The sequence below is a fragment of the Asterias rubens genome, chromosome 1, assembly GCF_902459465.1.
Source record: "Asterias rubens chromosome 1, eAstRub1.3, whole genome shotgun sequence".
Classification (NCBI taxonomy): domain Eukaryota; kingdom Metazoa; phylum Echinodermata; class Asteroidea; order Forcipulatida; family Asteriidae; genus Asterias; species Asterias rubens.
The window spans coordinates 28,387,726-28,450,292 of NC_047062.1; the positions used below are offsets into that span (position 1 = coordinate 28,387,726).

The 62,567-nt window shown below is 37.2% G+C and overlaps 2 protein-coding genes across 2 annotated transcripts in view; both read left to right on the forward strand.

The window, feature by feature from the left end:
• LOC117292290 (sodium- and chloride-dependent GABA transporter 1-like) overlaps positions 1 to 9,042 on the forward strand; it is a 16,031-nt gene extending 6,989 nt beyond the window's left edge. Inside the window, exons 6-13 of the mRNA XM_033774335.1 lie at positions 946 to 1,049; positions 1,227 to 1,351; positions 1,918 to 2,030; positions 2,945 to 3,079; positions 4,835 to 4,937; positions 6,333 to 6,433; positions 8,059 to 8,226; positions 8,908 to 9,042. Of these exons, the coding sequence (XP_033630226.1) occupies positions 946 to 1,049; positions 1,227 to 1,351; positions 1,918 to 2,030; positions 2,945 to 3,079; positions 4,835 to 4,937; positions 6,333 to 6,433; positions 8,059 to 8,226; positions 8,908 to 9,042 (984 nt within the window). The remainder of the gene's footprint in view (positions 1 to 945; positions 1,050 to 1,226; positions 1,352 to 1,917; positions 2,031 to 2,944; positions 3,080 to 4,834; positions 4,938 to 6,332; positions 6,434 to 8,058; positions 8,227 to 8,907) is intronic.
• A 3,483-nt stretch (positions 9,043 to 12,525) lies between these two features.
• Positions 12,526 to 60,179, forward strand: LOC117307065 (sodium- and chloride-dependent GABA transporter 1-like). The gene is made up of 14 exons (XM_033791720.1): positions 12,526 to 12,893; positions 15,138 to 15,269; positions 16,319 to 16,652; positions 17,474 to 17,612; positions 27,635 to 27,769; positions 28,895 to 28,998; positions 30,206 to 30,330; positions 36,954 to 37,066; positions 49,135 to 49,269; positions 53,365 to 53,467; positions 54,653 to 54,753; positions 55,663 to 55,830; positions 57,666 to 57,845; positions 59,904 to 60,179. Exons 1-14 carry the CDS (start codon positions 12,602 to 12,604, stop codon positions 59,931 to 59,933), a joined length of 2,091 nt encoding a protein of 696 aa, XP_033647611.1. The 5' UTR covers positions 12,526 to 12,601; the 3' UTR covers positions 59,934 to 60,179.
• Positions 60,180 to 62,567: the final 2,388 nt, after the last annotated feature.

Sequence of the window (62,567 nt, forward strand, 5' to 3'; positions counted from 1 at the left end):
CAACATTAACGTTTTATTTCTGTGGGCGATTTAAGAAAGTTACCCTCCGATTTATGGTCAATGTTTGTGCCAAACATTTTTTGCCTTCGGAGAAAAATAGTAACAAATATATGACAGTTGAGGTCAGCCCCTCGGCAGTTGTTCACTTCAGCCAATTGATAGAGCAATCAAATTAATAAATTAGTTTAGTCAGGTGAGGTTAACGGTAGCACCATGTAGTATTACACACTTAATCTGTACTTTTTAATCTTTTCATCTAAAAATTACTGCCCCGTAAAGATAATACTGCTCCAAAAACCTTTTATTTCGACTTTGTTCACTCAAAGTAGGTACTTCATTATTTGTGTACAACCAGCTCCATTCAAGTCCATAATGATGTCTGTAAAGTGATAACCACTTTAACTCAGCGCTATACAAAATTTTCTAGTTACAAATTCAAAGAAATTTGTAATAGAGCATTCACTTTAAAATGATTTTAAATCAGAAAATATAATCCGACACAATGGATGAATAGGTGTCCTGAAAATATTGTGTCCTAAGAAAATGTATTACCGGGTAACTAAGTTTACCGTCTAAAAAACACATTGCTGTATGAACTGCATAATGTGCAGAATGAAATTGCCTAGTGCTGTAAGAACTGCATAGCGCTGTGTGAATTGCATAATGTTGTATTTCTGTGTGGCATTATAGTGCAATATAAAATTGCAAGGTGCTGTATGAATTGCATGGCGCTGTATTAATTTAATGGTTCTGGTTCTGGTTCTGGTTCTGGTGAATTACTGCCCAATCTCCACATTACCGGGATGTAGCGCATGAGACTGAGCAGCAATGATTTACATGAAGTGATGTTACACCCCCCCCCCCCCCCCCCCCGATGATGTTATGTATCAATTGATTGGTGCTTTATGAACCATAATACATCTTTTTCTTATTTCTGTTTAACAGACGTGGCTAGATGCAGCAACTCAGGTTATGTTTTCTTACTCTCTGGGGCTTGGCAACATGGCTGCCTTGGGAAGTTACAACACTTTCAACCACAACTTTTTCAGGTGCGATTTCCTATCTATAATTATTAACAAAACAATTTGATTAACTTTCAAATAAAACTACATTTAAAATAAGCAATGATTTAAATAATAAACAAGTTTGATTTCATACTGTGAATTTGTGAGTTTCAATCACGATAGTTAAGTATGTTTTTTTATGTTTTATTCATCATTTGTTAGGGATGGCATCTTCTTTGCATTGGCAAATAGTGGCACCAGTCTGTACTCGGGCTTCGTGATTTTCGCAGTGCTTGGATTCATGGCTGGTAAACACAACAGCACTGTGGCGGATGTAGTCAAATCAGGTATTCAACTGCAACATTATGTTCATCTTCGTCTTTAGGCTTTCAAATTCAATATCGTTTTCAGTCGTTGTAGTAGATTTAGGCAATCAATACGACTGCTTGAAACTTTTTACATCAGTTTCTAAAGTCTTGTTCAAATAGTACATTGAAATTAGGAGCAGTTAGAGTCTACATATTATGACTGAACATAATATATTCTGAAATCAGTATTTCGTCATATTATGATGGTCAACTTGTGTCAGATATCACAAACATTGAAAGAAAAAGCAACAAAGGAAAAAAGTGGTTTTGAACCTTGATCTAATTCGTTTATAGTGACGTCACGTACCATGTCGTTCTTGCTTTGCCCTGAGCCGAAGTTTCACTTAAAGTCACCTGGAAATATATATTTTTTTTTTTTCATTAGAGTATATGCTTATGAACAATAAAACAAGTTTTTTAGTATTGTGTTTCATGGCTTATATGTTAAACAAAAAAGATAAAGTTGTTTGGGGGGCTGACTCCGCCTACCCCTACTTGATAATGTTATATTCATATGTTTATACGATTCCTTTTTTATTTTTAAGGTCCTGGTCTCGTCTTTATGGCCTATCCAGAAGCTATTGCACAGATGCCATTTTCACCCTTGTGGGCCATCTTATTCTTCTTCATGATACTTCTGCTCGGAATAGACAGTCAGGTACGAGCACAGAACGAAATGAATAAACGTATAGTAATGTTTAATTTGTAAACAAGATGAAGTTATCCCGCCAATTTTAGCAACTTTCTTAATGCATTTTCAGATCGTTTGTAAATGCTATCAAATTGAAACATGCCTGTTTATGTCAAAAATCAATATCGTTTTGCACCTCATGATTTCTATCGTTTCAATAAAGGTCGTCTTGGGGGAAATCGAGACTAAATTTTCAGTTCACGTCCAATGTTTATTCTACCTATTAATTTGATAAACTGTAGATAACGTTAGATCAAATCAGTATTGTGTGTGAAAAATGAAAGAAACAAAGTCGAAACGTAAAATGGGCAACAGAAAGTGCCGTTTTCGGCATGAGTGCAAAAGTATGTGTAACGGTGTCCCCGAAATTGAATGAAACTCACAGCAGTACTTCAATAATGAAAGCAAACCTCAACCATGACGTCATGATGACGGCTCCACGATTACACGTATACATGTATGTTATAACTAAAACTTGTGAAAATGTTACTTTCACGGTCCAAACCAGAAAACATTGCCAGCCTCGTTTTGAGATTTCCGGCATCCCAGGGAATTTCATCCGCCGGAGATTTTGTCCCTCATTTTTATGGAAAACTAACATGGGCTGGAGGAGAAAGAGTCAAAAGAGGGCGCTATCAGAAGGGGTCATAATCTCCTGCCACACCGGCTCTAAAATTGTTTATACGGCGATGTGTTACTTAACCATTGAAAACAACACCATTAATTTTTTGTGGTTCAAAATCATACCTTAGTTTTGAAGGAAAGTATCTAACAATCACAAAACTTGTTTTGCATACTAAAAATGCAGCTCCTATGGGCGTCTATTCTATGAGAACGCATAATGATGACCAATGTCCCAGCATTTTCTTTTTCTATTTCAGTTTGTTGGTGTAGAGGGTATGGTCGCTGGTCTTCTTGACTTCTTGCCTCGTTTTCAAAAAGGAAATCGTCGGCCATTGTTTGTACTTGCTGTGTGTGCATCATTATGCATAGCCGGTCTTCCAATGACTTTCAATGTGAGTGGTTTAATGTAAAAACTATAGACAAAATAAATTCCATCACATAGATCTTTGGTTCAAAGTTCACTTTCTTTAACACTAACATAATTAATTTATGTTCACATCATATCTTCACAAACAAGTTATTCAACTTAAAGACACTGCATCCGATTTCACGAAATGCTAGGATTAATCCTAACTCGAGTAAGGACGAGTAACCCGTCCTAACTTAGGATGAGTTCAATGCGTCCTACGTATTGGATACGGAACTGAACCCGTCCTAATAATTAGTCATGAGATTAATCCTCAGTTATGAAAGGTTTGGTGAAATCGACGGCTGAACACCTTTGGCAAGTGTCAAAGACCAGTCTTCTTACTTGGTGTATATCAACATATGCACAAAATAACAAACCTGTAACAATTTTAAGTACGATTGGTCGTCGAAATTGCGATACAATAATGAAAGAAAAACACCATTGTCACACGAATATGTGTGCTTTCATATGCTTGATAATCAAGCATGTGTCTCGAAATCAAGCCTTGATTTCGAGACATCAAAATCGAATTCTGAGGTCTCCTCGAAATCAAATTCGTGTAAAGTTACTTCATCGTCGACAACTACGTTACTTCAGAGGGAGCTGTTTCTCGAGTAATTACCAATGGTGTCCACTGCCTTTAAATGTTTCTCAGTCCGAACACCATTGTTCGAAATGATAATAATCACTACGTTGTAGTCAGATTAGGATATAATACGTGCACATTAATTTGGAAGTTGATTAGGCAATGTTGACACTATGGGAAAAAAATTCTATCTAGATCCAGAGGAACATTTTAACGACAATATAAAACTACACTAAATCAAAGTTCATTAATACTGTAATAATTGGCAGCAGACTTACCAGGTAAATTCCATTGTTCTCGGTATAGTGCGCATGCTCAGAGCTATGTAAACAATGGAAATTTTCCTGGTATGTCTGCTGCCACCTAGCGTTTAAAAATCTCCCATTGAAGAACTCTCTAGAAAGTTTGAGTTCACAGTTAAAGTAAAATTGTTCTGATAAACAAGAAAACCTATCAATACGGCTGCGACTTGAGGTTATCGAGGCTTCTGTACATCAAGACAGGTGGGGTTTCTTGCAAATAGCCTGTTCAGTTTTGAGGAAATTCGGATTGACAGAGTGAAGTACGAGTTGCATTTCGGAACAACAAAAACACATTTTTATGAACTAGATCTTCAGTTCTGTATTTGGGGGGGGGGGGGTTATTCCTCCCCGTTATTGCCATAATATTTATTTCGTTTAAATTGCCGTATTTAACGAGGCGATTGAACACAATCAAATACGGCGGTACAAAACAAAAATAATGATATTAGTCATTGTTTTCACGAAGAGGCAATTCTGCTCCTTTTGCTGGACTTTCATCTTTGGGGGAAAACCGCGTTTAAAGCACGTCGAGTACCAAACCGAATTGTGTCTGTCCGTGAAAACTTAAATTATTTATTTAGGTGATGCTATTTACTTTCATTTTAAAAATGGCAAATCGAAATGTGGCTGTTCGTGAAAATGGAAAAACTATTAACTTTGTTAATAGGTCATTATGCTAATTACTTCAACTTTGAATCAATTGAAACACATGTCTTATGATAACATCCAAAATATGCACAAACACAGGTTTACAAAAAATGTATGAATTTTTTGAAGATTTGCCTCTCCAAACGTTAACGATATATTGCCTAATTCAATGTTGTTTTGTTTGATTGTTGTTATAATATAGGGAGGCATGTATATCTTTCAAATGATTGACACGTATGCTGTCAGCTGGTTTGCAATACTATGGGCAACATTCTTCGAAGCTGTTGTTATAGGATGGGTGTATGGTAAGAACAGAATCCAACATGGCTTGACGTATCATTATTTCCCATTATACGCACACAAGCTTGTATACGTCTGCAATCGTGGAACTCCTATGGGAGACTTTTGGGACGCTTGGTGGCAGCAGATTTACCAGGCAAAATCCATTGTTCTCGGTCATGTGCGCACGCGCAGAACTACGTAAACAATTGAAGTTTACCTGGTAAGTCTGCTGCCACCTAGCATCCCAAAGTCTTCTATTGTCCCTCTTTTGTTTATACTCTTTCTAACTTTTTTTTTTACAACAGCTCCCATTGGTTTTGTACACGTTTTTTAAAAACCGTTGACCTTAATCGTGGACTATACTCTTTTGTTCTGGGTCCCTGGTTTAATTGTGTATACCTATACCCACCCAACCTTTGTGAGGTACTGCTATTGTTGCTAAAGTCTTCCCTTTTTCTAAAGAATCCCCTTATGTGGTCTAGGTTGGACAAATATTTCTCTTGTGGGGTCTATTGTTGAATTGGCCAAAAGCCCACAGAACGGCACTCCATACGTCCACAAACACACCCATTCAATACACAAATGCATCCTTGTGGATCATTTATCATATTCCTTTGTCCCTGCATCTAACAGTTCCCCCAATCTAGTAGTAGAGTACACATAAACGGTGGTTTGAACTGGTTGCTGATGCTGGACCGGGGATGCGTGGAAGGAGACCATCAGAGTTTCCCGAGAAGGCGTCGGCTGAAGACAACCTCACGCTCAACTGACTGGCTGAATTGTGTGTGTTCTGTATTGGACATTGTTTAATAGTCGGACATTTTTATGGACTTGACAAATGTTTCGGTGTAAGAGCACAGTGATGTCATAATGTTGGGTTTTGTTATTTTTATCGAAGATGGTTTGTGATTTATCTAAAAACATCATTATTAAAAGGCAGTAGTTACTCAAAATAAGTATTAGCATAAAACCTTACTTGGTAATGAGTAATGGGGAGAGGTTGATAGTATAAAACATTGAGAAATGGCTACCTCTGAAGTTCGGTAGTTTTCAAGAAAGAAGGAATTTTCCCCGAATTTGATTGATTTCGAAACCTCGGAATTAGATTTTGAGGTCTCGAAATCAAGCAATTTGTGATTATCTCGCAACTTCGACCAATTGAGCTCAAATGTTCACAGGTTTATTTTTTGCATATGTTGAGATACACAAAGTGAGAAGACTGGTCTTTGACAATTAGCAATAATGTCCAGTGTCTAATATAAAATATACCCGTGTGTGAGAAATAGATTTGCGATAGTGGTTTAAGACGTGTGTGTTTCCTGTCAGTTATTGGCCAATATTGACTTGAAGAGAAGACCCAAAATTTGAAAATCTTTTTGCCTAAATATTTCAACTTGTGTTGTTATCTCTGTGAACAGGAGCCGAGCGATTTTATCAGAATTTAGAAGACATGTTAGGCTGGCGCCCGAACCCTTATTTGAAAATATGCTGGAAGTTCGTGACACCTGTGTTCACCATGGTAAGCAAGGTTGGGTATAATGTAATACATGAATGATGGGTAAATTGTTATTACTGTGGCCAGCCATAAGGTCCATCCAGAGCAGTCAAGTCAAAGTTTACAAACGTATGACCAATCAGTCTGAACATCGGGGCCAAACTTCATGGCTCTGCTTTCCGTAAGCAAATAATCGGCGCTTACGGAAGCAGGGAATTATGTGCTTACGTAAAGCGTATTTCACGGATTAGCGGGGAATTTCGGCTTGTGCGCGTGCGTATACCACGCTACTAGGCATCCTACGCTAACACAGCTAGCGCGGATATTTGGCGATTGCAGGTAAGCGGCCAATGGTAATCGTAAGTGCAGAATTCGGCGCTAAGCAGAGCCATGAAATTGAGCCCGGTGAGTTGCTTGTCGAGGGGCCGGAAACCAATATGAAAATCTTGGTCAGTCTGTCAAAGATTTCATTTTTAAATGGTGAATATTGGTGCTTCGAGCAATATTACTCCTAGTCTTAGTTCCAAGACGCTCAAGTTGTGTTATAGTCACGAATCATGTAATCCGACTGAGGAGGGCGTGCGCGATTTGGGGCAAAGTTCATTGATAAATAATTATTGTTCTGTGCGTTGTTATACCGATCGTTGAATCTCGATGATTATTGCTCCTCTGATTTTTTCTCCTCTGACGTAGGCCCTATTGAAAAAAAAAAAATCCCGACCGACCGACCCTCCCGATTTTTGTTTATGCCTTATTTGTATACGGCTCTGCGGTTACGGGAATGAGAGCGCCCTCTAGTAGCGAGTTGTTATTGGGGTGATAGCGGTTTAGATAGCGGTTAGGTTTTCGTGACTACACAACTGGGGCGTCTTGGAACAAAGACTATACTCCATCTAGTCAGTGGAGAAAATTGGCGGGCGTTTTGAGCAAAAAAAGGCTCAAATAATACTATGCTGGCAAACTTATTGCATGTCATTCTAAACATTCGGTAGATTGAAAGCCACGTGATATACAATCATCTCACTAAAAACGTTAAGCACATGGCGTCATTTTGGAAAGTGCGCCCTCGCTTTTGGGTTCAAAACGGGGTTGTTCATCGGCCAATCATGTTCGTCGCGAGTATTAAAGGAACACGTTGCCTTGGATCGGACGAGTTGGTCTTTGACAAGCGTTCGTAACTGTTTTTTTTATAAAATGCATATGAGTAGAAAGATGTTGTAAAAGTAGAATACAATGATCCACACAAACATGCCTCGAAATTGCACGGTTTCCTTTTACCTCGTCGACTAACACGGTCGGCCATTTATGGGAGTCAAATTTTTGACTCCCATAAATGGCCGACCGTGTTAGTTCGCGCAGTAAAAGAAAAACCACGCAATTTCGAGGCAAACTTGTGTGGATAATTGTATTCTACTTTTAAAACATCTTTCCAACCATATGCATTTTATAAAAAACGGTTACAGACGCTCAGTTATGACCAACTCGTCCGACCCAAGGCAACGTGTTCCTTTAAGCGCGTTTCCATTGCTTCGTCGTCGGTTTACCTGTAAGATAGCAGCTGGATGACGACATTATGACTTATTGAAAGAGAACGTTCATGATTATTAAAACTGATCTTCATTATTTGGTTGTCTTCCTGTCTAACCCAGGGCGTGCTCATCTTCAGTGTAGTTTCTTACAAGCCTTTGAAGTACAACCATTATGAATACCCATCATGGGGTCAGGCACTAGGATGGTTGATGGCATCCGCCTCTATGATGCAAATCCCAATCTTTATTGCGTATCAGATGGTAACCACAAAAGGAACATTACGTGAGGTAAGAAACCCCCCTTCAAATATCTTTCCCAGTGTATGCAGAAGGGTCGCCGCCCTCTCAAAATTAATTCAACCATGGAAAGTTCAATGGCTCGATTTTCGCCGATAGAGTTGTGTTTTTATCGTTAATTTTATTTATTGGACGATTTTTGACAGATGATGCTTTTCAAAACAAAAACAAACAAACAAACAAAGCATGTTCGCATAATGCAACGGATAGTGCACAACATTCATGTAACTTGCAGCATTCTGATGGACGTGAGATAATGTTGGGATCCCGATTATAGTTCATTATTTTTGTTTTTGTTTTAAACTACGAATTATCGTTGGCAGATTTTTAAAAAACGAATTCCTGCAATACCTGAAATGAAAGCCTATAAATTTCTGGAATCTATATAAAAACTAACTAATAGAATATAAATCTAACTTTGGGGGAAAAGGTAAGACCTTAATTTAAAGAGTATTTGTCCTAATATTTATATATGTAACTGGTAAACTGCATGAATTTATTTTTTCTTTATGCTCTGAAGCAACTGCTAAAACCCAAATGTCAATAAAACATCATATGGGGGAATTTGAGACCCCTGTGTTGCACTGTTGAGCATTATGTTTTGTGTATGCCGTTATTACAAACAAAGCTGACACGGTTTTATGTTCTTGATTGAATTTCTGTGCTATATAGCGATGGGTTTTACTGACCACACCTCGCCAGTCTTACGAAGAGGTTCCTATACCGACCCAGTCTATTGAAATGTCTAGTACAAATCAACTGCATTGTACTAATGGGAAGTCCAGCGCTCCAGACAAAGATGTCTAATTGCTACACCTTCCATACATGGGGTGTCATGGCCGAGCAGATAAGAGGACCGAACTCAGCTTCTGGTGTTTCTGGTGGGTTCGAATCCCGGTCGTGACACTTTTGTGTCATTGATCAAGATACTTTACTATAATTGCTTCTCTTCACCCAGGGGTATAAATGGGTACCTGTGAGGGTAGAGGTTGATATTGTGAATGAAAAACTGTTGCCCAGGTTGTATACTTCCAAGGGAGCTGAGAAACATTAAAAGGGATGTTATTGGCCCTATGACCAGGGCACCAATGTAAAGCGCATTGATACGGTTATTGTGAAATGCGCTATATAAGTGTGACCCCTCTGACTGTATTCAATATTGACGTGACACGGCTGTTCAGTTGTTAGCTTTCCAGTATTTTATTTACACTCATGAATCTGTTGACGAAGATAAATACGATGTGATGAGATCTTCGTCTAAGGATCTTATGAACTTTTACAGTAATAATTATGAATATTAAATAAACACTAATAAATAAACAAACAGCTCTCTCTGCGGTTTACGCCATAATTCTTGGCGTCGTCCACCATCTTGGAAATCAAAGGAAAATATTATTATTAACCGTAATTATTAACCGTAAACTGGATCCAAAACAGAGCTTACCTAATAAATGTACTAAAGATATATTTACACTAAAGGGACTGACTTGTCCCGATGTAATTTACAAAACGAATACATAAATTGTCTCAAGGCATAAATAATATGACCTAAGGGTAACTCCTCGTTTGACTCTGTTATACATGGAAAACGAGTCAATAAATCAAAGATTTAAACAGTAAAATACAACTTAGACTATGACGGTAAACGGAACACAGTGAATGATTTAGTTAAACAATATTTACGCAAAAGGTAAGCATTTAACAATATAAAGGTATAATTACCTGTTGACGAAGATAAATACGATGTGATGAGATCTTCGTCTAAGGATCTTATGAACTGAAAGCCCGCGAAAATGAGATCGCTGGAGGGCGCTATATGGTGGTATTACGTAAGAGGGCGAAGTTAAATAAAAAAACAGACTGTGGGCATAATGTTATAGTTCATGACCGTCACATAAGAGTTATTATTACTTATTTATTTATTGTTGTAACTGAGACGCCTATTTCCGACAGTTTCCAGTTCCGTTCGTGCGCATGCGCGTATAGTCTTGGTGCAACTCGTTCCGGTGTTCCTTTCACACACAGCGCGGCCAACTCACCGAACTGCATCGCCCGTAACAAGAAACGTCTTGCACCAAGACTAGCGCGGAGTATCCGCTCACAACCGGTTATAAAACACTTGTCATTATCAAAGGTTTAAACACCCCCACGTGACGCGCTCTCCACCAATAGGAATAGCGAAACTGTCTGAGGTATTTATGAATATAATATTAGGAGCTTCGATGCTGATTTTTTATTACATGAATGCATTTTTTTCGGAGTGGCAGGAAATTCTGACCACATGAGATCATCTATAACTTCTGAACCACACATTGAATGTTTAATATCTATGTATCATTTGGGAAATATGTTCTGAAACGATACACTACGACATGCCCGTTTGACCTTGACTTCCGGTTCATACCGAATGGTCAAATTTAATATTAAAAAATCATTAGTCCTGAACCACACTTTGGATTTTTATCATTTACGTCAGCAGAAAGAGATCCAAAAACTTAATAAACGCTTCCGAGCGTGACCTCAGTTGACCTTTATTTCCTGTTTAAACCGGAACTTGAAAGTTCAACAAATCATAAATTCTGAACCACACTTTGGATTTGTACAAGCTATGTAACAAGGAAAAGTGTGTAACAACGTAAGAAACGGTACACAGAATGAGAGCCCATTATACCTTGACTTCTGGTGCAACAAACCAGAAGATTAAATTTAATATTTGAAACAGTAAATACTCGTAAACCTTGATTTTACACCTAGGCCTATATGTCATCAAAAAGGGCTCCAAAGACTTTCAAAAAAACTAAGTTTCGGTTCAAACCGGTGTTTGTCACTTTTAACTCCTGGACCGAATGTTTACATACAACATCGTAATTGTCTTTAAACACAAAACATTAGTTAATGCCCTACTTTTCGACCATTTTTATAGAGTCTCTGCTATTAAACCGAAACGTCAGACCTTTTACTATTGTTTGCATGTTTTGTTTGGTAAGCAGCTTGCAACAGCTAATTCTATTTTCTATCTTTACAGAGTGTAATCCCAATCGACATTAACTTCCAGTTTAAACTGGAAACTAAATTTGTATGTTGGAAACAAAATCTAATCCTGAGAACCAGGTGAAATGACGTCAACGATTCAGTGACACCTCAAACACCTTGTTTTTGAATGTCCAGTCTTTTTTTCGGGGGGGGGGGTCATTTTAATAATAATAATTATAATCCTGAGGGTCGTTTGAAAACTTTTTCTTTGGAATTTGTTTTTACAAACGATCTTTCTTTAAAATCTGTACGCTGGTTCTCCATGCTAAAGGCCCTGTCACACCATGGCGTATCGCCTGAACGTATGCCAACGTATGCACAAAATAGTTCGAAAATTTGCTCAAAGTCCAAGAACGTCCAACTTCCCAACGAATTGCATCGAAAAAGTCGACATCGGTGTTGGAGAGGACGTATCCATAGCGTATCCATAGCGTATTGAACGAATACATAGCGTATGACTAACGCATTGATAGCGTTTCAGTAACTAAATGACAATGTTATGACAGCGTATCACAGCGTATGCAAGCGTTTGAGTAACGTATTGATGGTTTGATGCGTTCAGCACGACCGACCATGAAGAAATGAGGATGAGTGAAGGCCCTGTCACACAATGGCGTATCGCCTGAACGTAAGCCAACGTATGCGAAATATCGAAAATACGTTGGTGTACGCTGATATAAGTTTGGGGTAAGTTGGGGATACAACGTTTACGTTAAGAGCACGCTGGGATACGCTGTTAAAATTGTGAACACGTCGAGCCCGCCGAATTTTTTTTGAGCATGAATTTTAATATCACTTTCTTGTTGCAAACAATCCAAAACTATAATAGCCTGTTTTAAAACAAAAAACAATAAAACACGCTTTCGAAAGATTTTCACTGTGAATATCTTCGCCGATTGTGTTGTTCTTAAGACAACTGCCGTTTAAAAAAGTAGAATTTTTTTAAGCCCATGTATTTGCAGCACTCTGGCATAGATCACTTCTGACACGGGCGAGCTTGCGAAGAGACGAAACGGCTTTTTGAGTAGGCTCTTATGGATCGTACTCCTGTTTAACAGAGTAAGGCTTGTGATCGGGCTGGGCCATGTAGTTACAGAGCGCCTCTTCCGGTGTGATTTAATCAACTGGTACCGTAAGAGGGCGCGCTGTAGCGATTTACAAAATTCAATGTCCACTATCGGTCACACTGACGTCTTTGGGATTACTCTCCCCTCACATCCACACACGTGTGCCTCTAATCACACACTGCAACGCATTAGCAGACGACGTGTGCTAAAGTTTGCTCCACACACGCACCCACTCGCCGCTGAGCGCTACGCGTATACAGACGTGTATGAAACAAGCGATCTCTGATCACACTATGTCACCAACAGCAACTAAGATGAAAACATCAGTGAACCTAGAAGAAAACACCGCTGACGCATTGAGCCCAACAAAAAGGAAGGATTTGCTTGGAATAGATGCTGAAACTGAAAGTGAAAACGCTTTAAAGGAAAAACCTGGAACTGTGGTAGTTCGAGAGCAATGGAGTAGCAAGTTGGATTTCTTACTCGCGCTGATTGGGTTCTCCGTCGGCCTTGGCAATGTGTGGAGGTTTCCGTACTTGTGTTATAAAAATGGAGGAGGTATGTTTGAATGTGTGTTTGTTTTTTCTTGTTTTAGAATTATTTTGCCACAACTATTTCCATCGATTACCATTGCTCACATTGCTTTCTTCGTTATGGGAGTCTGTACTCAGGCTACCGGCCAGGGCCTTATAGTTTCTAGAAGTATTTCTCACCAAGCTCTGCTTTTTATGGGGGCCCTCCTAGACCTACTCCTATGATATGAACTCACTCAGGAGGTTCGTTTCTACCTCACGCTATCGTCTCCATCGATTGCTGGTTCTTCCGCCATGACGGAACGAACCTCATAGTTCTACTGGAACCATCTCCATTACCATGTGTTTTGTATTGGTTTTTAGTTTTGTTCTCTGTTAGTGTACGATTGCCTTGCTTGTAATGTAAATTTGTATTTTTATATTGTAGGCCTAATACATCGTTAGTGTATGAACATTGCATTTGCTTGAATACATTATTTACTACATGGTGTATTGATGAACCAATGGACTGAAATAAAGGGAATTAAATTTAAATGTAAGCTAGCAATCATATTAATTACTATTCATTTGATTTTATCAGAGAGTAACTGGTCATAATTCGTCAAGGTGCCGAACAAAAAGAAATCTCCCAAACCCCAAAACCAAAAGAGAGGACTATCACGGTGGTTTAGTACGGGTAGATAGCAATAATTAACAGTAAATCCTACTTCCTCGTGATGGTCTGGGAAAAGGAGGATTACTCGTGGTTTAGGAGTTCCAGACCAATCAAATAACTTTTACTTAGTGTTGTCACTAGCGCAACTTTATTAACATAATAGTGTTGCTTAGCAGAAACAGGTTACCAGCCCAAGTTGCTTTAAAGGAAGGTTACAGAATTGGTAAGAAACAAAAATAGTGATGATCACAGATTTACATAAAACTTACAGCAGTCGAATGATGATGATAGTAGAAAACATCCCTTGAAATAGGCCTATTTCTGTCTGAAATGTCATATTTGATGAGAAATAAATAATATAATTGCGCGTTTGGAGTTTATCGCTCAGTGAGCGTTTTATTCATTTTTGTTTTGGCATCGATGCAATGCAAAATTTGTAATCGGTTTTTCACTATTCTCTCGTGACCTAGATGGCCAATCGATCTCAAACTTCGACAGGTTTGTCAGTTTATGTTTAGAGTAGATTACATAAAGTGCTTACACTGCCAGTAACTGTTTTGTTAGCAAAAACCAATTCTGTAATGTTCCGTTAAGTTTGCATTGTTTTGCCGGGTGCCCAACTCAACTTTTGCTTTGCAAAGAAATTCGTCAAGCATTGGGCCTATTTTCTGCTTAAAGACAGTGGACACTATTGGTAATTGTCAAGGACTAGCCTTCACAGTTGGTGTATCTCAACATATGCATAAAATAACAAACCTGTGAAAACTTGAGCTCAAACTTGCGAGATAATAATGAAAGAAAAAACACCCTTGTCACACGAAGTTGTATACATTTAGATGGTTGATTTCTAGACCTCAAGTTCTAAACCTGGGGTCTCAAAATCAAATTCGTGGAAAATTACTTCTTTCTCAAAAACTATGGCACTTCACAGGGAGCCGTTTCTCACAATGTTTTAAGAAAGGTTTTATGCTAATAAATATTTTGAGTAATTACCAATAGTGTCCACTGCCTTTAAACATCTTTATGAAATTGGGCCCTGGTCTATTTCCAAGTAAGTAACATCAAGCAGCATTTCAAGTTGGTAATAAGTTACCTTATTTTTTGGGGGGGTACTAAGTCCAAAAATGGGATGGTCGGATACCAACCCTGATTTGTAGTCCTTGTACACTGTACCTGAAAAATTATATTCAGAACAGAACAAAAAAACGCAGATGACAGCTTTTAAAAACACATGCCAAAATAAACAGGCTCTGCCGTACATTTAAACATGTTTTGTCAAGATACTATACTAGTCAGTCACCCTGCCGTTCACGCTATGCTTTTGTACTAGGTACCAGAGTTGTGTAATTCACTTACTCACACCATGCATTCACCATCACTGACAGCACTAAATTTCACATCAAAATAGAATACATTTTTTGTAGATTTGCAATTAAATGGCACCGACAGAGGAATGAAGAAAGAGTTTTGAATAATTATGCAATTTTTAAAGAGAGGACACTCACTAATTTTGAGTATAAACTTGGCTAGTTATCTGTAAATAATAATGTCAGTTGTTAATTCCATCAGTCAATCACCCTGATTCTACTAATAACACTTTCTTAAACTTTACAGGTGCGTTCCTTATCCCGTATCTGATATGTCTGGTTGTTGGGGGTGTACCTCTACTTCTCCTGGAGCTAGGACTGGGTCAATTTATGGCCCAGGGAGGCATTGGTGTCTGGAAACTTTCTCCACTTTTCAAGGGTAAGTAATTACTCCCCTTCCCCGCCCCCTACCCCCCCCCCCCCCCATTCACACACAAGAAGTGATACTCATAGTCATACCAATTTCCTATTTTTTCCAAGGGTGAAAAAGCTGATGATGCGATTGTAGTTTTTCCATGGTTTTTCCATTAAAAAGATTAAAAAAGATAAAATCTTTGCCATAATATTGACACATGATTGCAGGGTTTACTGCTATCTATAATCTATCCATTGAGACCAGTCCACAATATTTCCACAATAGAGGCAGAGATGAAGGAAACGGAACAAAAACAACAAGTATGACTATCCTCTGGAGGGATGTACTCATTGGAAGATAGATATATAGATAAAAAAGAAAAGAATCAGTTCAAGAAATATGAAAAACGGAACACAGTACTCGGCATTTAGCTTCTTTCAGAATGCATTACTCAAGGGGAAAAGTTAAGTTCTTGGTTACATCATATTTTGTTGTTGGATTTTTGTACTGATACACCATTCACTAACTTTCACAAACCCAGCGTTTTTGTACACTCGGCAGTACCATTATGAGCAGTGTTGATGTGAAGGCTGCCACACAGAACCACAGGTGGTTTTGAGCTGTGCATACACTGTACAATGTACCTGTGTGCATTACAGTAGCTGAATGGTTTCAGATTGTCAGCAAGCTGTTAAACAAATCCTTTTGTGTTAATGACATAGCCAGTAGTAGCCAGAGGGGCAGATCAGTCGCCCTGCACACCCACCCTTGTGTTATCACTTCCTCCAGGCTCAAAGTCATGATAGTGGGATCCTTGATGCACCACTTAAAACGAACCTCATAGATTCTGTATCAGCTGCACCACCATTCAAAACCACTTGGGGAACCAACTGTGTGCACAGCTATCATACCATTCAAAACCACATTATTAAGGCTTCAAATGGTGTATCAACTTGTCTAAAAAAGGCACCAATAGTAGAAGGATTTAATGCAAAATAGTATCAAAGACAGGGAAATAGCACTCTCCCAAAAACCAATGATAGCTGGAATGTAGTTTTTTTGTTTCCCAAAAGGTATTGGATTGGCAAGTGTGGTCATCGTCACCCTTCTCAACATCTACTACAACGTGATCCTAGCATGGGCTCTTTACTACATGTTCATGTCATTTACATCAGTGTTACCGTGGTCCCACTGTAACAATCCATTCAACACGGATATCTGTAAAGATCCAACTGGGTATGGTGTACAGGGAACTGACCTCTGGAGATGCGATTACATCAATAAGAATGAGACATATCCAACTGATGTTCCGCTAATAACCGACTTGACAAATGCCACTGATGACCAGCTGAATTGTGCGATGCTTGGAGAAGTGAACAGGACAGGCTCTGTGACAGAATTTTGGGAGTGAGTGTGATTTTTTATTCTAATTTGTAACATGCAAGTCCCCAGACACAAGGCCTGAAGGCCAATTCAAGGTGTGGGCTACAAATCAACTATTTTTCCAGGGGCCGTTGCCACCTACTCCTGGGCATGCTGGAGCTGAAAGTGAAACAGTGGACCCCCTTTGCAGTCCATATGAATGTAGGCTTGGGTGTCATCCATCAGAAGCCTGGATACATCCATCAGAAGCCCGGCTCGGGTAATTATCGCATCCAGACTGCAACCAGTATGATTAAACAAAGTGTTTAAAACCGGCCAAGCACATATTTATTCCCTTAATCAAACCTTTGCTATGGTTCAGTTTGGCTTGTAAAGGAGAAAACCTGCGTTTGGTTCCAGTCTTTAAAGGCACTGGGCAATATTGGTAATTGCACAAAATAATTGTTAGCATAAAAACTTACTTGGTAATAAGCACTACAGAGCTGTTGGTAGTATAAAACTTTGTGAGAAACGGCTACCTCTGAAATAACAGTTATTGATAAGAGGTAGTTTTTTCAAACATTAAAAGACTTCAGGCCTAAAGTCTTTTATTATGCATCTGAAAGCACACAAAGTAAGCAACAAGGGCGTTTTTGCTTTCATTCTTCTCTTGCAATTTCAAGTACCAATTGAGGCCAAGGTTTTTTATTTTATGTATGATGTATGGATACACCAAGTGAGAATACTGGTCTTTGACAACTACCAAGGATGTCTAGTGCCTTACAAAGAAAAAACCTTGTACTCACTTCTAGTCTTTGCAAGGAGAAAACAATTATACTTCAATTCATAACTTCTCCTTTTTTCAGGCGCAAGATCTTACAAATTCACTTGTCAAGTGGACTTGACGACCTTGGTTCATTCAACTGGCAGCTGACGTTATGTTTACTGCTAGCTTGGGCCTTGGTTTATCTGTGTGTATTCAAAGGAGTCAAAAGCTCTGGAAAGGTAAGTCAAATGTAGCTCATATCTTTTTTAAATTGGTTGAAGGCCCTCCGAATTATCCTAACTGAAGGGCTTTTGGTAGTGATAGCTAAGTCTTTCAGTGAAATTTATGTCCAGGTTGGTTTGGCACCTGTTTCTGTCAAACTTCAACAACTGTTTTCTAAGTTTGGTAAATGTTTAGTTCTAACACCCATAGACACTTTCTCCCATGCAACAGAAATAATAATCTCAGAAATGCTAACAAACTTTGCTCAATCAAGTGTAGAACCAATAAGTATAAAAACAACCTGATTCCTTTTCTAACCACACTTCTCAACAATTTTTTTGTTTTACTAGTAACGGGGCTGGAGTTCAAGTAATTGTGTATATTGTGATCAATCTTGTTTACAATTTTTTCTGTGAATACTTCCCGTTCTAATGTTTATATTTAATATTTCTTGTTGTATATCTCAGTTTAAAACTCATCTAGATCTAAAATGTAGCCTTGTCAGGCTTAATTCAGTTTTGTTTCAGATTTGACTAGAACTGGCCAAATATGCTCAAAACAAAAATATTATGGTGAGATTATTGGGTTTTCTGTATATGCTGCAAAAAACCCACAATATGTATATTTGCTGTAATTTGATTGTCCAACCTACGCAGCCCTTCTGAATGTCAATCAAACACTAATTATCATAAATGTGGCACATCTTACATCTTAATTATTTGAAGTGATATTTGAGATGGTGTTGTTGTGAGTATCATGTTGCATTGAAGCGTTGATAACAAGCTTCATGACTCTTCTCTCTTGTCCATTTTGTTTTGTTAGTTTCAATCTGGAAGCTGACTGACCCATAGGGAACGATTAAATCCAGCAGCTCAGCATAGCTAGAAATTTAGACTGACTTATTTTGTGCACATTGTAATGCCAATATTGAGAACAAATCTTGATTTTTGAGTAGCATTTGAAACATTTTGTGTAGCGTTTTGCTCTGCTATACAAGGGAAGTTGTCACTGCAATATTATTAAAATAAAATGTAATTTTAAATAAGGCATGGGTGAATGAGATAAGAGCAAGCATAGTCCCTATGTCACAGGGTTCAAAATTAACACTTGACTGCAGGCTGGAGGCCAATGATTTTTAGTGTTGGGCCAGTAAACTTATAAGACTGTACAAGTCTGGCAGTCTTGTGTTTTTCAAATAACACCTCACTACGTTTTAAATTAAACTGATAAATACAAATATCTTCAATTATGTTGGGTATATTGAATGACCATGAGACAAATTAGATTTTTTTTTGGTGTTTGTTCCCAAAACAGCTCAAATGTGAAACTGTGTAGATGAAGTGTTCTTTTCATTTTGATTCTCCTCTTGTATCAAATTCTCTGGTCCAGTAAAAGTTCTGAGCTTGTGGATTTTTTCCCAAAAATTTGAATATATTTTAATTGTGTAAAATATCAACATTACAATTAAATGATAAACATACAGTTTGTGAACGATTTTAAATAACATTCCCGTCAAAAAATTTTCTCAAGTAGATGTTTAAATTTATTTATTTTGAGGAGAAGGGGTGGGGCTGTGTTAGGCAAGGAACAAGATGAGGAGAAGGGTTGGGGCTGTGTTAGGCAAGGAACAAGATGAGGAGAAGGGGTGGGGCTATGTTAGGCAAGGAACAAGATGAGGAGAAGGGGTGGGGCTATGTTAGGCAAGGAACAAGATGAGGAGAAGGGGTGGGGCTGTGTTAGGCAAGGAACAAGATGAGGAGAAGGGGTGGGGCTGTGTTAGGCAAGGAACAAGATGAGGAGAAGGGGTGGGGCTGTGTTAGGCAAGGAACAAGATGAGGAGAAGGGGTGGGGCTGTGTTAGGCAAGGAACAAGATGAGGAGAAGGGGTGGGCTGTGTTAGGCAAGGAACAAGATGAGGAGAAGGGGTGGGGCTGTGTTAGGCAAGGAACAAGATGAGGAGAAGGGGTGGGGCTGTGTTAGGCAAGGGACAAGATGAGGAGAAGGGGTGGGGCTGTGTTAGGCAAGGAACAAGCACCTTTTTGTTAGTAATCTCAAGCACTAAAAAAATAAACACAAATCAGCAACTACAGCAGACACACATACATTTCTCAATGCAGACTTAGGATATTGAAATACATCAACGATAAAGTTAAACGATTTTAGTAACAATATAAAACAAAATAGAAGAGGGGAGAGGTTACCAGAACAAATTGCTTCAAGGCACTGAACACTATTGGTATTTACTCAACATAATTGTTAGCATAAAAAAACTGACTTGGTAACGAGCAATGGAGAGCTGTTGATAGTATAAAACATCGTGAGAAAAGGCTCCCTCTGAAGTAATGTAGTTTTTGAGACGGAGATAATTTCTCACAAAACAATAAAGACTTCAGCTAAAGCCATTTATTATGCATCTGAAAGCACACAAAGTAATGCAACAAGGGTGTATGTTCTTTCATTATTCTCTTCTATGACCAATTTAGCTCAAATTTGCACAGGTTTGTTATTTTATGCATATGTTGGGACACACCAAGTGAAAATACTGGTCTTTGACAATTACCAAAAATGGCCAGTGCCTTTAACCATGACTCAGTTATACCAAGGAAAAGGAAATCACAAGAAGTTCTAGACATGCTAGAAAGGACAAATACTATATCATTCTTACCCAGTCTACAGTCTAGACTATGTAAGTTCAAAAGTATAAATTTGTATATGTAAAGCTGAGTGTTAAGAATATTTTTCTGCCATGCAAAGTTTTAAATTCTACATTAATATTTTGCAAAGGACACTTACATAAGAAAGGTTTGACTATTTTGAAGGAGACAGATTCAAGACCTTGGGCAGGATGTACACAATTAGTAGTGATTTTAGAGTTTGGTCAAAACTCTGCCACTGGGGATTTAACGGAATGATGACATGCAGATTTATGGCTTGTCAAACTTGAGATGATTGTTGAACTTGGGTGAAAGAAGATATTTCTAACTCTCATAGGAATCTACAAGCCCTATTGGACAAACACACGTTTTTTTTATAGCACAGTAATGTTGAATATAATATATCTTCTGAAAGTTGTTATTGGACAACTATTGACTGATTCAAGTGCTATAGTCAAAATATCAAGCAATAATAAAACCTAAACATTTATACAGCAATTACAATCCCCAAACAAGATGATGAATTATGCTGTTTTGTAACTTTTGCTTTTCTTCATAAGAATAATGATCAAGATGTCCGTAACTTCTCATCTGATCCTCTACAAAGTTGCACTAAACTTTAGTTCTCTAAAAATTGATGCTCACAACTCTTTTGAAAAGAAGTGGCCATCCAAAAAAAGGAAATTTTACTAAAAAAGTGTAACATTTGTACTATGTTGCATTTTTTAAGTTTCATTCAATAATTATTTCAGAGAGTCCTGATCACAAACACAAGTCTGAGTCCCGTGTCTGAGTCATGACGGCCAAGTCCAATAGTTCTTAGAAATATGACTCTGGTTGGCAAGTTTGAATCACAAGTCACACAACAACAGTACATCAAAAATTACTGTGCAAAAGATAATTAATAGCATGACGTTTTGACCCTAGCTGGGTCGTTCTGACCCTAGCAGAGTCTTTAGAAAGACTCTGCTAGGGTCTAAACGTCAGACCATTAACTAAATTGTTTGCATTTATACCATAGGGCCTTTTGGTTGGTAAGAAGTTTGTAACAGCTAAAACTCCATGTTCTAAAATAAAAAATACTGTTGCGATTTGTACAAAGCTATGATGGCAAGGGCTTTGTGTGTCATCTTTTGGTCATATTCTGAACAATTTGTACTGGTATGAACTTGCTCTTAAGAATTGAATGTCAATCAGTTTCTGTATTGGTGTAGTACCAATTCTATCCCATATTTTTTTTTTTATCAACAATGTCGCACATATTATGTCAGTCACCAAATGTTATTTTTGAAGTGGGAATTGAATATAAATGTGCACAAAGTTCAATTGGTCTCTCACAAAGCCAAATGTAAATTTACACTTGAAAGATATGCAGATTACAGATATAGACTGCATGAGATGTCGTTCAGACACTTGTAATTTTTCAACAGTTCATCTCACTTTTTAACAAATATCAAAATGTGTGTGTTTATAATGCAGTCACCAGTCAGCCATATTCAATCAATCAATCTTGCACTGTATCCCGCAGGACGTTGGCTCCATGAATTTTCTTTCTCCACTCTTGCCTATCTTGCACTTTTTGATATTAGGGGAACATTTAGGCTGGTTGGTGGTTCAGTGTTTCTACGTGTAGCCTACCTGTATGTTTCAGTATTTCTCCCTTTTCAAGGCAATGGACACCTTTGGTAATTGTCAAAGACCAGTAGTCTCAATTAGTGGTCATTGAAGCTGCAAGAAAATAATGACAGAAAAAAACATCCATGTTGCACAAATTTATGTGCTTTCAGATGCTTAAAAAGACTTCAGGCCTTTATGACAATGTGTAAGTGATTAAGATCACTTTTCTGAGAATCCTTGGTTGCATAACCAGAATAAATAACAAACCTAAGTAATACATGTATAACCATAAGCTATAAGCTGAGGTAAGATGTTGGCAAACTTGGGGGGGGGGGTTGTTTATTCACTTTTAAGCTTTTAGCTGAAAAAATCACTGTGCATAATTCCACGTCATTTTACAATATTATCAATGCTTTTGTCCTTTATTTGACTAGTGATTTGTATCTAAACAACTTACAGTAAGTCAGATATTAAAGTGACCTTTGTACGTTTAAAACATACAGTTCAGTTGCCATTGCTAAATCCAGTTTTATCAGAGGGAGCCGTTTCTCACAATGTTTTATACTATCCACCTTTACTTGTCACCGAAAAAGGATTTATGCTAATAATTATTTTGAGTAGTTACAATAGTGTCCACTGCCTTTAAAATTTAAAAAGTGATGTAAGAATTGTTCATAAATAAAAATCAATGTGTTGGTCACTTTCAATGTTGGTCACGTTCAAAAAACTTTTTTTTCCTAAGGCACATACAACTACTCTGTGTAATATACAATATTCATTCAAATTTGCCGTCACAGTTCAAATTAAAACTAGAAAATAATTGTGTTGAATTTTGTTTTCATTGTTGCTAGGCAAGTAAGCAGCAACATGGATTCAGACAAAAATATTCTCTTTAGGATTTTGGCACAAGGTATATTTCTAGACCAAAATTAATCAAATCTGTGCAGCTTTTATCCAAATTTAAAATTAGGTATCCAAAATATGCACAGCTGGGTAGTGCTGCCACTCATGAATACATGTATCTGTGCCATGTTACCATACATGTATCTGTGCCATGTTACCATACATGTATCTGTGCCATGTTACCATACATGTATCTGTGCCATGTTACCATACATGTATCTGTGCCATGTTACCATACATGTAGAGCTAACTTCATTTATATTAGGGATGAGATTTCTCCATATTTTTTAAATCCAAACACCCAAAACTTAAAATATTGTATATAGCAAAATGATTTGTGTTAAGTATTTTACAGCATGAGACCTTAATAAGAAAATGAGGATAAAACCATATATGGAACACCCACGATTGCCCCGAATGAAGAGTAAGGTTATCAAAACCAAAGATAAATGTCTGTACATGTAAGCAGGCATCACAGTCGGAAACTTTCGCACGCAAGCTTTTTATTTTGTGCTCGCAAGTTTTCATGCTATGTGCTCGCAAGCTTTCTTGCTTTGTGCTCGCAAGTTTTCATGCTATGTGCTCGCAAGCTTTCTTGCTTTGTGCTCGCAAGCTTTCACGCTTTGCACTCGCAATCTTTTTTGCTTTGTGCTCATACATGTAGTTCAGGTATTTGAACCTGGTATTATACTGTTGCAGTTTTCACTATCATTTTAGTTTGGCTTTGCTATAGAACACAAACATGACAAGCATTTCACTCACAACAAAAGGCATCACCCTCTTAAGTCTTTGAAAAAAATGCCTAACTACACAAAATATTTTAGTAATTACAAGATAAAAGGAGTTGAACATAGTATGATGAACTATCCTGTATCAAACACAGGGCAAATGGGTGCTTCCAAATGCAGATACAAATTTTTTAAACTATAGAGGGTATACTCATCATGTGGAAATGGCGTACATTCATGCATAATTATGATGTGCAACTTAGGTAATTATGTTTTCGCAGGCAAGTTGTTTACATCACTTGTATAAAAAAACGTTTGTTTTTGTTTGTGATTAGCCAATGGATGTTACCATTGAATGCTGGGGGTGTGTCCATAAGTGTGGGATTGTCCATGCTCAATCACTTTGTCGATGCCTTTTTATGGCGGGAACGGGCATATCGTTTTTTGTAGAAATGGTTGCTGAATCTGACGTGTCATGGCCTTGAAATAATTTAAGAGCAGTGGATTCAAACTCTGGTGATTTTGATCAGCTGAGTGTTGGTTCAAGTCCTAGTCGTGATCCTGTGTCCTTAAGCAAGACACTTAACTATAATGCTTCGCCCTTCGTTTGGGACGTAAAACCGATGGTCCCGTGTATTGTGAAACACACGTAAAAGAACCCAGTGCACTTATCGAAAAGAGAAGGGGTTCGTCCCGGTGTTCCTGGTTTGATGGGCAGCACATTGCACCACAGCACCTTGTAAACCATTACAATGTGTTTTTAGTTAAAATATATTCCCACAATCCTTGCAAGGAATACTGTATACATATAGCGCCAGGAGCGTCACTGTGTGACGGATATGTGCGCTATATAAGAAGCCCCTATTATTAAACTAAAGACCAATCTAAAGTAATGGACCAAGTCCAGGGAACATAGAGACAAATATTGGATGAGAGAAATCCTGTATAACTTGATGAACTTTAAAGGCACTGGATATCATTGGTAATATTAATAAAGACCATGCCAGTATTCTCAACATTTGGACTGGATTGATCATCTGCAGGAATCAAGGGGTTGATAGGCCTAGAATTACACAGAGGCCTTGCCCTCCGTTGCCCCTAGTCGTGGTCTTGGTGCCCCCTTCAAAAGTTTCTATTGGAAGTACCCTGTTCAAAATGAAATGGGCCTTTCCCTATAAAATCAAAGATGAAATTCCAGGCCTTGATGTTATACAATGTAGCCTTGGCTACATCAGCAATAACATCCATTGTTATAGATTATTTAGAATGTTTTTGTGACAAAAGTATTTTTGTGAAATTAATTCTCTCTCAAAAAAAATTGTTACTTCAGAGGTAGTCTTTCTCACAATGATTTCACTGTCAACAGCTTCCCATTGCTTGTTACTAAGTACTTTTGTATGCTTAAAGTTATTTTGAGTAATTACCAATATTGTAGTGCCTTTAATCTGTTTTATTGTTTGGAACAATAGGTTTTGAAAATATAATTTGCAAGCTGCAATCTCATAAATGCTGCATGGAGAGGGTGCCACCTTACTGTATCTCCAGTCACTTCACTGGTACCTTCCCTTGTCTATTTCTGAAAAGTTGTGTGGGTGGATGTAGCCTGACTGTTGTTCTGATTTAACATAATTTTTATAAACAAACAAAAATGGAATCATTTGGGCAAAATACTGTTATGTTTAATTTAATTTCAGTCACAGCAATACCAATTTTGTCATACGTAATTTTTGTTATTCAGTATAAATTTCATATTTCCAATCTCCTTATTGCCCCTTTGTCATCAAATTATTACTGAAGAAAACAACTATTTCCGACTGCAATAATTTTCAAATTATAGGCTTCTTTCTATACTTGCTTGTCTTACATTATGAGTTGGTACGCTTGTACATGTGATGTGTGCTGTAGTGTGGATACACTGTCATTATTTATTAGTTTCAATATTAATTGTTTACATAGCATATCAACAGCCCATAAACTAGGTTAAGTTGTTCCAAACGTTCTTACTTGTCTTGTGTAATCAATTCTGGTCCAGTAACCGGTGCTGTTCACACGACAGCAGTTTAACAACGGTCACTTGTTGAGGCTTAATTTTAGCATGGTTGGAAAATATAGCAATTGTTTTGACAAGATTTTACAAGAGACCTTGGACAGTACCCAAATTGTCTTTTTGAACACAAGGTACATTTTATAAAATTGTATAGCCATGCCAACATTTAACAAGGAACCCTTGCTAAATGGCTCTTGTGTGAAAGGGACTTTAGTGTATACATAGAAGGAATTCCTCCATGGTACATACATGTATACCTGTGATTGGTGTTCTTTGTGTCCGTCTTTTATGTAATTTGTTAAGACTGAAGAGGAATAAAAGATCATTAAAAACCATAAATGTTCTCTCAAATAATCCATAACAATGCTGTTATAGGTTTAATATTAAACTAGAACAGAGCCATTTATGATTTTTTTTTAAATATTATTATAGCTCTATAGGAGTAAAAGACAGCAAAGACAAAATAATCTAAAATTCTTGTTCTACAGACCTGTGATTTTAGGATAAATATGAAAATAATTGAACACCTTGAACCTGAAGCAGATTGTTTCAATAAGGCACTTGATCTACCCATAGACAGTGTGTGTCTGTGATTCCTGCCCCACTCACATTACACTATACCTAATGGTTATTGTAGACTGTACATTGACTATAGTAATGTGTGGCTGTACTCGGTGCGGTACCGCATTTGCACTCAAGCCAGTCCAAATCAATATGTTACCTGCTACGTACCGGGCTTTGAACTTGGACTTAGACTCAAAGAGTAATTTTAATAATTTATCTCCACCTCACGAGGAAGCTAGCTCGCCCACAGCATGTGCAATACGTGTATTATCATACTAAGTGTCACCCATACGTACGTGGGTAGACATATAGCATCCGTACGAAATGTTGCAGGGCACTGTACAGACAAAATTATGGGTTGTGTCTTAAGTATGGGAATTTCTTGATTACAATGTAAATGATGATGTCATACATGTACTTGACACTAAATTGGGTCAGGATTGACAATAAAGGTCTTTATTTGATTAACGGGATTGGGAAGGTGGGGGAAGCTGGGGGAAGGGGAGGGGCGATCAGATATTAATTTATTTTAGCAAAACAGATTATGCAAGTTGTTATGATAGGGATATTATAGTTAATTAGAGATGATTAACATAACTATAGTAGATCTTGACTATAATAATGCGTACTTTGCAGGGATTGTATGTGAAACCTGATTATTTAGTCATCCTCATCATCATTTAGGCTGTGTTCATCCAGTCTTAGATGTAGCCCTCCTCATGTATTTCATTCATTTCTATTTCTTGCAGTTAAAGTCCCTGTTGTTCCTGCATATATTTTCCCTGACCTTGGTTGCCATTTGCCAATCCATTATTCTTGTTGTCTGTCTATTGTCATTTCTGAGGGACATTACAGTTTATTAGAGATGATGAAGAAAAATATAGTAGTATTGATCTTGACTGTACCTGCCTGTTATAATCGATCGTCATTGTTTAAAAAATGTCTTATTCAGTGTGGTGTGGATTACTGGAATAGTCTCAGTGAATCTATCAAAAACCTCATCCTCACTTAACACTGGCTATATTAATGCCAGTAAACTAAAACAACAACTTCTCAATGATAATTCATAACTCTTAATTATATTGTGTACTGTTATGATTCAGTAGCCGTGTGCACACCCATGTTGTTGATACGTTGTCCTGTTCTGTATCTTTGTCTGTCCCTAGGTTCGGACACAAAAGCATTTTATGCTGCAACAATACCTAAATGTTGCCCTTTTGCGTATTTTGATATTTATAACATGTAAAGCTATATTTCAAAATAAATTACTATATTGTATAGCCTACATTGTACTTCTAAGCTATGGGTGATTCCTTCGCCAAGGCCAGCATGAAATAAATGTATTGAAATTAAATGAAATGACTATGATAATGCATACAAAGCGTGATTGGAAACCTGATTATAAGCCAAACTTGTTTTATTCATTTAAACACCATCACTAACTGTTTGAAATCACACATTTATGTGCATTATATTCATTTTCTGGTTCAAACCCCAACCACAGTGTTCATGATTGTTTCTTTGTAGGTGGTTTATTTCACTGCAACGTTCCCGTACGTTCTGATCACCATTCTGTTGATAAGAGCAGTTACTTTGGAAAACGCTTCGGAAGGGTTGATATATTACCTGAAACCTAACATAACCAGGCTACAAGATGGGCAGGTAAGAAACTACTCTTAAAGAATTGTAAGAAATAATGAATAAACAGTAAACTTTTGAACAGTATACTCTGCTTATCTTCCATGAGAAATGAAGACGAGCAGAGTATACTGTTTGAAATGTCGAGACCACACCGGCTCTTTTTAGAGCCAACACTCACATAAAAGAGATTTACACATGGTTGTACCCCAAAATTTACTATTTTTTCAAAGTTGTTTCCTATTTATCCACACCCATGCAAAGCTTTTGATACATCACTGGTTTTTCAACTTATTTTAAAAAACAAACATTTCATCAAATTGGGATGTTCTCGCTTGAATGGTAACATGTTTCTTATGTAGCCAGGGGACTTATAGAGAAAAAAGTAACAATTACCTACGTTTTTGAAATAAGGTTTTTCATGTTGTTTATTTACTCATTTGCAGTGATTACTTGAAACATCTCATCTATAAGCACGTTAATTCGCACAATGGAATGTTTTGCTTATAACTTTAATGATTAAAATACAGTTGGGCTGCATGCTGGATGCACTGGGCCCAGTTTCTTGGCTCTGCATTATACCAGAAGCAAAGAACCTTCTTGCAGAAGCAGGGAATTCTGCACTTACGACAAGCGTACTTCACGGGTTAGCAGGTCATTTTGGCTAGTGCGCGTGTGGGTACTCCACGTTACTAGACATTCTATGCTTACTTACTTGGCGCTTGCTGTGCAAGCGGAGAATGATGCAAGCGGAGAATGGTGATCGTATGCACTGAGTTCAGCAGTTAGCAGAACCATGAAGTTTTGCCCTGTGCACAATTTCATAAAGCAGTTAAGCAGCAAATACTGCTTGACAAACTTCTTTGCTAAACAAAAATTGGGTGGGGTACCATTCATAACATTGTAGACTTGATGTAATTTTGGCTGGTAACCTGTTTCTGCTAAGCAATACTTTTCTGTGCTTAGCAAGTTTTTGTGCTTACAGGCTTTATGATTGGGCCATGGTCTTTCTTGGAATAGTTGAGAAGATTGATTGTAGGCAAGCTGACCTTTTCACTACTCCCAAAAGAAAATGCCAGTGGGGTGGGGGACTGTTTCAATGCACCCTCCATGTTTTTATTGCCATGTCTTTGTTTTATTTCTCCTCAGACTTGGCTTGATGCCGCCACCCAGATCTTCTTTTCCTACTCTCTGGGGCTTGGTAACATGGCTGCCTTGGGTAGCTACAATGCATTCAATCACAACTTCTTCAGGTAAAGAGTGTTTCCGATAATAATTTGTTGCTCATTTTTTAGGATAAGGGGTGGAGCTGTTTAAGCTGAGGGATAAGCACATATGGGTTAGGTTTGAATGACTGGTACAACTTCTTTCCTCAGCTTGTTTATGTCACAAGATATTACATTAAACAAATTGTTTTAGCACGTACGACAGATTTACGCGAGTCTCCTGAAAATATTGCTCTGTGGGTTTCACTTTTTTTCTCAAAAACTTGACAACTAATGAAGGTAAATTAAATTACATACATCTTTATTTAAAGTGAGTAGGGATTCATGTCATGGCCAAAAGCTTGATCTACAAAAGGTATCCAAATCGTCTACCCCCCTGTTCAAATTTAGAAACACTAAAGGGCCCAATTTGATGGCACTGTAGGTGTTAATAGTGATAATGCCTATTGTAGTAGAAATTGCTGGCTTTACATAAGCATAGTTCACAAGTTGGTAAGAAAAGATTGTGTGCCTAGGCACTTAATATTAGTATGAGATTATTTGCTCACACAACAAGCCCACAAAATGTGTACAAACCCTCCAAGTGTAGAATTGTAATCATGAGCACAGACACAAAATGCACTGAGGAAGTAATGTCATAAAATTGGGCGGAGTTTACTTTAAAGGCATTGTACACCTTTGGTAATTGTCAAAGACCAGTATTCTCACTATGCATAATATAAACAAATCTGTGAAAATTTGGGCTCAATTGGTGATCAAAGTTGCAAGAGAATAATGAAAGAAAAACACACCCTTGTTCCACGTGCTTTCAGATGTCTATAATAAAAGGCTTTCTCAAAAACTATGTTACTTCAGAGATATCCGTTTCTCACAATGATTTAAACTATCAACAGCTCGGTACCAAGTAAGGCTTTATGCTAACAATTATTTTAAGTAATTACCAGTAGAATCCAGTGCCTTAAAAGGGCACTCTTAAAATTAAGGGCAATACAAACTTTTTGATTTTTTTTTTTGGCAGATTTGTGTGGAATTTTGTTTCCTTAAGATTTGTGTTACTTACTGACTTGTCATCGTCAAAGTTCTCTTTTTTTCCTCTTTTTTGTCTCTTTCTTTTTCATCTCCAAAGTGCATAGTCTAGAGACTACTATGTGATTGTGATATGGGCTATACAAGAATGATTGTATATTGTTATGATTAAAAATTATTATTATTTATATTATTATTAATTTGACAGGGATGGAGTCATCTTTGCTGTGGTGAATAGCAGCACAAGTTTATACTCTGGAGTGGTTATCTTTGCTATACTTGGCTTCATGGCTGGCCAACAGGGTGTACCAGTGGCTAATGTAGTCAAATCGGGTAACTTTCTATCAATTTTCTTACTAACATGTGGGATACGTTTACACCTTAGCAATTTGTTCTGCTACAGTAAGCATGAAAATTTGCTTACCGTTAAGCACTGCTATGAAATTGGGCCCAGGTGAGTCAAAAAGCTAAAAACAATTTTGCTGAGAATTTACTCTGCGACAGTGAAGTTATAGTCATGAGAATTTCACTCAATCCACTAATTATAAGTAAAAGTTGAAGTCCAAGCTGAAATGTAGAGTCAAACATCATTCATAAATACCTGGGACAGTTTCTCCATTTTGATTTAAACGGATGATATAACCACAGCCAGCGGTGTTTAAACATGGGCGTGACACGCCAGCTTGCACCTGTGCTTATAAGACAGTTAATTCATTCCTATTGGTTGAGAGCAACTGCTGGAACACCAGCAGAGGGCCTTACCATTTCACAGCTGGAGGGGTGTTCTGTTGAAAGAAATCATTAAACAATTATAATGTTTGCATTTTTTTTAACTTTTGGGCCAAAAAGTGTTGATGTTTTTTGACCTAAAAGGTATTTATGGCTCTGGTAATTTTCGCATCCAGACTGCAACCGGTATTAAACAGAGTGTTTAAAACCGGCCATGCACATATTTGTTCCCTTATTTAAGGACAGTTGGTTTACTCTCTACCTGCATTTAATCATCCGTGAAATTAGGGTCGGAGTTCTGTCTGTATAATTATTATTCAGTTACTACAATTTATTGCTAATTAGCCTCAAAGTCTTTCCCTTTGAAGGCACTGGACACATTTGATCTTTATCAGAGTGTAGTGTTCTCGGATCGTGTTCTTAAAGTCACCTGGAAGTGGTATTTTGTCACTAAAATATGTGTTTTGATGAGTGGAATATGAATAAACAATTAACTAAGGTTTTAAAAAATTAGTTTCCTTGTTATTTACAAATTTGAAAATAAGCCCGGCTCGAGAGGGCGCTGTTCGTGATGTAAATCGAGGCGCGATGAATCGCATGCAGTGCCAACACAAGACAGTGACGCTTGGCGCAAGCTAAAAACATGCCTTCAAAGTTGAAACAATAACTGATTTTTTTCACGTTAGGCAAATGCTCCTTTAGGTTCGTTACGTCTTTCAGGTACCTTCTTCGACTTCCCCACTAGCTGGAAATTTTTTTGGGATGGCGTCATGTTTTAGAAAAGAACTTTTCTCTTCATATCAAAATGTGTAGTGTATTACGGATTCTCGAAAAGCAGCAATACACCTGGTTGAAAAATGCAAGAAAAAACCTTTTTAGAAACGTACAAACTCACGACTAGGACTTGAATATACTTACACGTATGTGTGTTCGATGTTCGATCGAGACAAAGTCTGCCTCGATTGACGTCACAAAAGGGGTAGGCGGAGTCACCCCCACACAACTTTATTTATTTTTTTAAGCATAAAAATCATTAAAAACAATTACTCAAAAAATAATTTTATTGTTCAGAAACATATACTCTAATTTTTGAAGGAAAAAAAGAATCTATTTCCTTTGCCACAGGTTAATTTAAAGCGGTAGTAGGTCATTGGTCATGGTACATGTACAGGGTTAGCTTTGGTTGCTGCAATTGAAACAAGCAATGGTGATTTGTCTACATGGTTACACACCTATATTCTGACACACTTATGTTCGGACATCCCTATGTTCCGACAACCCAGCCTATATTCCGACACCCCTATGTTCCGACACCCCTATATTCCGACACCCCTATGTTCTGACACCCCTATATTCCAACACCCCTATATTCCAACACCCCTATGTTCCGACAAGTTAGTTTCGCTTGTACTTTCAGATGCCTGAAAAAAGTTTCAAGCCAAAAGTTCTTTAAACATTTCAGTGAAAAATTACTTCTTTCACACAAAAACTATGTTACTTTAGAGTGAGCCTTTTTTCACAATGTTTTGTACCATCTCCTTTGCTCTTTACCTAGTATATACATATTTTTTGGGAGTAATTACCAATAGTTTCCAATGCTATTAACCTTAAATAGGAAAACAATCTAAGCCATATACGGCTTCTCGTAGTTTGACTAAGCAATATAATACAGAGATTATCCTCTATAATTTTAAAGATGAATAATGCAGTTGGGGGTTAATTGAGCGGTTGTTGACACCATGAGACTTTCTCATCTTCGTGATCTTACACACAGTGAAACTTAAGGTACATGAGACAACAGAATCCGGAGTTTGCAGTAGTGCTTGTGATGTGATGCGAGAGGGCGGGGGTGGGGGGTGGGGGGAGTGCGACCGGCTCATTCTCACAGTTGTCTCCAAAAGTTATGGATTAGAAGTATCTCATTAAAATATTTTTGTATTAAGCTGGTCCCCCACCAGCGTAGAAGTCTTTCAGTAAATATGTTTATATTAATAAGCTGGGGTCGATTTCACAAAGAGTTAGGACCAGTCCTAACTTAGGACTAGGCCTAGGAGGTATACAAATTGCATGGATAGTCCCAAGTTAGGACGAGTAACTGGTCCTAACTCGAGATCAGACTAGTCTTAACTCTTTGTGAAATCCACCCCAGGTCCCTTTGCCCTATGTAGTTTTCTATCTTGCATCCAAAAGTGTTTTAGAGTCAAAGTCTTTCAAAAAATAGTTAATGACCTGCCGATCAATTCCTAGCAGAGTCTTTCTCTAGAAGTCTTTCAGTAGCCTAAATTGATCTAAGCAGGGCCTTCGCCCCCTCACAGTTTGATGTATGCACTTTTAGTCTAGTTTGACCCTTTATTAGATTTTCTTATATCAACCAGATACAATACATTCACCCCGATGACTCCTAGCTAGAGAAGTTAGATTTATTAAGTCAATCAGAAACTTCCTGTGGGTGCAACCCTAATCCTCAAGGTCAACTTTTGACCCAGTTAGTTTTGTTTCATTTGATTAACTTAATATTAAACAGACCTCATATTTCTCAGAAAATGTGGATGTTTTTTTCCAAGCAGAGGGAAGTGGACATGGTCACTGTCAGGGATTGACAAACTTATTCAATCCCTGCCATATCTAGTTGGACCCCCACACCACGGCCCTCGTGACCCCTTTTAATGTTGGCTCTCATTGTGCGGTTTGTGTTCCCATCAACATTGAGCAGGGGGGGGGGAGGGAAGGGAGACAAGGAATGTTTATTGCCATGTTGGGAATGGTTGGCCCAAGCATTTTGGCTGGGATAGTGGACTATGAGCAAAAATTACATGCTTGCATATAGGAAGAGCTCTGTAAAGAGTTATAATAGACCATTATCTCTGAGGATACAAACAACCACAACAGTTGAATTGGCTTTAATATTGGTATCGTCTCAAATGCTGTGTTGATTCAACCATGTCACACCATATTGGTTAATCACCAATTGGGCAAAGACCAGTAACCGTTTTAAGTGACATGGAAAAAGGTTTGCGGCAACACCATCTAAATGAGTTGGGGTGGTTCTGAAAAGAAACGTTGGTTTCAGAACCACCCCAACTCATTTAGAGATAGTCATTACATGGGGTTACCGCAAACCTTTACTACATAGTTTCAAATCCTACTTATTTTTAGTGAAAAAAATTGGTTTGAAATAAACCCCCCAAAGACACACATTGGCAACCTCTCGTATATTTATACTTGGCAACCATAAATACTTGGCAACCTGCCATTACTTAGCAACCTGTCATAAACAACTGGGGGCAAACACACTTACTCACCAAACCAATGATGGGGTTATTATACTTCTTAGGTGTCGAATAGGCAAAAAAAGGGGTGATTGCACTGCTTGTACACGCAATTGCATCACAGTATCTCAGCTGCAGCCCCACTGGAAATAGTCAAGGGGCCATTCAGAATAGTACATGTCACAACAACAAATTACCCACCAACCCCAAATTTTGATGTTTAATTATTGAATGATTTCCATAATATAATCCTTCACACTGAAGAAGATAGTATCGCCTCAAATGAAGCAGATATTTCAGATCAAGTGTCTCCAACATTATTTGATGACCTTTTCCTGGCTTTTAGAAACAGCTTCATCTTCTTCTTTTGTTAAAGGCAGTGGATACTATTGGTAATTACTCAAAGTAGTTTTTAGCATAAAACCTTACTTGGTAACGAGTAATGGGGAAAGGTTGATAGTATAAAACATTGTGAGAAATGGCTCCCTCTGAAGTAATGTAGTTTTCGAGAAAGAAGTAATCTTCCACGAATTTGATTTCGAGACCTCAGATTTAGAATTTGAGGTCTCGAAATCAAGCATCTCAAAGTACCCAACTTCGTGTATGATGACAAGGGTGTTTTTTTCTTTCATAGTTATCTCGCAACTTCAACGACCAATTGAGCTCAAATTTTCACAAGTTTGTTATTTTATGCATTTGTTGAGATACATCAAGTGAGAAGACTGGTCTTTGACAATTACCAATAGTGTCCAGTGTCTTTTATACATATATTTAATAACTTATTTATATTTAAAAACTAAATTTTGATTTTCAGTTATTTCTTGTGACCCCAACCACCTACAATTTCAAAAATAACTTGAATTTTTTTAAAGGCACTGGACAACCATTGGTTATTGTCTAAGAGCAGTATTCTCACTTGGTGTATCCCAACAAATGCATAAAATAGCAAGGCAATACTGAAAGAAAAAAACACCCTTTGCATGTGTGCTTTCAAATACCTTATAAAAGGCTTCAGCTGAGGTATTTTATTAATTTGAGTGAGAAATTACCTCTTTCTCAAAAACTATGTTATTTCAGAGGGAGCAGTTTCTCACAATATGTTATATTTTCAAGAGCTTTCCATTGCTCCTTCCTTACTAAGTAAGTTTTAATGCTAACAATTATTTTGAGTAAATACCATTAGTGTCCAGTGCCTTCAACATTTTAAAATGATTCTAAATGGTAAATAAGGATTATGTCCTCTCATGTACAAGGACAAAGCATTTTATTATGATTGAGTGCCTTAAGTCATTAAATAACACCATTGCCAATTTGTATAGTGGCCATCTTCTATTGGGCTCCAAGGACATGAGTGTCATGACAGGAACACCCACCCTTACTCACAAGGCCAGGGTCTACTATTAGGGTCAATGCACTATACACTGTGCAACCATCACAATCTATTGACATTATGTAGAGAGTTTGTGTTTGGGTATTTTTTGTAACACAAAACACAATGTCCCCAGATGTTCTATTAACTTGACCATTTTGAAGATAATGATAGTAGAAAATGTCATGAATATAAATTATAATATTTTACATGCTTACATAGTTTTCGTGACTTGTTTTACTAATTTCTTAAAAACTACAGCACCTTAGCAAGTAATATTTTAAGGGAAGCTTTTAATCATCATCATCACTGTGTAGGTGTAAATCTGTGGACATTGTGTTTTGTGTCCTACAAAAAGTACCCAGACCCTAAAACTAAGCTTGGGCGATATCGATTTATTTTATTCACGATATATCGCCGACAATATATCGCGATATTCGATATAATCGCGATTAATTAAATTTGACATCATCAGTTTTCAAACTCCAAGTGAAAGTTGTAGAAGAGACAGTCATAGCAGAAGAGAGTTGTTCTAATGACCTATTCTTCTGGTTTTACTCCAAACCCATGGGGTGCAAGATGTCTAAGCTAGCAAATACATCGCAATATTTAATCGATATCACGATATATCGCAATTATCGCGATATATCGCGATATATCGCGATATATCGATATTTCGATTAAAACCAAATCCATCCGATATCGAAATCTTTTCCAAATTAATATCGCGATATTCGATAATATCGTGATATCGCCCAAGCTTACCTAAAACTATTCTAAAATTAAAATGCATCGGCCATTCTCCAACGTTATGCAGGCAAACTGGTTTAGTTTAGTTTAGTTGAGCAGTCAAAGTTCTTTTTATCCAATCTATTTTCTGTTTGTGGATGATTATTTCTTTTTAAAACATTTTCTTTAATAACATTTGTAAATTTGGGGAGCTTTTATCTAGTTGTAATTATACAAATACCAGGCCTGTATGCTTGGTTTTTGAAAGGGCAAGGGCACCAAGGCATCTCCTCATCGGTAAAGGGCACCATGAGGAAATTGTCAATTTCTACTGGGACGTTTCAAGGGTACCGATGACCTAGAGGCATTGAGGCAATCTCCTTCGTGAATAGCTGGCCCGAAATGCTGGGCACAGCAAAAATATTAATAAACATACAATAGTTTGAACATGTAGTATCTGTCTCAAGTTCTGAAGGGTTTAAATTGATCATTACTCTAGGGTCCTCGTACAAGACACTTAACCATGGTTGCTTCTCTCCACCAAGGAATAAATGGGTACCTGCTGGATAGGTAGAAGTTTTGATGAGAAAACTTCCATCCTTTTGTTTTGTGACTGCATACTTGGCTAGTAATTACTAATAGTGTTGGGTGTTTTGGGTAGTAGTGCCTCGTTTATTTAGGTTTTTTTTTTTTTCATACAACAAATAATTTCAATTAATATTACACAAGGCGATAGACTAAATAAAATAGCTAAACCACGTTGTACACTAGATGAGTCCAAAATTAATTGGTATCTGTATCATTCTGTAGCATTCTGTAGCATTTTGAGTTTAACTCACAATTCTTGATGACTTTTGTAGGTCCTGGTCTAGCCTTCATAGCATACCCAGAAGCTGTCTGCCAGATGCCAATCTCAACCTTATGGGCCATCTTATTCTTCTTCATGCTCCTCCTACTTGGAATCGACAGTGAGGTAAGAGTCATTTTATTTCATTCTCCAATAATTCACATTCCCAATTTTGAATTTTCAACTAATTTTTATCTGTTCAGTGTGCACCATTTTCATTTTTACAATACAAGTTGTGAAACAATAGATGTTGTGGATATAAGTGAACTGCAGACAGTGTTTAGCAACGGTTAACATAGGATTGTTCACTCATCTGGTGTTTCCAAGCCGTGTGCAGTTGGGTCCAGATTGCAGTTTGAGAAGGATGGAGCAGCGTGCCATGTAGAGTAGTTGGTGTTGAATATGGCACCATGGTCTGATAGAGAAGTAACTATCCATCATTGTGCATGAATTCAGTGTGTGCAAACAAGCTCACTAACCTGTTTGTTTGGATTTGGATATATTCTCAACGCATTAGAGCCAAACGAGAAGAGAGAAGAAAATGAAGAAATTTCAGTTTTAGATGTGGGAGGAAAACCCCAGAGAATCATTCCAGGGAAAAACCCGCGCAGTCTGGTAGGGACTGAAAACCGATTCCACATACTCCCCCAACCAGGTCCCCATAGGTGGAAGGCAAGACCTTAGAGACCACTACACCTACCTGATCGCCATTGTTGATTCAGACTTATGAGTCTAATAAATAATGGGTCTTATACTGTCATGTACTTGTGTCATTGGAGCTTTTGAAAATGTGTTTTTGAGGGATGTTAATATTAATACTAATGTTAAAAAAAACAATTATTACTTTTAATCACACTCAAAGTTTGTCAATATATTGTTTTGGTATGGTATTTTATTTTATTCTAAAACATATAATGTCACACTATTTAAAAAACTAAACAAATTGTATCCATTCTTTCAATACATTAAATGTCTTCTTTTAAACCATGACTAACTTCCCAATCATGTAATACCCATAATATGACATTGCATGGCACTGTTTGTATTTCAAACACTTTGCATGTGTAGTGCTGTGGGCTCTTAACAAAACAATGGTGCACCATTCCTACAGAGGCAGACTTGTTTAAAGATACTGGACACTTTTGGTATTTATCAAAGACCAGTCTTTTCACTTGGTGTATCTCAACATTATGCACAAAATAACAAACATGTGTGAAAATTTGTACTCAATTGGTCATCAAAGTTGCTAGAGAATAATGGAAGAAAAAACACCCTTGTTGCACAAAGTTATGTGCCTCTGATTATTTGATTTCGAGCCCTCACCTTAGGTCTCAAACTCAGTTCAAATATTTTAGTGATAAAATACTTTTTTTGTCAAAAACCAAATTACTTCAGAGGAGGCCGTTTCTCACAATGTTTTATACTATAAGCAGCCCTTCATTGCTGGTTGTTTTTATGCTTACAATTATTTTGAGTAATGGTGTCCAGTGCCTTTAAATAGTTTATACAATGATGGTAAAAAGTATGGACAAACTTCAGTATGAATTTTTGCCTGGTTGACATTGCAAAAGTGTTCTCTCGGATAAGCTATTTACGTAATGGCATTGTATTATGTAAACTTGTTTACCATGCATGTTAGTTAATATTTAAAAGAAAAACAAATAATAAGTTACATAATAATCTGTAACTGGTTGATAAAAATCAACACATAGTATTATTCAAACAGAACAGTTTCCCATCACTTTACTATTTCCAATGCATGAAATTTACAACTATTAAGAAAATAACAATTAAGAAAATAAGGCAACCAGAAACTCACTCAAACAAACCTAATGTTTAAATGCAGCAAAAGCCAACACAAAACAAATGCATTTTGAAATTATCTTCTGTGAGTAGAGGAATAATGAAGAGAGGGGCATATCAATATTGTAAATTATATATTCAATATCATTAAAAAATATATATATATATTATCAAAATAGAAGAAAAATGAATTATTGCTGATTTATCACTAATAAAATGGTGTAGAGAGGTGGTTTAGCTTTATCTCAACAATCTTCTCCATCCCAGTTGAAAGCTCTTATCTGACGATATTGCTGAAATGGTGAAATGAGTTAGGGTAGGTGTGGGGTAGTCTTGGTTCAATGACCTTTGCATGGCCGGATTATATCCCAGCCTTGCAACCTTGGGCAGCGCGCCATATCACTAGCTAGCTTTGCGTAAGTGTAATCTTGGTTTAATTTCCAGCTTCACAGTCGTCAACCGAAATGTTGTTACGGTACATTACGTTACGTTATGCTATGCTACGTTATGAGTATGAGATAGTGACTTCTTGGACCAAGACTAGGGTGGGGGTGGAGCTAATGCTAAGCTCAGAGCATATAGCATCATCTCCATTCAACACTTATGTTCAGACACAGACCAAAGCATGCTAGTCAAATTTTGAAAGTTAAACATGGAGGTAGTACAATTTTCGAAACACAATCAGACTTTAGTGACACAATCCTTCAATTCTGTCAGCGTGAACTTTACTATTGCGCCTGCGGCAAACATTATGCTGCAATGCATCTTGAGAGTTTAAAACCAGTCGGGACTTGTGTCGAAGTCGCATTTATTTTATTGTAATAGGCAAGACTTGGTGAGTAGTAAATTTCACCAGTGAATTACTGACGATACAAACATGTATTTCCACACATTTGGTTCTTTGAACATACTATAAGACAGGACCCCACATTAATACTAAATCAAATTGAGTCTTTATCAATATCATTATCATCACAATTTTGTGTTGTTTTGTTTCTTTTATCTTTTTCCAAGAATTCACACATAAAAGTAGATACATAATTTGTTAACAGGTGGGCAAGTCCGGAGCGTTGAAGCCAGGAGTTAGTAGTCGGTTCTTTTGTTAAAACTAACTTTTTCTACCTGTATTGTAATTATGTTTCTAATTATAGTAACGTGGAGCAGTATAATTAACTATAATATATTCACTGTGTGTAATTCTTGAATAAAAACGAATAACCCATTTTTGAGAAAGACATTGCAGTGGTGTAATGGGAGGTGGTGGTTTGTTAATCCAAGCCACAGTGTCAACATTGTTGCAACATTGCTGACAGGCATTTTGTTGGTGAAACTAATGCTAACAAATACTCTTTAATGGAATTTTTTTGATTCCTTTGTTGAGTAACCCCAAAAGACTTACTAAAATGTTATAATTAAATACTTGAAGTGAGTTTTGAACAGGGCAATTGCTTACTGCTGTTTGACTAACGTCATTCATCTCAATGTTGGTTAGTCACTGGTAGTTTGTTAAGTCAACTAAAATTTCAAACCATGAGTACTCCTTATAAAATGTTTCCAGCAAAAGAACCTTAAAAATAAGGGTGCCCATAAAAAATATGGGTTATGGTTATGGTTATGCATATGCATGCATGCTTATGAAAGTGCCCTTGTGGTGCCTTTTACACAAAAGAACAGTGAACCCCACAAGGGAATTCAATCTTGACCCCACAAACAAAGGAACAATATAGCAACAATAGTAGGATCCCATAAACCTGATCTGTAAGGTTGCATGTACTAACAGATTTTAGACCAAGTATATGTATTTAATAATTGTGTTGTTGATAATATGCCACGGCGTGGTTTGGCGTTTTATTTTCACATGACAAAACTGCCAAACTTATCATTGCTTTTAAAAGTTTTTGAAAAGCACTTTTCACCATTTCTCTACTATTCATTTAAATGTAAGCACATGGCTTCCTATCCACTAATCAGAATGGACAGACTATCTGGGGTATTTAGGAATACCTAATTGGATTTTTATTTTGTAACTGTAAACAAGTTTATCCACTGCCTTTTTTTTTGGGGGGGGGGAGCTTAAACAATCATCTAGGCCTATACATATCATCACCATTTTTACAAAGTGGCAAATCCACCCAAAATGATGTGATGGGGCGAATAAGTTTGGAGCCTAACAGCTTTCTAAAAGAGCATCCAAATAAAGAAATAAGTATCTAGTCATGCAATTCAACTTTTGCACTACCCTATCACTAGAAAATATTTTACGTTTCCAATTAAAAGATCCGCAAAAACACTTTTATCAAATGTGAATAACTACCAAAGCGTTTTTCTTGAATTGTCAGCTGTTGTGTTTCAGCTGCGTGGACGGGTCCGCCACTTTGTGAAAATGGCAACGATATTTTTATTTTGCCGTTATTTTGATGTATGAAATTTTCTAACTGGGGAATAAGTAATGAACACCAGGGTATAAATTTGGGTATAAATGAGGATAATTTTGAATACTGGAGAACTTCACACGCTTAAGCAAAACCTGGGAGGTCTATGCCTTGTTATCAAAGTAGTAGTCTTTCAAAACAGAACATAACATGTGCCCTGGTGTTACCCTTGCCCCTCCATTACACCATTTGCTCTGGGCTTGTTGACCAAGTGTATCTTTTCCTACTTACTACCGGTCTTTTTTATCTAACCTCCTTTGATGGCAGGTTTGAAGAGAGATGTCTAGCTTTGGGAGCTAGACAAGCAGATCAAGGTGGTCTAGCCCGAAGAGTTGCACCTCACTATCTGCACCCAATCAGGGGGGTGTAAGGCTCCCTGCCAACCCTCCTTCCAGGGAGTAGAGGTGGGGCAGACCTACCCCCAATCTCCTGACAGAAGTCACCAGCAGTGTCTTCATGATACAGAGGGGCACATTGCAGGGGAGCTAGTAGGTTGACTAGCTCTAGGAGTACAAACTACTAACCATACCGCCTGTCAGTAGGGGTAGGGGGTGGGGAAGCTAGGTAGTTAACAGGTGTTGGAGTCTTTCCAGTTGAGATGTCATCACTCTATCTTCAATGTTAACAACAACATAGATCAACCCAATCGTGATGTCTAAGCTGTTTTTATCATGAGAAGCTGAGCTGTTTCTATCCTGAGGCGCCCGGATTAGTCTAATACTTTGTTTTGTTTTCAAGGGCTACTCTACAAAGATGTGGACAACTGTTTATCAGTGATGATTGATGAGGAGCTGAAGAATGAAATCATATAGGGACACAGCGTTCATTGGTTGAGTTGAGTACAATAAATCATCTTCAAACTAATTTCCACTGATCATCCAATTGCAATACGATTCAAAGCAAGGAAATAATCATGACATATACATGTACATTGAATCCAAATACAGCAATAAGCAGGTTGTTTTTTTCTCCTCCCCAGAGTTAATCAAGTAAAACTTCAGAATATTTTTCAGGCCACTGTTTTGGGTTTTTTTTTTCCAAGCATTTTTTTTTTTTTTTTTACAAGATCATTTTCAGGCCTGGAATTTCATGTTTGAAAGGGCAAGGTAATTTTCATTTGGCAAAGGGCACTTCCATTGTTAAATCTTAAAGGAACGTTACAGAATTGGTAAGAAACAAAAATTGTGAACATCACAGATTTACATAAAACTTACATGGTCTGATGACGATAGTTGAAAACATCCCTTGAAATATTTCTTTCTAAAAATGTCATATTTGATGAGAAATAAATAATCTAACTTCGCGTTTTGGAGTTCATCGCTCAGTGAGCGTTTTATTCATTTTTATTTTGGCATCGATACAATGCAAAATTTGTAATCGGTTTTTCACTATTCTCTCGTGACCCAGATGGCCAATCGATCTCAAACTTATACAGGTTTGTCAGTTTATGTATATGGTAGATTACATAAAGTGCGTACACTGCCAGCAACTTTTTTGCTAGCAAAACCAATTCTGTAATGTTCCTTTAAAGTCAATGAGAAACATTTGAAGGGCACCGAGGCAAACAAGGGACAATGGAAGCCATGGCCTCTGTGGCCTGTGTGTTATTCCAGGCCTGGATTTGAACATTATGTAGTTTCAGAAGTCATGCATGTAGGTCTTATTTTATGTCTGTAACACCTCCCTGTACACATGTATCTAGCGAGGTTTTATGAGTCGTTGAGTAAGAAGTGTCATGATTGAGTGAGTAGTTAACATGACTCAATCAGAGGGTGTTATTCATGAGAAGTATCCACTGAAAACAATATAGGAGCACTCATTTGAAATGATCATGTTTTTTTTGTTTTTTTTCGGGGGGGGGGGAGGGGGTGTAACTAATATTTATTCAATATTGTTGTGTTTGTTTGTTTGTTTGTTTATGTGTTTGTTGGGGTAATTTTTTGTTTGTTTGTTGGTTTTCTTTTGGGTTTTTTAGGGGGAGACGTCAATTATTTATCATGATTTCATTAGAAGGTAAAGTGATCAAAGAATATTCATTTTGTTTTACCCAAACACACCGTTGTGTTTTAAGTACTGTATACTGAGTACTTTCCCGAGTTCTGTAATAAAAAATCACATGCATATTAGTGGGTGAGATTTGAACCCACGACCCTTGCAATTCTAGAGCAGTGTCTTACCAACTAGACCACCGAGATTGCCCGGTGACTAGAGGAAGTTCGAATCCTACGTTTTAGCAGCGGGTACTGCAAATGATTTAATAGATGTTAAATTTGCATCGGGATAAAGAATATTCATTTTAGTTTAACCCAAATACACCTATGTGTGTTAGCACCATATACTCAAGTACTTTGTCCAGTAGTATGTGATTTTTTTTCACTGCTAGCTCACATTGGCGTATAAGGGGAAAACCAAAATGAGTATTTTTTATCCCGAATGCAAATTTTATCGGAGTATGATAATAACTTCTATAGCTGAAACTATACACTTTTGTTTCTGTATAATGGTAAATATTTGAGTTTATACACAAACAAAAGTGTTTAGTTTCAGTTAGAAGAAGTCATTATCATACTCTGATCACTGTAATTTCTAAAAGGTAAAACTGTTATACCAGCCAGGCTCCTAGTGGTTGATACCCATGCCCATTTTCTTAAAATGTACTATGAACGGGGTAACCTTGTTTCTTCCTCAGGAGTAATTGGCAGGGTGCCCCTAGTGGCAGTTGGTTTGGGTCGACAACCCATAGCTATACCAGCCAGGCTCCTAATAGATGATACCCATGCCCACACTCTTACGGGCTGTGAAGGGGGTAACCCTGTTACAACTCCAGGAGTAGGTAGCAACATGCCCCTGGTGGCAGTTGATTTGGATCGAAAGCCCAAATCAGTGAAGTGTAGCCCTCACCTTGATGTGGCTGTCCTTGTGATGTTGGGCAATATCTCATTAAAAAAAAACACTCTGAGTTTTGCCCAGATTTGCTGAAAAAACAGACAATCTTTTGAATGAATTAGATTCCTTGGCTGTCATCAGATTGATAAATGAGAAGGAAGATAATTTAACAAAGTGGCATCAATGAACATTATTTCCACTGCTTCGTTGAATTTGTGTGAGTGTTTGAGGGATTTGGCAAAAGAGTGTGTCATTTAATGCTGCCTTTAAAGGCACTGGACTATTGGTAATTGTCAAAGACCAGTCTTCTCACTTGATGTGTCTCAACATATACGCATCGAATAACAAAGCTGTACAAATTTGAACTAAATTGGTCGTCGAAGTCGCGAGATAATAATGGAAAAAAAAACACCCTTGTCACACGTAGTTGTGGGCTTTCAGATGCTTGATTTTGGGACCTCGAAATCTAATTCTGAGGTCTTGAAATCAAGTTCAAATATTTTAGTGAAAAATTATTTTTTTCTCGAAAACTATCTTACTTCAGAGGGTGCTGTTTCTCACAATGTTTTATACTATCATCAGCTCTCCATTACTTGTTACCAAGTAAGGTTTTATGCTAATAATTATGTGGAGTGATTGCCTACAAACGGTATCAAAATCCTTTAATGATCTGGTGAGGTGGGACCAGAATACTCATTATTTCTGAAGATAAGTTTATGTTTGCCTTTCAGGGCCATATTCTAACCCATAGTGCATGATTTTAAATATTGCATGCACGTATTTCACCTATCTCATATTAGTGGGAATGTAATTAATTAGTTTGTTTTGAATGTGTTCTGGTCGCTGCTCATTGTCAAGACAATCTATATGACTCATAACATTGGATCGCGAGACCAATGTTCAGCTAAGAGTGGGTAGTGACAAGAGATAGTTCCAGGGAACTGAAGATGTGAAACTATTTAGGGCACTAATGAATCGTTTATTTTAAAATGTTTGTCTCTTAACCTAGTCACGTGCACCATCAATTCATTGTCGGACTTTAATTTCATGCAGACATATTAATGTTAAGCCACTAAATATCAACCTTTGTTTTTTCTAAATCCACTTCCACTGCTGCAAAATACATCAAAAAGGCACTGATTTCAAGATCTACTACTTCGTCTCTCAACTGTTTTCAGCGAATGTGAATGCAAAGCGAATTTTGGCGTCACAGGGCTGTTTTCACAGCGAATGTTTCACAAAAGTTGAGCACATTTTAACTGTTCCAATTATTTAATGCGAAGTTTTGACGTCAAAAATTTGTTTTGCATTCGCAGGAAGTATGAACCAGGCTTTATACTTAATATCATAATGAGACTTCCAGAAAAAAACAACTTAATTCCTGATTTTGCTTGAACTATGGTATTTAGCTGTGATGTTGCTCCCAGCACTGCATGCTACCCCCACTCTCACACCTAGCTTCCTACTCCATTCACCACTGATTAGACACATACATGTTCATTTTATTGTACATCTTCTCCTCGGCCAATGTCTGTGGTCCTCCAGCTCCATCTGCACCTCTTCCTTCTCCTTGTCCTTTGCCTTATTAGATTGCACATGACGTCATCTACCATCATCTTTGATGTAAAACAATGAAAGACTGCATGCCTGTACATGCGCGCTTGACTCTCAGCCAATAATAGCCCTTCACGTGTGTGCACATTTCATCAAAGATGGCGATCAATGCAAGATCTGAGGTCTATAGATGCAACGCTGTAACGCGTATTCTTCCAGCTGATATCATCCTAGTGGTAGTCACAGCATTGTATCAACTTTAAAAGCTTACCTTTTGGCATACAACACATCATGATGGCAGCATTGTGCGATATTAAACTAGACTTGGTTAGCATCCGTTGTCTTCTTTGGACTTGGGGATGCCTAAAAGTAACTCATCTGAATTATCTATCTATCTGTGTGTTTGTTTAATATTCAGCATAATGGATGTTAAATTTGCATCGGGGTTAAAAAATATAAATTTGGGTTTTTACCCTTACATTCCCGAGTCCTGTGATAAAATTTCACAGGCATATTACTTGGGTGGGATTCGAACCCACAACCCTTGCAATTTTAGAGCAGTGTTTTGCCAACTAGACTACCAAGATTGCCCGGTAGCTAGAGGCGGTTCTAATACTCAGCATGTCTTGAGTATTACTCCCATCCTTTATGCCAGTGTCATTTAGTATGTCATTTTGCCTTAGTAGTGCTGCATTTTCGTTGCACAATCAGCTAAGTCTTTTTCTTGTAGAGCCATACATAGATGAAGAAGGTATCATTTTGTTTAATAACATTAATTTATTTGAGTAGAAGCTTTGCTGTTAGTTGCACAGTCATTGCCCATTGGACCTGAAGGAAAACTAACTTAATGCGGTTTTATTTTTCAGATTGCTAGTTCCTCGTTGATTAATGTTTGTGTATTTGTCTTCTCCTCTGAACGGTGCAGTGGGAAAGCCTCTTAATAAGCTCCAAGCTTTTTAGGCAATCGATCCCTCAGGCCTGCATGATCTGTTTCAGTGGTGTGTCTACATGTATGTTCTGTCTCTGTCCATCTCGTTTATAGGTCTGTTTTTTTGTTCTGTGATTTTGAGTTTTTTTACCCCATGTTTTGTTTCTTGTAAATTTTGCTAATATTTTTGTCACTAGACATGTTTTGGTGTCATCTTAAAATTGCTTGCTGTAATGTTGCCTGATATTTTTTCTAATAAAAATGAAATCAAATAAAATATTTTATAGAGACAGAGACGTCATGGTTTATCAGTGGTTGTTCAAGGTTTGTGATTGAGTATGTTGGAATGATGCAATCTTCAACATCCATTACATGCTAGAACAAAAAGAAAACTCATGCAAGAGATTTATTTTCAAGGATATATTTTTTCCTTTTGTAATTCCAAAGCTTCAAAATGCCATCTCCTTGTCTGGAAATGACAATTGGCTTCAGAGCTAGAAAGAAAATGGTGGGATTTTTTACTAGGCTGTTTTCATTTCAGAGTTTTAAAACATGTTTATGCAATCAAAACATTTGAAGAAAAACAAATTCAGTTTACATTTGTATCTCATCAAGCATTCTGGCTATGCTTACGTGTTATTTGAAAGCACATTCAAGGTTATTTTGACAAGGACATCTTAAAATGTATCCAATGCAAAGATCTTCTATTTTATCAAAAATAAAATTGAATGATTCCAGCCTGTCCAATTTACGATTACAACTAATGTTCATATTTTTGACTTAATATACACGCAGTTTCCAGGTGTCATGTGAACTTAACCATTGTTAATAATTGAAGGTTTTCTATGCATTGTGTTTTGCAATTATGGCTGAGGTGAAAGCTTTTACCATTGTTGTGCTTTTATTCCTCTTCATTAGGCACAACATCTCTAAGTATCCTTTCAGCATCTTGCAGTTCAGCTTAGAATAAAGGAAACCAAAGTTTTTGTATTGAAAGAAAACATTGAGGTATATTGGTGGCTCATGGATTTACATATCAGTTTTAGTCATTAATTGAGATAATAAAGAAGATTTTAAAATGAGTCTCAGAAATAATGTAAATCTGACCTGAGAAAAGAGCTGGTCAAATAACATTTGGCAAGATTTCTCTAGGGGAGTCAGTAGCATGCATTTTTAAACACAAAATAATCTTTAAAAAATTGCTGCATGCTTACAATAACGTTTAATTGAGTTTGCAAATCATCAGTGCACCCTCATGTGATGTATTTTTAAGAGAGAGTTTATTATTCAGAGAGTAAGAAATGCACATTAATATTGTTCAAGTTTTTAATAACAGCATTTAAATGATGTCTTATATTATTTGCATTGAGCTCAGTCTTGTTTCTTAATATCTGAGCAGTTGACTATAGTAATGCATGTCTTGAGTCACATAATGGCAGAACTTTGAACGAATAGCAATCCTTCCTCTTGATAATTAATTGCAAAGTCTTCCTGCACCTAACACTACAGGCTTGCATCTCGTCTTATATTTCATCAAAGTATAAAAAAGCCATCCTCATTTATAGTGAGTTGTCATTTAGCATTTTTTTTAACAGGACTGATTCCAGAGCATATCATCAATAATCTAACTTTATTTTCAGCTATTTTTGTCACTTTCTCCCAAGGTGTAGTTTTAGTTCGAGGTGGAAAATACTTGGCTGATTAGTTTAAGGATTTTAAAATAATTATTTCTGTTATGATTATTGAAGTGGTTTGTTCATCGATTTCTAAGGTAGATATCAGTTGTGGTCGCATAATACACTAAAACTTATTTCATTTTTTAATTTTTTTTATTGTTAATGTTTTATTTTTTACGGATGGGGTTTAGAAATACATTCAGAGTCTTGCTTTTTGATGGTACCTAAAAAATAGTCACAACTAAATAAATTAAAAGTACAAACAAAATTGTTTAAGGGTAATATTATGTATATGTATCGTAAAGATGAGAGAAGATGTGTGATAAGAAATTCTGATCCAATGAGAACGAAAAATTGTAATCATCAAGATAGTCAATTTATTGAGAAATGGTAAGTATGATAACAATATTTATACATTCAATCGGATGCTCAAGCTCAGTAATGAGGTAGTTAGGCGGGTATAAACTATTTCATTAGTGGAGATTAGAAAAGGTTGTTTGAGTAGCTTCTTTAAGGTGAAATCATGATCACTTTTTTGTTTCACAAACTCATACAAATTCAGTTGCACTACGAAAGGCTTTTTTATTTTAACTATTAGAATGACTTCACTCATCTGTTGATCTTTATGAAATAAGTTTATATTTTGGTCAACTGCTTTGATGTATTTTGCCAAGTTTACTTGTGGGATGTTGTTCAGCAGCAAGTATAAAGTTTTATACTCACAACTTCTCCGAGCTCTGTGAAAAAAAATCACAGGCATATTACTCGGGTGGGATTCAAACCCACGACCCTTGCAATTCTAAAGCAGTGTCATACCAACTAGACTACCAAGATCTGTGTATTATGGGTAAATCCAAAATGACTATGATATTATTAGATATAATAGTTTGATGATTGTGTTTGTATGACTTACAGTTTGTTGGGGTTGAGGGAATGGTGACGGCCATTGTTGACTTCTTTCCCAGTTTGCATAAAGGCAAACGACGGCCACTCTTTGTCCTCTTACTCTGCTTTCTGATGTTTCTGGCTGGTCTACCAATGACATGTTCGGTAAGTTTGCCTTTTCCTGTATGTTTCTACTGTTTTTAATCCAGTTTCGCTTATTTAGGTGGTTTAAAACTCCACTGGTGATATTAACTTTAAAGTTACCTGACGCTGTAATTACTCAATATAATCACCAAATGAGTCCAAATTTTCACAGATTTGTTATTTCATCATGCATTTGTTGAGATACACCAAGTGAGAAGACTGGTCTTTGACAATTACCAAAGGTGTCCAGTGCATTTAAACAAACTAACTCAAAATAATATCCTTTAGTTCTCGATAAACACATTATACAAGCCTGTAAAAAAAATGTAAAAAAAATGGTTCGGGGTTATATGAGTGACGCTGCGACGAGAAAGGTCTTCACAGCAATTAAACCCTTACAAAAAAGTTCCATCTATAGGCGAAATGCCTATAGAATCCAATTGGATTGATAAAATCGGATTGGATTCTTAAAGGATTGCCGGCACTTCTTTGATTGATATAGGATTCTCACAGGGGTTTTTTGGTAAGGGAATGTGCACATTCGAAGTTAAACATACTCACACCACAAAAAGAATTTCCCTGAAATTTGTTTTGCTCACGAGGCATAATATAATAATACGAAGGCCTTCAACTAAGCACACATTTCTTGCCCTGGTAAATAAAACAAGGACTTCTTTCTGTTCTGTTGTTTCGGACCTAAATTCTGTTAGCTTCGTCCCTGTTGGTTTGTACACAAAAGCAAAGCGAGGGTGTCTTCTCTCTGTCAAAACACCTGGAACCTTTTGGTTAAAGTCTTCTGTTTCATAAGGGTGCCCTTGACATGCTAAAAGGCTGCATTGATAGCAGGTGGGCTGAAGAATTTTATAAAGACTCTTGGACAAAAGTTAACCTCCGACATTTTCTTGTCCCGACTCTCCTTGTAAATGATCTTGTACATATTGTGTTCCATGTGAAGAGCAAAAAATAGCCACAGCATGATTGTCATAAGCTCCTTGTAATGTGCATTAAAGGCACTGGACACTATTGGTATTGGCAAAGAATGTTATCGTCACTAGGTGTATCCCAACATATGCATACAATAATAAGTCTGTCAACATTTAGACTCAATTGGTCAGCAAAGTGACCAGAGAATGATGAAAGAAAGAACACCGTTGTTGAACAAATTTGTGTGCTTTCAGATGCATTAAAAGGTTTCATATCATGCCTGAAGTCTTTTAATATTATTTGAAGGAGAAATTACCTCTTTTGTTAAAAACTGCATTACTTCAGAGGGAGCCGTTTCTCACAAAGTTTTATACCATCAACAGCTCTCGATTGTTAAGTACCAAGTAAGTTTTAATGCTGATAAATATTGTGATTAATTACGAAACGTGTCCAGTACCTTTAAAGGCAAAGAATACTAACTGTTTTGAAATAGTTGTGGACAGTAATTGCTGTTGCCCTTGAGGTCAAGATGTCCAAAAGGTCTATCCGGGACTCAAGTTGAACATATCTACCAAATTGGAGCCCTTGTGTTCCTGCAGTTTTTTTAGTTATGTTGTGACAAAGGTCTTATTAAAAAAAAGTAGTTGTGTCGCTGCAATGTCACTGCTATTTTACAGGCTAAGATACTGAGCAGGGAATACTTGATACACATTGGAGACAGAACTACTTCTATCAGGATGTGTGACAAACCAAATTCTTGTTGGTTTGCTTATGAAATAATAAGACCTTTAATGAACATTGAGTTCTCGACGAGAAGGGGTCGAAGTAAATCCTACACTAGATGAAAACAAGTTAAGGCCAAGTTTAGTACTGTACGAGGAAATACTTGCATACACATTGGAGAAGTTAGGACAGAACTATTTCTCAGGATATTTGATACTGAGTCCAGTTTACTAAAAGTATGTTTCAATTTTGAAAAAAAAAGTAATTGTATTTTAGATCCATTACTAAGGGCATAAAAGGGTAACGTCGAGTTCTTACAAGGCCGTTTAAAGCCGGCAGGGTCGATTTGCCGTGTGATACTCAACGACCCTGCAAGGTTTTAAACAGACGATTAGGAATGTGTCTCTACTCTTTTATTCCCATTCATAAGTGCTCTTTTGTTAAAAAAACATTTGAAACAACAATTACAGACACTTTTGACAGTTGAAAATTTGATGTTTTTTTTTATAATCTTGCGCGTCTGACACACGGAAGCCAGCAGATTATAAACACTGGTCATTATCAACCGTTTAAACACCCCAACGTGACGCACTCTCCACCAATAGGAGTAAAGAAACTGTCTGGGGTATTTATGAAGAATCGTTTATTTCACTATTTGGTTTGTTCAACAACTCCCCAGAACTTGAGCGTATTTATGGCCCCTGTTGCTAATTAAAATGATTTTTATTGCAGCGACATCAAATTTGATGGTGATGAATAGACCTGATGGTGAAAAACATAATTGGTGAAAAACAACTTCATAAAAGCCAGGACTTGAGCACATTTTATTGTTCCTGTTGCCAATTCAAAGATTTTTATCCCAGCAACATTAAAGTATAAATGGTGAATAACTGTTCCCCAAAGTGTAGGTCATATTTCATGAAAAACAACTTTTTAAAAACATATGAAGGAAGTGATGAGTAATATTTTCCTCCAGATTTAACTTTGGGATTTTATGAAAATTTGATTTATTAAAATCATTTCCCCTGAGTATTGACATGCGACTTGTGATTATAGATGATAAGCAGAAACAACCTTTGAACCAGTATCAATTGTTTTGAGAAATATTTCAATGACGGGCTTATCTAGAGAACAGTTTCCATGTTAGGCAATATTACAGTTAAGAGTCGTAGGTTTTTGTCCTGAGCAAGAAACTTTAGGGTAAGGTTTCTTGCTCAGGACAAAAACCTATGACTCGATGGGACATTTAACTGTAGGTCCTGTGTACTAGGAGTAGTAGTGCATGTAAAAGAACCAAAGACACTTAACTTTGGAAGAGTAGGGGTTTACCTTAGTGTTTCTAGTTCATTGCAAGGTTTCCTTTAAGGTATTCTTTTATAGGTTTCCTCAGGCTTGCAAGCTACAGTGATTAAGTTCACTTCCTAGGTCAAAATTCCAGTTGAACCCAGTTAACTGGGGTAAACTGGTTCAACTGGAGAGTGGCCAAACTCATCCATTTTCCATATGAAAGGGTCTATGTAACTTTTGTAGGACAAAAAACACAATGTCCACAGATTTAGTTTTTGCAAAATTAGTAAAAAAATGTCATGATAAAATTTTTCGTCTCATGAGACGAAAATTATTTTAATCATTTACAAACGTATTTTCATGACATTTTTTTTACTCATTTCTCAAAAACTACAGCACCTCAGTTAGTAATATTTGAAGGGAAGCTTTCCACTATCATTATCTTCAAACCCTGTAAGTTTAATGTAAATCTATGGACATTGTGAAAAAGTACCCAAATCCTTTAACCAACTGGTTTGGACTAGGTTTAATTGTGCTCAACTAGGTTTAAATTAAAAACCAGTTGGTTTCTGTCCATTTTCCATATTAAACCAACTGGTTTTAACGGTGCTTAACTAGTTTATCAACTGGTTTTCAACTAGTTCCAGTTAAACCCAGTTTAACTAGGTTCAACTGGAATTTTGACCTGGGAAGGCATCCTTGGTTCCCTTACCAGCAATATATAATAATAACAGTTAATTGTCAACTAAATTTTGGTTGATGTCTGTTTTCTCAGTCTTTGGATAAAGACGCATTTGTTAATCATCTTGGTGCGTGATTTTCCTTGTGTCCCCCCCCCCCCCCCTCCCCATTTCTGGATTTACACTCTGAAAGCCATAGCAGAGTTTGTGTACCAGACTGTTATTACACTCTGAAAGCCATAGCAGAGTTTGTGTACCAGACTGTTATTCCTTTTATTTTCTTTGTTTAGAACCAAAGTTATGTTTTCACTGTTGGGAAACAACTGGAATCAAGATTTTCTGTAGCATTTTGTTATAACATGTATCTCTCTAATGAATTTGGGTTTGTCTGTTAACATAAATGGTGGTGTAATTAGAACTATTATGGTGGTGATAAATTGTTCATGTTTTTGCTTTGATAAACACCTTGAAATAAAATTCAATTTTGTTTTGTTTTACACAGGGAGGAATGTACGTATTCCAGTTGTTTGATGCTTATGCTGCCAGTGGATTTGCACTACTGTGGGTTGCCTTCTTTGAAGCTGTTGTTATTGGCTGGGTGTACGGTAAGATAATTGGCACCTAACCACAGACCAATGTTTGGATAGTGTGAAGGATTTTGAAAATGAATAGGGCAAGTTTGTACTGAATCCTGTGTGATATTGGCAGCCAGTGGAGATCCTGTAATACAGGAGTGATGTGGGAATATTTACTGGTGAGAAAAATTAGTCTGGCAGCGATGTTTTGTAGACGCTGCAGATGTTTTAGTTGGTTTCTCTTGATGTCATAAAGCAATGCAAAATCATTGATTGTAACATTGATATCATAGATGGAAGTTTGCATCGAGATAAAGAATAAGGGAATAAAAGTGTAGCAACGAGTTCGAGTCGAAGGCGAGGGCCTTTATTACACGGCAACGACCCTGCAAAGTTTTAAACAGCCGTAAAAGAACGAGTCACTACTCTTTTATTGCCATTCATAAATGCCTTTTTGGTTAAAAGGCGTAATAAATTAAGAAACTCTGTAAAACTTATCCGTTTCCGACGTGCTTGAGCTCTGTATGTACATGTGCAACGTCTGTGTGTTGCATTGTTAACACTGAGACGCCTATTTCCGACAGTTTCCGGTTCTGTTCATGCGCGTATAGTCTTGGTGCAACACGTTCTCGTTTTCCTTTCACACACACCGCGGCCAACTCACCGACAGCGCCCGTATCGCTCGTGACAATAATAATAATAATAATAATATTTATTCGGGCAATCACATTTACAAGCACATGTACATACATTAAACATATTTAAGAAAACAAAGTAAAACAACAGTGGGGTGCCCAGGAGAGCATAAAAGTTAAAAAAATAACTATCGCAAAAAGGCGTATGTCACGAGGGGGCATATAAATAAGCACAGAAGAAACGTCTTGCACCAAGACTAGCACGGAGTATCCGCTCACAACCGGTTATAAACACTGGTCATTATCAAAGGTTTAAACACCTCCACGTGACGTTTTTCCACCAATAGGAATAGCGAAACTGTCTGAGGTATTTATAAATATTAATTTCAGCACTGATACATGTACTCGGTACTTTTTCAAGCTCTATGAAAAAGACAGGCATATTACTCAAGTGGGCTTCGAACCCATGACCTTGTCTTAGCTAAGTGTCTTAGCAACTAGACCACCGAGATTGCCCGGTAGCTAGAGGCAGTTGAATCTTATGTTCTAGGTGTTAATATCTTTTTATCATCATGTTTAGGTTCCAACAAAATGTATGATAATTTCAATGAGATGTTAGACTGGCGTCCAAGTCCTTACTTGAAAGTTTGCTGGATGTTCGTCACGCCTGCCTTCACTTTGGTAAGTACGTCTACTATGTAGAATTAAGTGAATTGAATAATACAATAATAGGTTGTGGGCAGGATAAGGGTGCACCCCTCTAAATAAACTCTCAAAGCATACAGTGCTTAATGCTTTTTACAGTAAAGGGGAATTTATTCATTGACTCTGGCACTTTATTCCTCTGCTCAATTTATTATGGTGAGTCCCTTGGCCAGTCATGTAATTCACCCCCGAATTAAAATATCCCTAAACCAGTGTAATTGTCCAACGTCATGTCTTGAAAAATGCCCCTACACCTTAGGCAAATAGTTCCCATCTGGTCTTACAATCCGCAAAGTTTACATAGCTTTTACAACGACATGTATAGTGGCTGTATGTTCCACAGAGCTGTTCCCACTGAACTTGTTAGCGGCTCTGATAAGTTGTTGTGGCTGCCGGATTTCTTCCGCACCCTCTTTTTGAGCCTGTTAGTTTTACATCACGGTCGCGGTAAGCTGACTAGTCTTGGTGCAAGACATTTCTCCTTTTCCTTTCATGCACATTGCGGCCGACTCACCAAAACAACAGCTCCCGCATCGACCGCCCCATAGCTAACTCACCGCCCCGCGAGAAACGAAGTGAGTGGGCCAAGTCAGGTGAGTGTGTACGGGCGGTCGATGCGGGCGCTGTTGGTGAGTTGGCCGCGCTGTGCTCTAAAGGAAAACGAGAAACGTCTTGCACCAAGACTATAAGTTGACTGGGAGGTCAGTGTACCATGCGTCCCCATTGAATTTAATGTTGTCATTCTACAGAAAAAGCAGGGTACTTTAACAAATGAAATAGTCCAATAGGAACACAGCTTTTAGGCTTTCAATGAGTGCACTGTGTCAATTATAATATTTATGTCCAACTTCTGATTTGTTTTTGTTCATCTGACTTTGATTACAGGGTGTATTCATCTTTAGTTGTGTGAGTTTTAAACCATTAGAATACAATGACTACGTCTACCCAGCCTGGGGCCAGGCAATTGGATGGATTATGGCTGCTTCATCCATGGTACAAGTCCCTATCTTCTGTATATATCAGATGCTCTCAACTAAAGGAACATTCCGAGAGGTAAAATTTACACACTGAGAAATATTTTCAAAAAAATGATCTTTAAAGGCACTGGACACTATTGGTAAAGTTACATACAAAAATAACAAACATGTGAGCATTTGGACTCGATTGGTCATTTAAGTTGCAAGAGAATAATGAAAGAAAGAAAAAACCTTGTTGCACAATTTTGTGTGCTTTCAGATACCAATAAAAGGCTTTAGCTGAAGTCTTTTATTATTTGAGTGAGAATTTACCTCTTTCTCGAACACTACGTTACTTCAGAGGGAGTCGTTTCTCACAACGTTTTATACTATCAACAGCTCTCTATTGCTTGTTACTAAAAGTTTTTATTCTAACAGAAATTTTGAATAACTACCAATAGTGTCCAGTGCCTTAACAACTTTTCATATATGTGAAATTTGATACTATAAAAAAAATGTGTTACATATGAAAACATTTCATTCGTTGAAAGATGGACATTTTCCACTTGGCTTTACCATTGAACCAAACATGCCATATATAGGCCTATATCTTTTTGAACTATTCTGACAATGAGCATTGGTTACTGTGTGTTATCTTGCATTAGAGTTTATAAATGCAAAGAGACTATGTCAACAAAGAGGCCTGAGTGAGCCTTCCATCAGATGAATATCAGATAAAATGTTAGTCACATTTTGGGGGGGTCCAATGCTGATCAAGGTTCACACTAACGTTGCCTTGGAAAGATGTTTTAAAAGTATAGAATATAATAATCCACACAAATATGTCTCAAAATTGCATGGTTTTCCTTTTATGTTGTGAACTAACAAGGCACATGGGAGAGAATTTGTTTGCTCCTGATAAGTTGTCCGACCAAGTTAGTTTGCAAAGTAAAAGGAAAACAGGCAATTTTAGGCACATTTGTGTGGATCATAATATTCTACTATTAAAACACCTTTCTAACCTTGCAATTCAAGGCAACGTGTCTCTTTAAATAAGATAAAACACTTCTGAAGGCAAATACAGATAAGGTTATTCTTTAAGTAGGTTGATATAATACTAACAAATTATACTTATCTTTTTGGTATCACTTTATATATTGTTCTATTGTTATTCTTCCTTTATATATTCTGTGATAAATCAAATGCTTTATAAATCATCATTCTCAGAACAAATTCAGTTCAGTCAAACATATTGTTAGGTGTTGATAAGTGGGATGTGGTATTTAGGGCGGTCAATGCCTTGGTGCCCCGAAAATGCTCTGACAGTAGAAGTTTACAATTTCCTCATAGGGTGCCCTTCACCAAGGAGCAAATGCCTTGGTGCCCTTGCCCTTTCAGAATCGAAACATACAGTCGTGGGTATTGATTGACCAAACCCCTTTCCAACAGTCTCCAACAATTTGTGCCTACAAAATATATCTGTTGCCAAAGCAGAAATGGACTTTAAATTTTTTACTGGTTATACAGCACCCTTCATCAAAAGTTCATTGTTTTCTTATTTAATCATTTGGACTATGGTGTGTTATAAAACACATATGGACTGGCATAACTCGGTCACTAGACATGCTAGAGCGTGTCTATCCCCCGTTTAGGTCTGTGAGTGACTTTCACAAAGAGTTAAGACTTTCTTAAATTATGAATTTCTCCTAAGATTAGTCCTAAGTTAGGACGAGTCCTTACTCTCTGTGAAATCGACCAGAAGAGGGACTTTGCCTTCGGCCTCGTGAAATAGGTCCCTCTTCTGGTCACTCAAGGTCCCTCAGGGGAATAGACGTACACTAGTTACCTCATTGCCAGTCAATATGTGTACATCTATATCATTATACACTTATTGACCTTCTATGTAACATTTGTTGTTTCTTCTTCCTGTAGCGCTGGGTTTTGTTAACTACTCCTAGACACAGTCAGAGTTTTCCATCAAGTTATGATGCAGAGAGCATTCCTGTACAAGATATAGGCCTATCATCAGCCACCACCAGACTACCTATGGAGCAAGAGAACACTGATCCTCCTCCATATGATGAAACTATCGTCCAAACGGGAGAACAAGGAGTAAATACAATTTAAATTACACACGTTTCAGAAAGGTGCTCCAAAGTCAGGCTGCACCAAATTCTTAATTAAAGGAACACATTACCTCGGATCGGACGAGTTTGCATGGTCTATAAAAGGCGTTTGTAACCGTTTTTTATAAAATGCATATGGTTGGAACGATGTTTTAAAAGAAGAATACAATAATCCACACAAATTTGCCTAAAAATTGCATGGTTTTCCTTTTACTGTGCGAACTAACACGGTCGGCCATTTATGGGAGTCAAAAATTTGACTCCCATAAATTATGGCCAACCGTGTTAGTCGACGAGGTAAAAGGAAAACCGTGCAGAGTCATTTTTGTGTGGATCATTGTTACAACATCTTTCTATCCATGTGCATTTATAACAAACGGTTACAAACGCTTTTCAAAGACCAACTCGACCGATCCAAGGCAACGTGTTCCTTTAAGTACATGAAAAGTTTGACATCTGAAACAGTCAAAAGCGACTGGAGGCGCTGGAAGTCAAAAAATAGACTGTTGCAGTCGTTCGGAATGACTCTGGAGGGCCTTGCTTTCAGACGTCGATCTTGTCATGAGCCAAGCCAATGTAAATGTTATGTTAAGTTTACCTGTCTGTGAAACTAACATTCATGTGTGTCGACCTAGAGTTGCTCCTAATCTAAATGGTTTGGCATGACTCTGGTTCGCCTCTCTGAAATGGGTGTTAGTGATCTCTGCCTATCTAGTTGTTGATTCTACTAATTTTTATAAAAAATTTATGACCTCAAAATGATGTTTCATACAATTTTACCATCATGAAAGTATTAATTTTGTCTGGAGTTTTCTAATTGTTTTCTCGAACAATTCTTCAGTACAGTCAGGAAATAGTTTATAAATGATTTTGTTAACATCTTGTTGGCTGGAAAATAACACGCAGCCTGACTGTCGTGTTCGTGTTTCGTTGCAATGGCGCAGAAAGACAGAGTTTTGCGCACAGCCAATGCTGTTGCTATGTAGGGAACTTTCCTCCAATCAGAGGCGATGACGTAGTGGTGCGGTCCGCCGGACCCAATGAACACAAGCCACACCGTGACCCTGTCTACTCAACATGACCCTGTCTACTCAGGGATCGCATTGTAACAACAAACACGCTACACTTTGTATTACTGTTTGTAAACAAACTGTAAGGGATGCACGCATGGTTCCTGTGTTGCATAAACCTGATTAAGTATGCACTTAATATTCCTTTAATTTCTTATCCAATATTATTGATTCACAATTATGTTATTATGTTTTTAGAACCCTGTGTTACAGATTGACAATCCGATTTGTACGGTTTCAGAATCTGTTACAGATTCACATCTTTATGGCCACTTTGATTTTTGAGGCATGACAAGCATTTTAGTTTTCTAATTAAGTCAAATGGTTCTCTGAATGATCAAACAGGGAATTGAACAAACCTCTTGTGTGATATATGTGGTATTTCTGCATGTTCTTTAAAAAAACACAAATGTATCTTTGCAAGATGGCTGACTTTACAATAGTTGTGAGACATCACAGTGGGATAATCAAGCTGGTTGGGGATCAAAAGTGAGGCTGTAGTCATATCAATCACCCACTGTAGCATAAATCACTACATTCATCATTATCACACCACCATTTCATCCCTGGAATATTTGTGTTCTATGGATCAGAACTAACAAGAAGAATAAGTCCACCCAAAGCAAAACAAAATTGTGCACACACAAAACTAAGTGCAAAGATTGACCAAATGGCTTGAATTGGGCCTTTTATTTTCGATTAAATTTCCTTTGCTTATGATGAATTTGGCGTATAAACTAGTCTTCTAGCTAAATCAGATTGTCATGGGGAAAGTTCTTCCATTGATACTCCACCAGTAAGTTTTCTGCACATACTAATATTGAAATCATAAAAACCAATGTATCAGATCCCCAAACCTACCATCTGCAAAAAGTTGAATCAGTTTTCTTTGAATTTATTTCCACACTGCCATTAAGTATATTAGGCCATTTATTTGCTTTAATCGTGTATTTTACTTGTCTTTTATTATCTAGGATTTGCTATTTGACTACAGAGAAAAATAGTCATAACAGTCCGCTGATTTAAGTCAACAAATTCTTTTAAAAGTTTCCTGATGGGATGTGTGCATCGATCTCACTGCATTCTTGCCATCACATGACAATGCTGTTACCATGACAACTCATCATCATCTCCATCGTCACTACCACCATCATGTTCGCCATCAACCAGGGACTCTGACCCAAAATATATTTTTTCATTTCAGATACATTTATTTCATGTCAACATCAATCAATACATAGTGTGATAATATTTTTCAGAAAACATATAATAACTTGTACAAAATGAAAACTTGATCCAGTAAATGATAAATAAATAGATCATATTGTGAGATAATAATGTGACATTAACATGTAGGAAAAAGGAGTAGCATATGCTTTTGGTTCCCCTTCTCTAAAGACAAAGACAAAATAAACCAAAACATACACAAACAAACAAAAGGGACATGGACATTATGCATGAGTGAGACTGGGCAATAGATAAATAATTACCCAAAAAATAGGTGTATTAGAATGAAATAGATAAGTTAAGTGGTGTATAAATCAATCAATCTCTTTTTAATTTTTTCACGAAAAGATAAAACACTGACTGACTGTTTAAGTTCTCTATATGTTCCTAGAGTAGTTCTATACAATTGACCCTAACTCCTATCCATCAATAATCTGAATCCCTCTGGGCCAAATTTCACTGAAGCGGAAGTTATTGATCACCAAAAGTATTTCACAAGCAAAGAATTATCATGGATCATTTCCAGCACTGACGTTAGTTCTTAAATTAATTTCATCCGTGAGAGGGCAAGGTCATAAGGCCTCTTGCAGAAGGCCTCTTGTGGATGACGTCAATTTGCTGTCATGTCTTTCCTGCATCTCATATTTTCACTCACTCAGTCGACCCATATATATAGGGGTGTCTCAAAGCGCTTCCAACACTATTACCCCTAGTCACTGGTCACTGGGCCTTAAATCATTCCTGAAACCATATCAGCTCCCTGGGGGGGTATACAGCCTGTGCGCAATATAAGCGCCACTCGGCTAAACCAATCACAAGTACCGTCTCTGCCCTCGCAGGTACCCATTTACCCCTAGGTGGAGAGAAGCAATTATAGTCAAGTGTCTTTCTCAGGGACACAAGTGTGACGACCGGGATTCGCACCAACACTCTGCTTTAACAGAAGCATCAGAGCTTGAGTTCGGTGCTCTTATCCACTCGGCCACTACACCCCACAGTACTGGGCTTGCAGGAAATACTGACAGTTAAGCGCCTTGAGCGTCACTTAGTCTAAAGAGAATAGGCCTGGAATTACATCATTGAAGGGTACGGCCATTTTCATTTTGCAAATGGCTCTGCCTTTTCACAATTTTTAAGCTGTACAGGAATATTTTGACAGAGCACCACCAATGCTATGGTCTTTTAAGGACTATATCTGTGTTTTTATGTCAGGATTTCTCAGTTTCTTATATAATTACTGAAATAATGACTTAGTATAAAAAGCTCAGGAATTTTTCAAAGGAGACCAAGTGATGCTGGGAGAACTCAAAACAAATGACTGGATGGACCATGGAATGTGGTTAAAATTTAGTTTGTTTAATTTTAGACTGAAACCATAATTATGTTTTATTAATACTATTGTTTTCTTATTCTTCTATATATTTTTTTTAAACATTTCAGTTTCAAATTAAATGTATGTTGCTTGTAGAAAAAAACAACTTTTAACATATTGATTTTACAAATTGTATTATTAAGTTATAAACATTCCATATTCGTTCACTCATAATCAGCTTAAAACAAATTTTAATTATGTTTTTAGTTTTTATATGCATATCATGTGTTGGTTAATTGCCCTCTCATTTTTGTGTGTATGAACTAACGGCATGTATAAACTTATATTATGTACATGATGTATGTACAAATATATTTTAATTATCCTGCTCTTTTATGCTGATTTTATTCACTGGTAGCATGGGATGTTTTAAACTGGTGTTAGAATCAAGGGACTAGATTGAAATTGATTTATGAGAGAGAGTATTTAATGTTTAATGCAACAAATTAACCTAAAGGGGGCTGGCTAAGGGGCTTTGTATTAAAGCCATGCACTCGTCAGTCTACGTGTCACATCCATAGAGTTATATATAAGAACTAGAGGGCGCACTGGCCTACATAGGCGACCCGGCAGGCGGCCATTTTCTAAGTTGACAAAACAGGCACCGCACAGCGTGTGTTTGTGCGGCCATTTTGAAAGTTGACACGACAGCATCGCGCAGCGTTCAATAAACACAAACTCCAACGTGAATTTCATATTCAACACGTACAGAATTGGGCACGTGTCTCCTTGCGGTCCCGTCGCGTTTGTGCAAGAAGCATCTCTTGTTCTTATATATGACTCTATGGTCACAACCTTGTAAATTAGTGTAAATGGTGCTCAGATAAGAATATATTCAATAGCATTGACAAAAGTAGGATTTATTACAATTTCATGAAGACAGTTGATGAGAGAGAATATATGTATATCCTAAAAATAGTATTCATTATTATGCATGTAAAGTTTGCAACAATAATTGTAAATTTGTAATGGAAGCGATCTCGTCTTTTACTGAACTAATCTGTTTGAATGTTGATCCTTTTCCGTCCACTTAGAAGTG

Bases quoted from the DNA above. Each gene is read 5' to 3' on its own strand.
- LOC117307065 (XM_033791720.1), top strand. From the start codon at position 12,602: ATGAAACAAGCGATCTCTGATCACACTATGTCACCAACAGCAACTAAG. The intron at 16,653-17,473 runs GTGAGTGTGATT...TCCTTTTTTCAG, and splicing joins TCTGTGACAGAATTTTGGGA to GCGCAAGATCTTACAAATTC. The intron at 37,067-49,134 runs GTAAGAGTCATT...TATGACTTACAG, and splicing joins TACTTGGAATCGACAGTGAG to TTTGTTGGGGTTGAGGGAAT.